Here is a 72089-nt window from a genome sequence, read left to right on the forward strand (position 1 = left end):
GCTGCAAAACTGCTGTTGCTCAAGTGAGGTAATAATCAGGGGCGGGTCCAGGCACCAGCGCATCAAGCGCGTGCCTGGGGCGGCAAGCCGCGCGGGGGGCGGCCTGCCAGTCGCCATGAGGGCGGCAGTCAGGCTGCCTTCGGCGGCATGCCTACGGGAGTTCTGCCAGTCCCGGGGTTTCGGCGCCAATTTGGCGGTGGGTATGCCGAAGGCGCGGGACCGGCGGACCTCCCGCAGGCATGCCGCCAACGGCTGCCTGACTGCCGTGCTTGGGGCGGCAAAATACATAGAGCCGCCCCTGGTAATAATCAGCCCCTGCAAAGTATTTTGACCTGAGGATGTTGTTTCTTCCCTATCTCATTTGAATCTGGGACTTACCTCCCCAGTTTTCCCCTTGGGCTATGAAATCTCATAGAGCTACAATCATATTTTTTAAAACAAAGTTTGCTTCCAATTTTAGTGATTTTTCAGTCCTGGCTAATGTCCTTTCAGCCAGGGTTTCCAAAACTGACTAGCAACCTGAGATGCCTTCAAGGGGTCTGATTTTTCAGAAAGTGCTGAGCCCCCACTCTCCAGAAGAAAGGCTTCTTAAGTTGGGTATCCAAAATCACGCGTCACTTTTGGCTATCTTGATCCCTGATCATGCTCTGGTATATCCTGCCTGGGGTGAGCAGCTCTCCTGAGGTACAGTTCAATCTGTAGTTCCAATTTTATAGATCAAGATTAGAGGTGTAATTGCCCGCTTAGATTCTTAACAAGGTCAAACAAGAACATGAGAGGGATCCTTGTAAAAGATGTAATCAAATGTTCAGTTATGCTTGGATGAAATATCTATCCTCTATCCATAGCACTTTCAAAGAAACACCATTGTAAGGTTGTATTTTATTAAAATGGAGATAAGAAGGATCTTGAGCCCTTGTTGCCAATGTACATACTTGATCCAAACACCCTCTTCTCTGGAGTGTTGCTTTGTGGGTCAGAATGAAATTGTTGTGCTTTCCCATGCTCGGAAGGAGCAGCTGTGCACACCGAGAAACGGTAACATAGCTAGTGACTCAGCGTGTTGCATGGAGCCGACCCACTTATAGAAACAGGGTCAGTCTTTCCAGTTTTTAACTCAGATCAGAAATTCCAGTGATTGGGTCACTCTTGGCATAGCGCTGTCACAGAGACTCCGACACCCACTCCCTGCTGCCAGCCCAGGCACCTGACCAGAAGAGAGGGGGTGAGCTGTGAAGCCCTATCCAGCACCAAGTCCCAGGTGCAGTTTCAGCCCTGGTGCTGCAAGCAGCTAGCAAAAATCACAGGAACCCCCAAGGCCAAGGGGCGGGCAAAGGTGAGATCTCCCCTGCCTTGACCTGCATCGGATGCAGCTCAACTGGACCCCGGCCTCTGGCTCTCTGGGTGTTACGGCTTCAGGCACTGTTAGACTTATGGGTGGCGTGAAGATAAATCAAATGCATATAATGAAATGAGTCCTGGACATCATCTCACTCAACTGTGTTGCCTTAAAATAGATTTGATTTACATACATATAATAGAAAAGAGGCCAAGTAAATGATAGAACACAGGGCTGCTCAAGCCAAATGCAAGGCCAACAATGTAAGGCTATTTATGCACAATACAACTCACTTACGGTGTTCCAGGGGCTGTAATCTACAGCTTACGCTATACAATTATTCAAAATACTAGATACACAGACAACACAGGGCTAAATTATACAGCAATGTGTTAGCCAGCCTATGTGCCATTCCCTGGCATTTAGGGTTTAGAAAAGAATCGTTTATGCGAAACTCATAAGCTGCCGTTGGTAGGTGGATTTCAGTTGTGTAGTGTCAATAGATGAACCGTGAATTCAACCAGGAGTCACCAAAAGATCATGACCCTGACACATGTCCCCAGAGTGGAGCTGCCTGGGGCTGGATTCCCACACTGGAGACCGAGCGGCTTCCTAGCCCGCCTCGGCCCCACCCCAGAAAGAATCCCACTGCCTTCAGGGGGCGATTTTCCTGTGTGAGATCAGCAGGATTTGACCTTCAGGGATGCCACAATCAAGGGTCTGTGACTGTCCTCAAAGCTTCCTGAGGTGTCCCAAAGGCTCAGATGTGAGATCCTGCGGCAATCCAGGTGGCGGGAAGAGGTTAGGCACAAGACACATTCATATTTACATGCACAGCTGTCAATCTCCAGCAGCCCCGCTGAGAAGAATGAGTGAGAGCCAGGGCACAAGGTAGAATATGGGATCAGGGCCATGCTGTCAACTCAGCTTTACTCCGCAAAGGGAGTGTGGGGTTGGTTTGTCTATGTGAGCGAACAGCGGATAAACGAAGACTGTCAGACCAGACTCAAATGGCACTCGGCAGTGTTGCTTTGCAGGGATCTGTGCAAATGTTGCCTTTGGTTTTCATTCAGTCCTATGCCTCTGGGAGTGCAGGAACCGGGACCAGCCCAGGGTGACCCATAAACTTTGTGTTGTGTGCTTCCTCAGCTCTGTGCCAGATGGGGACTCACTCCTGCCTCTTTCGCCCTCTCTGCTGCCTCTGTGCGTCCCAAGCCTCTTCACTGCACCTAGGAGTGTGTAACTCAGCACAGCTTCACTGACTTCAATTGGGCTGCACTGATTTTCACAAGCTGAGGATCCGGCCCCAGGCATTGCAAGGATTAAGTGTCCCTGTGCAGTAGGGAGTGAAGGCTTCTGGCACTTTTCCTCTTCCATTGGTTACAGGAATGGCCACATTTCTACCAGGAAATATCCATTTCAGTGACGTTTTTTGATTTTCCAATTGGGAGAACTGAAACAAAAAAATTGTTTCCTGTCAACATTAACATGTTTTATTGTGAAAAGTTAATTCAAGTGAAAAATGCCGTTTGATAACATCTAATTTGTTTAAAAAAATCATTTTGACATTTGCAAAACTTTTCTGAATTTTTTGCTCCACACATTTTCCAATATTTTGACTTTGTTAGCCAATAAATATGTTAGGTGTAGTACACACCACATTAGTGGGTATTATGTGCACGGTATTAATATAATATACATTTTATATCTGTGTGTTTGGAAGTTCATAGAATATCAGGGTTAGAAGGGACCTCAGGAGGTCATCTAGTCCAACCCCCTGCTCAAAGCAGGACTAATACCCAGATAGATTTTTACCCCTGTTCCCTAAATAGCCCCCTCAAGGATTGAACTCATAATCCTGGCTTTAGCAGGCCAATGCTCAAACCACTGAGCTATCCCTCCCCCCCAGTTATGTTAACGGAATGTATAATGCTCTCCCCACACATCTCTTCCCCCATATCAAGTTCTCCACAACACTTTGCAGAGCTGATGTCAGCTATGGCATTACAAAATAAGAAACTTTTCAAAGCAAAGCTGCATGAATACTTTGTACCAGGTACAGTTAGTGAGTGCCCTCACCGGTCATCAACACCTGGACTGTAGTATTCAGAATGAGATACGGGGAAGTACCAAGGACACAGGTGGCACAAACAAGTGGGTTAAACTTAAACTTCAAGTAATGAATAGGAGGCTTTTGGTTTGAAAACAACGACAGCATAAATAGAAGTGGGTCTGGGGACATGTCTTTGAAGCACAGCTTCTGTGTAAGGTGAGCATGCTGCGAGATAAGAATTGCTTCCCGGAAGGAGCGTATGATTGTCTCCTTTTCATATTGTACTGCTTAGTCATTAGAAAACAAATTTGGCTAAATTCAATTATTTGGTCTCTTGAACATTAGGAACAAACCATGAGTGCGGTCAAACAATTGGCTACACCTTTCAGTCAATAACTTTCTGTTCTGATTTGGACCAGAAACTAATTTCAAAATGTTGAAATTTCCCTCAGGATGAAAATTCCATTTCTCAATCAGCTCGATTTTTGTATTTTTCACTGCAGGGGAGATGAGGTGAGGAGCTTATTAAGAGAGAGGGAGTTCTGATGAGAATAGGCAGGAGAGATTCCGTCAGGCTATCAGAGAGTGTCAGATAGAATAACTTAGCTTCAAAATAATGTAGCTAAAAGTCTTGTCCCCGGGAATAGTTAATAAGTTGAAGGGCAAGTGCAAGAGAATCCCAGTAGACATAGTTTAAGCAAAAATAGACAAATTTTTGGAGGGAAAAGTAGGGTATAACTGATAAACTGTGGGGTAAGAACAGCAGGATTTAACTGCAGTGACAAACACAAGGGAAGACATATGATTTCTGGTCTTCTCTCCTCTGAAATCTCCTCTGTTCCTCTGAGAGATAGAAAGGATAAGTCTCTGAGAAAGAAAAATGTTCTTTTTGGTGACCTTATGGATTAAAGATCTATTTCTAAACCAAATTTTCATATAAAACTTGCCATCCAGAATCCTGAGCTTAAACTTCACTTCGTCTGTCGACAGAAATGACCTTTCCTAGCTTTGTATATTAAATATCACAAAACCTGCTGCAATTTAAGCTAAAGCTTTTACGTTTAAATAAAGGCAACTTAAAAGCAAACTTGGCTTCTGTGCAAAGCCCATGGCACAGGGGAATATGGTGCTGGTTGGGACACAACATTTTCTTCTCTTCCTGTGGAATTAGCCATACAGCCCATAACCCTCGCAGTTGGACTCTGAGTCCCTTTATTAGGAACAAAGGGATGCTAATGTTTCTTTGACCTGGCAGCTTTGCAAAGAGGCCGGCATAGTGGCATTATCATGCTCCTCAATATTTTACCTGAAAAGAAGCCGTTTTGGTTCCATATGCTTTTGATCACTGAACAATAGACTGATGTTTGAAACAGGACTTTAGGTGCACTAATAAATCATGTCACATCAGTGTCCTCCCTTATCAAAGGTCATAAAGCAACTCCCTGGCTAGCTCATTATCCAGTCACCAAAAAGACAACTAGGGAAGGGCAGACACCATAAAATTGTGTTCATGTAGGTCCTTTCTATGCAACTGGGCACTCCCAAGATGATTTGCCTGAAACTAGTCACCTAAAGTGGAAGGTTCCGTGTCTCATGATTGAACCCCAGGGCTGCTGATACCATCTTACAGCATGTTTCCACACAGCTGTGATCATTCATCATCTGGATTGCTCAGTGGGTGCCTGGAGGCAATTTCCAATCTCGGCCAAGCCAGGGCAAATTACTCCACTCCAAAAGCGTTTGGCTTTACCGGTTAGGGAGGGGTAAAAAGTTCAACTGAACAGGCCTAGGAAAGATGTGTCAGCCTGTGGCTTTGCTGCGCTCTGCCTGAGAGAATCATCAGCCCCCGGCTGCCTGCTGTGCTGTTGTCAGTGACTGCCCCCCCGTTCACAGAGAAATCTGGGAAGTGGCACGGTCACATTTTGCACATAAAACCCATGTGAGAGGAAACCGTGTTTCACTGCCGGTGTATTCCTGGGTGCAATTTGTGTGGCTGTTACACCGGCAGCCTTAGGGATTTCATGTGAGTGAGTGATCCCCAGTGAGTGTGAAGGCCACACAATCTCGCCCAGACTGATTCTCAGTTGGTTCCAAAATTAAACAGAAACATCCTTACTTTCCTGCGCCCCGTTGTCAGCCACAGGGGCCAGCAGTGCACGGGAACAATAAGAAATCATAGATGTTATGTAGCTGCTAATTCAGCTTTGCGTGGGTTCCTTCCTGTGGACAGAGGTGGGGCTGAGTGTTTCCTATGGCCCATTCACAATGTCTGTGACAGGTGCAGCAGCTCCCATAGGAGGGAGAAAGTTTCAAATACTTTCTCACACACTCAGGGGCATCGTCGGGCTATGGAGAGGATGGGAGATTGGCAGCGTCTTCTGCGCAGGTGCAGCCAGAAGCGGGAAATTGGTGAATGGCATCACACCTGGTGATGTGAATTGTTTAATGCCAACCTCACACTAGCCTCAGAACTCAGTGAATTCTCATCACTCTGGCTTAGCTTTCCCATCAGAGCAAGCTGGTCAATCTATCCAGGCAATGTGCATAGGAAGAGAAGCCTCTGTCCCATTTGATGTCATACTGGTGAGTACAGAGCGGTGAAAATTCTTCATGATCAAATATCATCAAGATTTTGAAAATTAGAAAAAAATTCATACCAGCCATATAGCCATCTGTAGGGTACCCAGATACTGTGACGATGGGCCAGTATGAAGCCTACTCAGCTAAATAGACACAGGTAGTGTTTTTCTCAGAGACATTAGAGAAGACAATACATTTAACCCAGCAGGATCAGGAATGAGGAGTTATGATGGGTTGCTGTTAGATGCTTCCATGTTTCAATTTTGGTCCATCATTAACAATACTAGCATCAACAAGATCACGTGCAGTTATAACCACAACTCATTTAATGGGAAGAAAAATAATCTGAGGTCAGCAACTGTACAGGCTGTGGCCTTCACTGTTTCTGGAGCATGGACACGCGAAGCCATGATGTTTGTCCAATTTGCATGGACTTTACACTTCAGCAGCATTTCTCTCCCCTTCCCCAATCTTCTTTTTTCAGCCTGGAGATGCCTTTTTAGCTAACAGTTGCTTTGTGACAACAAATCAATGTGTTTCTGTGTAACAGAATTAACTGAACTTACCCAGCTAAAGATCTGCTCTTTGATTATTGTCAATAACTAATCTCTTCATGGATGAAATGAAGAATGCTGTCTCATTAGCACATGGTTTACTGAGCAGAAAGTATCAATAGAGAGAATTTAAGGCCTCCAAAGGAGGGTTAAGGCAGTTTAGCCAAAAGGAGAGTGTTAAACAAATGATAATAGTGCTGGAAAAATCCCAAATGGTGTGGATTGTCATTTGGGGGAAAACTGCTGGATGCTTCACCCAAACATTTTATCTCATGCTTTTTCGTCTAGGAAGTACACTTGGAATCTGATGAGGAAAGATTGTTTCTTCTCAGGAGTATTATTGTTGCCATAGAGCCGTAGATGAATTGCTACAAGCAATTTCAGGAAGGCCTGGTCCCAAGAGCAGATTTTCATCTCCAGTGGAACAGGAGAGGAGCAGTGATTGTTGCAGAGATTTTGCATTGTAGGGCTATGATGTGTTTGTAGTGCTAGAATTTTTCCCCAATATTATTCAATGGCCAGAGGAGTGGGAGAGGATGGGTAATGGCAAAAGGCCGATTGAAATAAGTGTTTAGGGGGGATGGACTGGAGAAGAGTGAGGTGCTTAGACACACTGTGCGTCTGTGAGATTGTTCCAGATACAGGGAACAGTACGGGAAAAGTTGCAGGACTGTGAGTGAAGAAAGGAAGTAGGGATGAGTAGGGAACGTGGAGTCTTTTCCACCAAAACCCAAGCAACCATGAGCTGCATGCAAATGGCAAATAAAAACCAGCCAGATATTTGTGTTGCTCTGTGATTTCTGGATGGAGGCAAAGGTTCCATTCCCTGCCTACATTATTCTAACCAATGCATCTAACCTCATCCCTGAGTCTGAGCCTCCAATTGTGGAGAGAGGCTGCTGATCCCTTAGTCCCAGATGTAACCATGAACCAGTTCTCTTCTCACTGAACTTTCACTGATTCAAATCTTCAAGCCAGGTTTATTTGGGGAGTTTAAGAAAAATCTAGGGGGTCTGTTTTCTTCAGCTGGTGAAAATCAGCAGAGCTCTACACCAGCCAAGAAAAAATGGGCACTTTGTATTTAAAGCGTCCAGCTTTATTCTGAATGAATCTGCCGAGTGCTTCTCATTTGCAGTCAAAGCTGTTTGACAGAGTTCTCAGGAACACACAACCCCCCACCCCTCATTCTCTTAGACAGTTGAGCCTATTAGTGCAGCCACATTTTGATTTTCATTTCATCGGTGCCTGATTTAAGTCAGACTTGAAATCCCCCAAAGATACCCAGGTAGTTCAGGAGTAACCCTAATTTCCTATCTCGTCTATTCAGGCCACATAACAAGTTGCCATGGAGATCTGCTGAGCGCAGGCACGACTCACTGGTGATGGAGTCTCGCAGCCAGCGGCATCTGTTAATCTTATTTTTATCAATTTTTAAAGAGGGGATGAGGGTGAAAACTTTTTCTCTCCCCACCCCAACATCACTTGCAAAAGCTCGGCATTTGTACTTTATTGAGATCCCAGGCTCCAGTGACTTTGAAAATGAACCTTTGCAAACATGAAGCAGTAGCTTGGGAAATATGAGGGATGGAATTTAGTAGCAGGGAGCTGCTAATATGCTGCTACCTTTGACATATTGCTCTGGCTTTAATGAGTGAATGATTGACAGCACAAGATAGAGGGAAAAGGAAAATGTACCGTAGCTTTCTCCTCAGGTGGTCACAGCCAAGTCAGGGCCTGTAGCCAGGTCAGGCAGAGAAAATGGGGCTTTCAGTTATGAAACTTAGACATATGCCATCTTCAAATTGATCTTTTAATATGTGTGTGTGTGTGTGTGTGTGTGTGTGTGTGTGTGTGTGTGTGTGTGTGTGTGTGTGTGTGTGTGTGTGTGTGTGTGTGTGTGTGTGTGTGTGTGTGTGTGTGTGTGTGTGTGTGTGTGTGTAGCCTCTCTTCAGTTATAGGTTTACATTTCAGTAACATGTTTATGAAGTGGAGGGGAGGGATAGCTCAGTGGTTTGAGCATTGGCCTGTTAAACCCAGGGTTGTGAGTTCAATCCTTGAGGGGGGCCACTTGGGGATCTGGGGCAAAATCAGTACTTGGTCCTGCTAGTGAAGGCAGGGGGCTGGACTTGATGACCTTTCAAGGTCTGTTCCAGTTCTAGGAGATGGGTTATCTCCATTAATTATTATAAGTGGAAAATATGTGCTTAACTTTAGGCAATATGTAGATAGATCGATATGTTTTAAGGAATAGGGATGTATAAATGCTTTGCTGAATCTAGGCCTTAGACCTGACTAGAAATACCCATTACCTGCCCATCCATATGGAATCCAGTTGCCTCTTACACCAGCTACTCACTAATTGTGGCTCAGATGTCTGGTTCAAGGCCTATAGAATGGACCAGAAAATCAGCACCATGGACAGAGAGTGAAGGCGAAAAGGAGCCTCAGAAAAGGGTATTTGAAAGTTGAAGAAAAGTAAACTCTGGGTTAGAATTCCCACTCGGATTCCCACCCCCACTCCCTGCACACACTGGGTACGTGTTTTTCCCCATCATGCTTTGAGCATTTTATCAAGCAACCCAATTCTAACATAAATAAAACAACAGCTCCTGTGGCTGGGGCTAGCTGTGGTGGGATTTGTGGCCCGGGGCTGAATCAGTGGCATGACCAGACGGTTCCATTTTGTGTTAGCAAACTGGTTGTGCCTTCCCCTAGATGCGGAGTGCACCCAGCGACCCTTATATCACAGAGATCCCATGGTTGTCAAGTTGGTGAACCCAATTATTAATGACAATGCACAGTAGTCATTGTCTTCATTATTTGCATGCCAACACACTCCTTGTCCCAAGAATTTACAATCTTACACTTTCTCTGGTTTGCTTCAGGGAGAGTGCAGCTCTGTGCTGCCCCCGCGGGAACACGCTGCCCAAATGGCCCCTTATACGCACTATTTACTGGCTGTAGAAGTGCTGCGACTCAGTCTTTAGTGTTGTTATTGTGGGGAAGCTGTTACGAAGAGATGGCTCCGACAGTCTGTTCCCAGCCTCGTGGGGCTGGTGACCATTCCAATTCCTCAGGAAAGACCATTCCACAGCCAAGGGCCAGCCACCAGCTGGGTCATGCAGCGACAAGTAGATCCTCCATTTAATGGGACGAATCCCAGCAGAACTTATGGGACTTATTTCATTAACAAGTGCATTTAAATGGCAGCTTTTGTCCAAGCATTTCAAAGCAGAGTATTATTATTGCACTGATAGAGGCAATTTTTACATAAAACAATAAAGTAACGATTTCGGTTTTAGTCATCTTTTAACCAAACACCATAGAAATCTAAACAAGTGGCAATTTTTTCTTGTATTTCAAATAAAAAATGCATCTTTCCTAGAAGTAAATCATCACTAACTCCACTGAGATTGTTATAAGCGACTATAAAAATGATACAGAACACCACACCGAGTGCAAGGCTATGCTGGTATAAAGGTAAAATAAAGCAAAACTAGAGCCCTTATGACTCATCACCTGCACTTTCAGCATAGCCTCCTCAGAAGGAATAGCCACAAGCAGCCCTGGTGAGCAAGCTCCACCAAAGAGGGTGTGGTGTTATTACTCACGTATATTTGCATTATGCTACTGCCTACGCCCAACAGGAGTTTTTTCAGCTTTTGGAGTCACTGAAAGTTTCTTAAAACATTGTTTTCAATTGGACTCAAAACTGGTGTGGGGTTTTTTGTTTGTTTGTTTGTTTGTTTTGAGGTTGTTGGAATTGTCAGTGAACCCAAACGTCTGTTTTCCACCCAGCTCTGCTCCTTAGGAACAGACCTTTAGACAATGCAAATTGTGGATTTTTAAGGCGATAAAAAAAACTGAAGCCAAGATCCAAAAAAGTTTGTCTCCGACACCCTGAGCAAATTCTTGCATTAGTCTCCTCTTGTGTCACACCTAGGAAGTAAAGCCAGTGGTGGCAGCACTGGACAGGTTGGAACTGGATAGGTGCCTTCTGAGACTGAGTACCAGCACGGGGGGCCTGGTCTCTGCTAAGGTACCTTCCTAGCACAATAACACGCTTTCCCATGAACCTGTTCTGCCTTGTGGTGGAGCCAAGGAGGTCTGAGTTCCTGGTACAGCTGTGATTTCCTCCCAGAACTTTTCATTCACACAAAAACAAGCACTGAACGAGCCCAAGTTTCCCCTTTGAATAGGTCTGGGGATGCTGCTCCCGCCAGGGACAGAGCATAATCACAAGAACCAGTGTGGTCCTTTGTCACCCTCTACTGGCTGCACCATGTAAAGTACATTATGAATCCATTGCTGTCTCCAGTTAATGGGCATCGGGTGCAAACGTGCCCCATTGAAATCAATGGGAGCATTGCCATTGACTTAAATGGGACAAGATTTAAGCACTGATGTTTTAATGAAGCAGTAGAGGCTTGTACTGTTAGATCCAGAAGTTCAAACCTTGTAGAGGACACAACTAGGGATGACATTACATGAACACAGAGGCATATTTAAATCATTAATAAATTCTGAACCATAATGAGCTCCTATTTAGCCCAGATACAATGAGTAAAGTAACATAATGGACTATGACTAAAAATATTTTTCTCAGGACTGTGTAGCAAAATGTGCCTAAAGCCAAAAGGTGGATCTATTCTGTAATGCATAATGATGAGATATACAGTAATTCACCTGAATTTAATCTAACAGCGCATTGAAGGGGTATGGATGTATTTTTTTACATAATCTGCAAAGAAGACGCGCCATGCAGATGTTTTCTGACTTTGTTCTGATTTAATCCTCTTTATGTATTGCACCATTGTACAAGTGGATTATTTTCTATTTTTCTTCCTGCCATTCTATCAAAATGCACCTGATACTTCTGATCTTATCAGAACTTTTAAGAGAGGACAGTGAAGTACATTTGTGTCATTTCCCACTTTGATCTGAAAGGAAAAGAGAGAAAGAAAATAGCTGCTGAAGAACAAAATACTCAAATGATCTGTTTTAAAAATAACAAAGATCTTTACGACGCCTCCTGCAAAACATTCTGTGTAGAGATAATTCTATTTTGTGCCACTTTCTTGGCCTTTCTCATCCTTTGGCGTGCAGTGTGGAGGATGTTTGCAAGGAAATAGGGACTCTTGTTTCTTTGAGTAGAGCTGCCATTTTTATTTATTTATTTAATATTTAGGAATAGTTTAGTTGCCAAAAATGCTTTTTTGGGTCAAATTCAGTGAATAGTTTCAGCTGAAAAAAAATGGTGAAAAAATTCCAGTAAACTCAAAACATTTTGCCTTTTTGTTTTGAAGAGTTCCATTTAGAAATGTAGCTAGATTAATTTTTAAACAAACCAACAAAAGGGTTAAGCAATGTCCCAAAATGATACCAAATATCTAGTTCAACTCAAAACAGTGTTTTGTTTGTTTTTCATTTCCACAAGAAACAAACAAAAAAAAGAGGTCATTCGGGGTCAGTCTGGAAGTACATTTTCTGCAGATTTTTCCACAGACCCAAAAAAATCACTTGTTCACCCAGCTCAATCTTGGAGTCCACATGAGCCTGCTGCTGGTCCCACCCTCATCCTAATGTCAGACCCTCTGCCACCTCTCTGGGATGCCCTTGTGCTGGGACAGAGGACTGGGGGTCTCAGTAGCTGGAGCATGACAGCTCTAAAGAGGTGAAGATCCGGTGATTCTCCTTTCAGTTGCTCAGGTGTACTCATTTGTCTCCTACCTACTTAGTTCCTCTCCTCACGTTTTATGCAGGTGGTGAGGGGAGAGGCTTGTTTCTTTCTCCACTGGCAAGCCGCTGCCAGATGCCAATGTCACAACGTCCAGCCAGCCAGTCATGATGGAACCGAGGGAATATTATCTGGCTAATGAACGTGCACTTTGTCGGGTAGCTGGTGGGATGGTTCACCTTGTTGCTCCTGGGGGTTTCCAGTGGGATGAGCCATGTAAGGTCATTGCTGCCTACCAGCCCCTGAATCATTTTTCCATTAGATGTTTGAGAACTGACAATAATACTAACCAGGGGAGACGTCTGCGCGATGCAGGGCTACCCGGGGCTCTCTCTCCTCAGGACGTTCAAAGCCTGATTTCACAGAGAAAATTGAGCAACTGCAGCTCCAGGGGCTGCTACATCAGGAGCAGTGGGTGCCCTCCAGGTCCCTGCCAGCCTTAGCAAGGGGAACCCATTTCTCCAGTCCAATGGCAGAGGCAGGGGGACAGCATGGAACTGGAGCACAGTCAGGAACGAGGGCTCAGAGAATGTCATGTCCGTTTGGGAGGAGCTTTACATTCCTGCTCCAGTATCTCCTACTTCCTAGTGCAGGCGCTTGTCCATTCCCCAGAGAAAGCCCAGTCAGGGCCAACAGCCTCTGTGGATGTTCTGTGATAACTCCTCTCACACACGAGCCAAATCAGGCCGCAGCTGGAGTCTCCGAATAGTTTCTTGCTCCAGCTGCATCTTTTCCTGTCATGATAGCGAGGCAATTCCACTGAGACACTTAGCACTGTGTGTTCCATTCTATGCAGCCGAAGAAGTGGGCTGTAGCCCACAAAAGCTTATGCTCAAATAAATTTGTTAGTCTCTAAGGTGCCACAAGTACTCCTGTTCTTTTTGCAGATACAGACTAACACGGCTGCTACTCTGAAACCACACAGCACTAAGTCTCCCATTCATGGAATTCAGGGTGTGATGTCACCTATCTATCTAATCTAATCTAATCTATCTATCCCCATGCACCCCCTCTATCAGCTATCTAACCCCATATGCCCCCTCTATCTATCTATCTATCTATCTATCTATCTATCTATGGTTTTGCTAAAGCACCCCTCTCCCAAATATCTAAACCTTGTGTCTGCTTTAACCCGTGGGAAAGGCTTCACAATGTCAGAGGTTTCTATGCTGGAGATGACTGGTGGCCCAGCTGCAGGATCTCTCTTTAAGGAACTGAACTTCAGTAGTGATTCTTCTGCCTTCAAGGGCATTTGGAAAATTGCAAAGCTTTTTTCATCCATGGTCACTGTAGTTCCAACCCCAATGGCCTTTTGTCCAGATACAAGGATGCTCCTCTCAGCCACATAGGGAGTTCTGTTCTAAGCAATGCCTGCTGTTCTGTAATCTTTCTGATTTAATTATCCCAATTATCCTACACATGCAACTCCAAGCCCAGATAGACTTTATGGCCTAACGATCTATCTTTACTGGGAAGACAAGTATAAACCTTTTCTTCTGGTTAGTGCTAAACTAATCAGCCTCGCAGGTAAGTTTACAATTTTGCATGCAGCCGGCACTTTGGTTATAAATGTTTCATTTTGCTGCTGTTTTGGTCACTCTGCTTTGCAGGATTGATATCAATCCTCATTCAAATCAAAGTTCTTCTCAAACATGCTCCAGTGAAGTGGAATTTGCTGCTAAATAAGGTGTTATTAACCTAGCTCTCCAGTTCCAGGCAAGGAACAAGCTTTGCCACTGAAACTATTCTTCACTGATGAACTCTGCTTAAATAGCGATTAGCAGACATTCCAGTAGCAAGACAAATGCAAAGTCTGTGACCTTTCAAGCTCTCAGCTGCAGAGACACACATTTAAGATCTAAATGCGTTTTCTATTGCTTGTTCCAGGCGTTCACCAAACAGTGATTTTTATGGCTCTTCTCTTCAACATGTAGTTTTTAATCATTTCCATTTCTGTTTCCTTTGGTTTTACTCCCTCATCTGCATGACGCTGTCTCAGACCATTTTTGAAAATAGACGTACTCAGCCCCGGACAGTCCTATTCGTTAGACTTAGTGTTGGTCATTGTCCTTGACATGAGAATATCAACTATGTTGTACAAGTCTGGATACTTCAATGGAATATGATACACCAGCCGGATTTGTGTAAACTGTGCAAAATAGACCCACAGTTATTTTTATGCCAAACCCTTTCTAATGGGTTTGCAAGCCCAGAATTTCAGACAGAGATGGCTTTGAATGAACCTGGGTTTCCACAGGGTGTATCTCCCTGGAAATCCACAGGCACTGCTTGAATATGAGGCATTTGCTCAAGCTCGTTTAGGCACACATGGGTTGGGTGCAAACGGAAGTGGCACTAGTGGCCATAATCGAATATGTCATACATCCGACGTGCCCTGTGTGACGTTACCTATTGGATGCTGTTTGAGGGGGGGAAACGTCAACATCATTCATTTTAATGCACTTTGGTAACCAAAACATTGGGGGGGAGGGGAGAGATCCAAAATTTCATATTTTTGAAAAATTTTCAGTTTTTCAAAAATCAAAACTGGGAGAAAATTATATTTTTTGACAAAAAACTAAAACTTTAATCAAAACTAAAATTTCACCATGAAAAATGTTTTTTTTTAACTGAGCCCAACTTTTTTAACCGAGTGGGAAATTTTTGACTAGTTTTACAATATGACAAGCAAAGAGAAAATACGAGCACGATGCTGCATTGTGCCCACATGTGGCAATATAAGAGAGGAACAGAAGTACGCCACAAGCCAGCTTATCTGGCTGGCTGCATGCAGCATGTGCTACAGTCATGTCTTCCTTACCTGCCTCTTGTTCAGCCATGAAAGCTCAGTGCAGAGGAGCAAACCTTACCAAGAATGTTACTTTACAGACCATATTGCAGAGGCAAACTGTGCTTTTGTACTGTGATCACTAAAGTGAGATAGTGCAAAGAGAACATATGCTGTCTTCAAAGGCTCCTGGGGAGACAATGGGAGGAGGGGGGGTGCTGGGCCTGTGTTTAGTCAGACACAGACAGCACAATCTTTACCTACTGCTGTACATTTCCTCTGACAACATTTGTATGTCAGTTTTGTCTTACCTCTCTCAGACAGCACCAGCCTCTAATGCAAACCCTATGTATATTCAGTATGTACAGCAAAATAATAGAATTTCTCATGTAGAGGGGTGGGTGAGGCAAGTTAAAGGAGCAGCCTGGAAGTAATGCATAGGACAGGGGAGCAGAAGACATGGGTCAAATCCCAGCTCTGCATGTAGATGTATTAATGCTTAAATACCACAGCAGTGACGAAAGCTGCAGAAATGTCTAAATGAACAATTATTTATTTGCACCATAAATTCTCTTGAATGATAACAATAACACTTCCAGTTACACAGGACTTGTTACTGCAATAGTATATTAGCTGTTAGCTGCAGCTGGGCAGAGAACAGAAATTGCATGTCACAGAGCATTTTGAGATTTCATCATTTGTTTTCATCCCAATTCAGAACAAAACCTGAAAATTGTGAAATTTTCCACGACAGGAAATTTTAAAAAAAATCAGATCAATCAAAACATTTCAGTTCTACAAAATCAAAATGTTTCCTTTCCTTTTAAATGTTTTGCATTTATTATAATCTAAAATAATTTCAAAACAAAAAGTCTAAGACATTTGTCTAAACATTTTTCCAATTTTTTCCTCTTTTGAAATGAAATTTCAGCAATATTGACGTGGTTTCATGAAGCATTTTGATTTTGATGGAACTGCACTTTCTGACAGAAGCTCTTCCGTTGACGTTTTTCTGAGCACCTCTACTTTTGTCCATGTAAACATAGAATAACTGAAGAAGATTTCTGTAACGTAAGGTTATAAGGTAATAACATGACAAAAACCAACTCACTGAGGAGCCCGGGTAATATTAAGCCGAGTGCCCTACGTGCATACCATGGGCCACAGAACTTTACAGGTGTCCTGAGCTTGGTCTCCTTACTCAGGAAAACTTACCAATGAGGTGGGAAACTTGTCTGATTGAGCAAAGCCAGATCAGTCCATGAATCTCAAGGTGATAAACATCTGTTTAATTCTATCATGGTCAAGTAGTTTGAGCACCAGACAGTCAATCAGGCCTTAGTTGCTCCTGGCTCTGCCACTGACGAGGGTGACTTTGGATGAGTTCCTTCCCCTCCCTCTCTCTCAATTCCTCATCTGTAAAATAGGGATAATGATCCATTGTGGTGAAGTATTTTCAGATCAGCTGATGAGCCGTATAGCAGCCCTGCTTCCCCCACATGTTGAGCTTAACTTTTAAAATTAGGCTTTTGAATAAGTGTCACAAGTTACTGGGCTTGTTATAGGCATAACTGGATGAAATTCTAAGGCCTGTGTTATTCAAGTCGGACTAAATGAGCTAAATGTATGGCCTGAAAATCAACAACTCTATGAATATATCTTGCTGAAGAGTGGCATATCTGAGAGCTAAGAGCTATGATTATTAATTTTTAAATTTATAAAACCTTAGAATGGCCAAACTGAACGGCAAGTTTCAGCAGCAAATAGGAGCCTTTAATGTAGATGTGCATCTCCCCACTCTACCTTGTCACAAACAAGGACATGATAATTAGATATATTTTTAAAGGACAAAATTATTTTATTTGTTTCCCTGCCAGTTTTCATGAGGCCATCAGTCATTCCTCATGGAGATAACATTTTTTATGTACATTGACAGGATAAATTATATGGTTCTCATTCCAGCAAATCAACATTACTATGACATTATCTCTTGCAAAATGATGCCTGAGCACATCATAAATTCCAGTCAGGTTTATTAGATCTGTCTTTTCTTCACATGTTTATTTTCTCCAAAGTTGTGGTGTTTTTTTCTTTAATAAGGAATTGGGGGGGTTGATTTTCTATAAAACAAAACCACTGAATTAATGCCTTGGATGTTCACAGACTTTTCATTAGGGGGAGTTACTCGGTCTGACCATAATACACAGTGATAAACGCTAGATGAATGCTCACTCAGAGATATTGTGACACTGGTGATGAATGGAAGCCGCTGAGGTGCTTTGTAAGACGGAGAAAAGAGGCAATTTAACCTGAGCTTTTAGAGCTGTTCAGGAACCTGTGAAAATTGTTGATGAAAATGATTTTCATCATTTTCCTGCATTGTTTGCAGGTTTTCATCAAAAAATGAAAATTGAAAAATGTCAGTTTTAAACAACTGAAAGTTAAAAATTTCCTATTTTGGGGGTTTTTTTTGCAAGTGAAAACTGAAAAAAAATCAGTGAATCAGACAAACATTTTGGTTTTTGACAAACAACCTAAATTATTTAGTCAAAAACAGACAATTCCCATGGAAATTTCAGGTTTGATGAAAAGGCCATTTTTTGGTTAAAAAAGAAAAAGAAAAAAATCAAATGTTGACCTTCTCTACTAGTTTTAACTCAGCAAACTAAACTAACCACCTCTATTGATGTCAACAGCACAGCTTGAACCTGGAAGTCGTATGTTAAACACATGAGATTCTATCATTCAGGCTAAAAGACTAATTCTATTAACTGCAATCAACAGGAGCCTCATTAAACTCATCTTTAATTTACTCACTATGAGGGAACAAAGACCCAAACCCATAGATTACATTGGGAGGCAGTGTGGCCTAGTGGATGCTGTCATACCAGAGAACTGTGTTCTATTCCTAATTCTGCCACTGGGTGGTCTTGGGTCCTTCACCTCTCCGTGCCTGAGTTTTTCGATCTGTAAAATGGGGATAATAATATTCACCTCCTTTGTAAAGTGCTTTGAGAACTATGGAAGAAAAGCATTGTATAAAAGCAGGATATTATATTCTATTATTTTTACTGTGTCAGCTTTCAGGGTTAAGTGGTAAGTGAGTAGAGACATCAGAAAACCAGGCTCAGTCATTTTACTGATTGAAAATAAAGTCAGCCTTATACAAAGGTTAATACATTATCAACCTGAAAACAATCTTGCAGCCATTACATTTTCACTCCATTCCAAATTATGTATATTTGTCTTCCTGTTGTTTACGACACATAGAAAATTCCATACATTCCACACCTTTTCATATCTAGGTTTTGTACATAAGATTCCAGACGTTAGTGGACTTTAGAGATATCTGCACTAACTGTACCTAGCATGCTATTCATATTGGGGAAACCTCAATAACACGCATCTTGCTTCTGACAGAGTTTGTCTATCTCCCGTGTAGTCCGTCAATTCGACGATGACATTTTCATGCTCTCTCTTTTTGTGGATTCTGAAGTCCAAAGCATGACACTCATGTCATGAGCAGATCGGGCAGACAGAGTCATTGGTAAGCGTCTTGGTAGCTTTAGCAGTGGTATGATGCTTTTCCCTGGCAGCTAACAATCGATTATTTCTGTCCTCTTCAAAGGCGTGGAAAGCTCTGAGTGTTGTGTGTCGCCAGGCTGATCTATTTGAGGCAGGCTTCTCGAGATCATCTGGTTTAACTGCACCAAAGTGTGTGCTGCTCTCAGTGCTGTCCTTGTCGCACTTTCTGAAGTGGCCTTGATTCTGATGTCCTTGTGACAAAGAGCAAAAGTTACAACAAATTCACTACTAGTCAATTTCCACAATAAAGCTTAGCATGGGTACAAAGTATTCTGGGAGATTTTAAGTAGCTTAATGCACTAACTACCGGAAGCCAAAAGAGAAGAACAGGAGTACTTGTGGCACCTTAGAGACTAACAAATTTATTAGAGCATAAGCTTTCGTGGACTACAGCCCACTTCTTCGGATGCATATAGAATGGAACATATATTGAGGAGATATATATACACACATACATCAGCCATACCATCAGGGGCTCGTTCACCTGCACATCTACCAATGTGATATATGCCATCATGTGCCAGCAATGCCCCTCTGCCATGTACATTGGCCAAACCGGACAGTCTCTACGCAAAAGAATTAATGGACACAAATCTGACATCAGGAATCAAAATACTCAAAAACCAGTGGGAGAACACTTTAACCTGTCTGGTCATTCAGTGACAGACCTGCGGGTGGCTATATTACAACAGAAAAACTTCAAAAACAGACTCCAACGAGAAACTGCTGAGCTAGAATTGATATGCAAACTAGACACAATCAACTCCGGTTTGAATAAGGACTGGGAATGGCTGAGCCATTACAGACATTGAATCTGTCTCCCCTTGTAAGTATTCTCACACTTGTTATCTAACTGTCTGTCTGTACTGGGCTAGCTTGATTATCACTTCAAAAGTTTTTTTTCTCTTAATTAATTGGCCTCTCAGAGGTGGTAAGACAACTCCCACCTGTTTATGCTCTCTGTATGTGTGTATATATATCTCCTCAATATATGTTCCATTCTATATGCATCCGAAGAAGTGGGCTGTAGTCCACGAAAGCTTATGCTCTAATAAATTTGTTAGTCTCTAAGGTGCCACAAGTACTCCTGTTCTTCTTTTTGCGGATACAGACTAACACGGCCGCTACTCTGAAACCTACCGGAAGCCAGTGGGCTACCTGGTCAGTTCCTCTCTCAGTCATTTCTTTTGCGGGCGGGATTGCAGGATGCCCTGCTTCACCACTTTTCCTCCTCTTCCTCTTTCTCCCCTTTAGCCAAGGATAGCTGGACATGGCTCCCCCTGGCTCCTCAGCACCACTCCAAAGGTTGGGTCATTCACAACGCTCAGGATAGCACTCCTCTTCCAGCCCACGATCTCCGCTCCGATCCTCCAAGCTGCTTTGTATCTGATGGCTCGTCTGGCGATACTTCCTCTTCTCTTCCCTTCTAAAAACTGCCTAGTGCTGCTCCATGGAGATGGGCAGTTGCTGCGTTTCATGCCTGAGGCAGTGGTTCTGAATCCTGTGTGTAGTTCGTATCAGTTTACTATGATTTTAAAACACTCTGGGAAGCGAGGCAATATATCAAGGTAGTTACATTGCACAGCTCACGTGCTGGCCATGTCAGTGCAGCCAACACTAGCCGCAGCAGTAGAACGTATGTAGCATTGATAAAGCAGCTGCTTTCTCCCCTTCTGCCTTGTCCTAAGAGGTGCTGGACACCTGCACGTCCTCTTGATGTCAGTGGAAGAGGCAGGTGCTCAGCACGTCTCAGGAGCAGTTATTAGCAAAAGGGCACAGATAATTATGAATTATCATTGTTTTATGTATTGGTTTTCACAATATGCTAGGCATTTTCTCAGACATTTGGTCAGCAAATATTTGAAGAAAACCTTTAGAGTAGAGAAATTGTCCATCTTTGCACCGCGCCTGGGCTCCCTGTTAGGTTGGAAAAATACACGATTAGCTGAAACCAACAAAATAAACTCATGTATAATGAAGACATGAAACCTCGGAGGGTTGTAAATGTCACTGCCAGTTAAGAGGCTGCCACAAGGCAAAAGGCCTGAAAATGAGATTTCGAAATGAACTGGGAGGATCACTGGCATTCAGCAGAGATGAGCCCAGTCTCGGTTCTCAGCCAGCAGGGGCCAGTTTTAGAAGCCAAGTGATAGTGTCAGAAGTCCTGGTAGCTCTTGGCCGGGTTTCTCCACAGAGTCTCTTCAAGCAGAACCCAGGGTGCCTCAATATATTTGTAAATTAACCAGCCTGAAATATTTCCATCACACAGTATAAATAGGTGCTACCCACAATATCCCTACATGTCTCGTCATAACAAGGGGAGTCGTTATCTCTTATTATGACATCTCTTATAGCGAAAGGGAAAAAAGAACATGCGAAGTGCAACGTGGCAGTAATACCGGTATACAGCGGGTACTGCACTGAACGAGCACCCTGATGCTATTGTAACTGATTGGGGTGAATGGGGGATTCCAAAGCATTTTTACCTCACTGGTGTATAACAGAGCCATGATAAAATAATTATACTGTCATCATAATATAAGATCATTCAATATAGGTTTTCATCAAAGGTTTTCAGATTTGAGGCTGGACAGGTGGGGGGATTGAATTGTTTTTAAAATTTATTTTTTCAGGAGAAAGAAGCAGAAAAAATAGCATTTAGGGCTGGATTTCCTTGTAAAGTGCTAGAGTTGAAAGAAGACACCGTTTTCTCAACTCCCAATTGCAGAGGGAAGCCGGGCCAGCCAGCCTGGTGCTCTCAGTGTTGTTAACAGTTCCTGAGTCTCATCTATAAGTGACGACATGCTCTCCTGCTCTGAGGGTGCACATATTCCAATGGGCTGGAGACCCTCCCAATTGGTGGAGAATCTCTGTGCCATGTCTTACCAGCCTATTTAGAATATTTCATTTTCCCCAAAGTTTATTCGCAGGCTTGAAGAGTCACCAAATTAGTTTAGCATTTCTTCAGTGACAGCTATTATTTTATGGGGATTAGAGGCTGAACAGTTTGGACAGGAGATTTCTAATGAGAATGATTTCACCAGCCTTCCTCTACACTGAAGGTTTTTGTTTTCCTTTCCCATTACTCTCATACGCATTTAGCAGCTGTGGGTGACACCCAGCTAGAGAGCGCTGATACATGGTCACAAGGGAGGTGATAAGTGGGTGCTGGAGTGATGCTCTGAGGAATAGAACCCAGTAGAGCTTTCTTGTAAAAGAGAAACTCTCCAAAGTTTCTGTATTGTTGTCAAAAGAAAATCAGTGGAGGCTGAAGAAAGAACAGAATCATCAGTGTGACATAACCGGAAGAACCTGAATCACCGAGGCCAAATGTGAATGAGCAAACACTCAAGTATGAATCGAAAATGAAGAAATGTGGGGAGTTCTGGAAAGCTGTCAGTGGGAGGATGTCTCTGGAGCCATAGCTTGAATTATGACACTCTCCTAATTCTCCTGGGTCCCAAACAGATAAATATTTTCAGGTAGATGGAGTTTTCACTCTCTGTAGGGCCTAAAACCTGTTATTCATATTCTCGGGGGGCCCTATATGGACTTGGGGAGCCTGGAAGTCTCTACAGAGAAGATGATCTCTCTTTAAATGGGTGAAAAATATAGAAAGGATGAGAACTCTGTAAAATGGGCAAGCAAACGTTAGATACCATGGCCAAGATTTGTGAAAGTGACTAGTGATTTTAGGTTCCTAACCCGAGATGCCTTTAAAGGGCCTGTTTTTCATAGAGTCTAAAGCCAGAAGGAACAATTATGATCATCTAATCTGACCTCCTGCATAACAAAGGCCACAGAACTTCTCTGAAAAAATTCCTGTGCTAATTTCACCCTCTGAAATACAGGCCCCTTTAAACTTTCTCAAGTCTAGCATGCAAATACTGAAGCACTCAGTTGCACCTGTCACTTTTGAAAATCTTGACCTAGATAGAAGTGTGGTGTGGGTAACCATATGAATTAATGATCCCCTCAAGGAAGAAAACTCACTAAGAATCCTGCTGTTCAGAATAGTTTTGAGAACAAAAGGGACCAGTAAGAATTGTCTATTTTGCCTTCCCTCCCACCCCACCAGCCTGCCCTCTAGCTCCCATACTTTTGAAACATTTCAATAAAGAAAATCTGTGATTAATTCTAATAATATGATGCTTTCATCCCATCCCATAAATTGTAACCGACTAAGAATGAAATCAATAGCATATATGAGATAAATGGAACTGAGCAGAAAATTTGCAATGTACAGTTCATTTGGCAAATTTAGTAAATTTCCTCTATGCAAATTCTCCATGGCTTTTTACTCATTTGTCCAGTCACATTAAACTGATGAATATTTTATGGGAACACATTTCAGACAGTGGGATACGCACAGATCTTTCCCTCTACTGGATATTTGCAATCCCATATTTGGATTCTGGGATTGGTCACCCGAGTCAAATGGTATTGTTTCTTTTTCCTGGTTGGCTGTCCTGACCTTTATAAATGACTGCCACTTCTTTCAGTGGAAATGAATTTCATTTTGCAATTAAATTAAACCTGGGCTTCGGGCCCCACATTGGCTTCCTGAGAACTTGGGTAACAAAAGAATTTCTCCCACCTGAATGTGCACAGAAAGTGAATTGCTGGGCTGGTTGCTGGAATTCATTTAATCACAAAACAAACTTCGCTTCTAATGTGGTACCATCAACATGTTCACTGATTTTTTTCCCCTAAGGATCAGTGTTTTCTCATCCTCCTGACTGAAATTATGGGGTGTCAGGCTCCTGGCAGGGAATTCTCTCTCATTAAATGAGAGAGAAGTAGTTTAAGGATACCAAAGTTATAGCAGATCAGGAAATTTTAAACAGAGCAAGGCAGGTAGAACTTGCTAGATCAATAGTGCTGCAAACTACAAACCATCTTCAGTCTCACAGTGCTGCCACCTGCTGGTCTTTTCATTCTTGTCTGGTTGTGACACTAGCAGTGTACAAAGCTGGATTAGCACTGCTGATTCCGGAATGTAAAGTTAGTATCTAAAAGTTGTTTTATTTTTTTTTCTTCTGTGATTATATCCTATAGGTTCCAGTTTGTTACAATCTCCCCTTTGCTATGTTATTGGAGTCTATTATCCGACACAGAGTAGGAATCTGGGAACCTAGCAAACTCAGATATCCTGGAGCTAACTACCTGGAAAGGGCTGGTGACATCGCTTTTCTGGGCCATATCCTGAGTTGGTGTATATCCGCTTAGCTCCACTGAAGTCAACAGACTCACTCCAGCTTGCACCAGCTGCGGATCTGGCCTTATCTTCCAGATTTGTTAGTATATTACAGCCCTCTGGCCAAATTGTATTCTTGCAGTCCTAGTCAAATAGCTTAAGTGCTGCTAATATGCTCCACTGAACGAGCTGTAATATGTAATCTTGTTTTGAAAGAATAACATTCTCAAAGATTTCCCAGATACGGTGTAATCAAAGACAAAACTGGTTTTCAGAAAGATGAATATACAACTTGGGCTGAATTGTGCCCGTAAGAGTAAATGGATGGTGGTAACAAAGCGAAGCTTTTGGTTCTTATTAAGTTCCAGCCGGAATTTCTTTACTGCATTAACATCATGTACTGGCTAGAGAAATGCAATGTGACTGATACCTAGATACCACTATGAGGGGAGCTCTAGGAATGTCTTCTTACATATATTCCAAAGAGATTGCTAATAACATTTTGCTTTTTGCTTAGATCATCAAACTTCTAGTACATTTACTGAGAAGGACTAATACGGAATTTTTAAAACAAAACAACAAATGTTGTGCGCTCAGAGGATGGCCTGGGCCTGACACTCTTCTCCTTTTATTCTGATGTAATTCCATTGGGCCAGATCTTCAGCTGATGTAACAGATGTAGCTCCACTGAAGTCAACAGTGACTTCTGCCAGCTAAGGATCAGAACTATACATTTTAGCTAAATTTCTCCTGCTTAGCATGAGGAGAATTAGAACTATTGTTTGGTGTACTTGTACCAGTTCCCTGTCTTAGAAATGAGGCGCATGACACAGCGTATTTCTCTTTCAAAGCTGCATAGGTCTGACACCAGTAACCTTTAGCTCTCAAATTGAAGGCTGCACAGCAGATGATTCCACCAGTAGGGCTGGAGATGCGTTCATTTCACATGCATTTTTTTAAGGTACAAAAATATGTCATTCCACCTCTCATTATCCACTTCATCAGTCTCAAACTGTCGGGCTAATTACCCTCACCCACTCTTCCTCCTCCTCTGACAAAGTTAAATAACAAACAGCTGCTGTCACCCTTTAGGGTACCTGTTCTGCTGAGCTGTATAACTTATGGAAATGAACTCAATTAAAGAGGCTTTTAGAGCAGAACTTCTGATTACTCCAAACCATAACTTTTATTTTTCAACAATTTGGTCCTGTCATTGAGTCTGAAGTTTGATGCAATGTAAGTGTTGAGTGGCTTCTCCTCCATAGGTCTAGCTTGGAATATCAGGGAGGCCTTGGAAAAAGGGAATTGCCTTTCTATGGTGTCATGACTGGACGCAGTTGTGTTTTGCGGTGGCACTGGTAACCAAAGAGGATTTTGGTGTTTGCAAGGGAGCCAATCACTCCTGTATTCTCACAATGGGTGAAATTCACCCTCGTGTGGAGAACAAGTAAATGGGCTGTGCATGGGATCCACTTACAGGCTTTTCTGAGGACCAAAGTGATACCTAAACCTTGTTCTGGCCTTTTGCACGGGGATGAATTTCGGCAATGTGAATGTAGGGCCCTATTGTTTTCAGGCCCAAGTGTGAATCAAACCTCGATAAAGACCTAAAGACAAAACTGAAAGGAGGATTTGCACTCTCATGCCTTTTCTGCCTGGCCTAAATAATCCACTCTAGTGGCTACACTTTTCCACTACAGGAAACAGTCAGGTCCAGAATACGTGTCCAGAGTCTACAGCAGGGGTCGGCAACCTTTCAGAAGTGGTGTGCCGAGTCTTCATTTATTCACTCTGATTTAAGGTTTCGTGTGCCAATAATACATTTTAACATTTTTAGAAGGTCTCTTTCTATAAGTCTATAATATATAACTAAACTATTGTTGTATGTAAAGTAAATAAGGTATTAAAAATGTTTAAGAAGCTTCATTTAAAATTAAATTAAAATGCAGAGCCCCCGGACTGGTGGCCAGGGCCCGGGCAGTGTGAGTGCCACTGAAAATCAGCTCGCGTGCCACAGGTTGCCTACCCCTGGTATACAGCCTAGTGGACCTTTCACCAATAGTCATTTAACATGCCTAAATTCCAGTTTGCACATCCAAACAAAGGTTTAGCGGGGCCTGCTTTTGAAAACTGGGACCTGTGTGTGTATGTACACACTTAGGGCACATCTTCACTACCCGCCAGATCGGCGGGTAGCAATCGATCTATTGGGGATTGACTTATCGCGTCTAGTGAAGACGCGATAAAAATCGATCCCCGATGGCTCTGCCGTCGACTCCGGAAATCCACCGCGGCAAGAGGCAGAAGCGGAGTCGATGGCAGCGCGGCAGCGGTCGACTCGCCGCCGTCCTCACAGCCAGGTAAGTCGACCTAAAATACGCAACTTCAGCTACGCTATTCACATAACTGAAGTTGTGTATCTTAGGTCGACCCCACCTCCATAGTGTAGACCTAGCCTTAGAGACCTCTTTGTGTGTGTGTGTGTGTGTGTGTGTGTGTGTGTACACACACATGCAGAGACCTAGGCAAATATTTGTAACATCCACAATTATATAAGAAGGATTTGTACAAATGTAGAAGTAATAAAACACACCTGCTCCAGGGCATAGGCCAACCACCATCTGTCAGGCAAAGAACAACATGAAATAGGCACTAGTCCAGGAATCAGGAGATAGTGACAGTGTCTGACTACATGCATGTGCAACTTCCAGCACAATGAGGCCCTACTCTTGGCGGGTGCCTATAGACACTGCTGTTCTACAAATAATAGTCTTGGAGACACACGCTACTCTGTAATTGTGCACTCCAGGGTTTCTCACACCTTCCTATGTGATATCTGGAAGTCACTAGTGTCAGAAACACAACAATGGATTAAACAACCCCATTGGTCTGATCCAGTAAATCATTTCCAGCATATAACACACACACACACAATAAGCATAGACACAGGTCATTCATGCTACCCTTGACTGGGTAGAGCAACTCTACACAAAAGGAGTTTTTAGGAAGGGAAGGATATCTCCTCTGAGTCTACAGTGGAGAATTGCTAGGAAGGCAGATGGTAATCACCCAAGTGAGAATTTGTCCATGACCACAGCTGGAAAGGGTCCTAGGGTATTTACTGACCAGGAGGTATCAGGAAGGACCTCACTTTTATGCTTCATCTACCACAAGTTTAAATCTAGCCTGTGCTCTAGCATAACATGAGAACAAGAGCAAAGGCAGAACCGTAGTTAGTCACCCAATACAATTTATTTACTGCTTTGAAGGGACGGGCCCATTCCATAGCTCAGGAGTGGGTCATGAAGGTCATTGTCTTAAGTACAGAAATAAATTGTTACATATTATATCACTTCCCACACTTTGTTTATATTGTTATTACCAATGTGTGGTGTTGTATTATTAATACCAAGTATCCCATTACTTGATGCTTCATTATTTTGCTAGTTTTATATGAATGACAATAAAAATAAATATTTTAAAATAAGTAACCAATCATGAAATCTCTCAGTACTAACAGTGAAGAATTAATTCAGCATTAATGCAAATGTGATGTGCCATTTATGCAGGATAGGAAGCACACTGTAACTTACTAACTAACGAGTGGGCTGTTAGTAGAGAGGATATAGATTGAACACCTTTACGTTAGTGGGACTATCTGGAAACAGAAATATGACAGGCACAACTGAGAGCTCTTCCGTCTGAAGGGTAGAAGAGAGCATTTTCAAGAGCTTTAAGAGTCAGACGATGTTCGATTTATACTGAATGAGCCAGATCTCCAGCGGGTGCAAATCTGCAGAGCTCCAATTCTAGGTCAGCTCCTCAGCTGGTGTAAACCAATGTAGCTCCACGGAAGTCAAGGGCACTCTGCCGATTGGCACCAGCTGAGGCTGTGGCCACGAATCTGCTCTCACTTACTCCAGTGTAAAGCAGGAGTAACTCCATTGGAATCACTTGTTATACCAGTGTCAATGAGATGAAAAGCAGGCCCTTGGTTTCTAATTTGACACTGCAGCCTATGCTTTGATTCTGATCATTTTAGGTTTTCACCTAATATCCACAAACCGCAATCTTTCTGGATTTCTGACACATCCTTCTCTAAGTCACACCCTCCTTTCTGCCTCTTTTCCACAGGCAATGTTGTAATTGCTGCAGAAGGGCATCATCCAATTCCCACTGAACTCAATGGGGAGATTTCAGCCGGAGCTAGATCACAGCCACAGCATTTAGTAGGCGTCGCAGGCAATTTAGAAAAATTGGTTTGCTGAAATATTAACACAGCTACAAGATAGACAAGTAAAGTGCTGGCTTATTCCAGATCTCCACCCACACCACTCCAAGCAGGTTAGAGACAACAGCTCACAGCCAGACCTGAACTTTGCAGCATGAGTCTCTCTAGGAATACATTTTGCTGAACATTTTCAATCCTCAAAAATGATTCCATCTGAATTATGGATGAAGGTCCAAGTCAGACGGTTCTTATTTTATCTACCCAACTTCAGCCAGCCCATAGCCTTTAACTCGTGGAGGATGCAGATATGCAGATATGCAAGTTATGGCATGATTCAGGAGTGATTGACTTGGTCTAACTAGGCATTATCTAACTAGCCAAGCGCCCGTCACTCTAGGATCTGAGCAACTCACAGGCAGTAAAGAATTTAGCTTCACGGCCCCTTGGTGAGACAGGAAAGTGCTGTTCTCCCCACTTTACAGATGCGGGACTGTGGCACTGACAGACTGTGTGATTTGCCCAAGGACACGCACAGCAGGGAAGAGAATCCAGATCTCCTGAACCCCATTCAGTGGCTTCACCATGAGATCCTCCTTCCTCCCTAAAAAATACGAGTAGCCCTAAGCTGTTTTCACTTAACCAAGGGAAAGATTTGCTTGTAGGAATTGTCTGGCCCTGGCCAGAGCACGGATCAATGTTTGTGACCTAGAGGTTGTCAATGGGCAGAGAATAGCTCTCTGCTATTTACAGGTAAAATCATGTATTTTCTTCCTAATGAAACGTTCAGCTCTTGATTCAGTCCCTCATTCTGTCCCCCATTATCATGCACTCCTCACTGCACAAGAGCGCAATCACACATTTCAAAGGGCTCCAATGAAGTTGATCGAAGATGGATGGGGAATGTTTTTTTTCCCCCTGACAATAGCTGTTGTTAAGGCTTTTGTGCACGGCTCTTCAGCTTCTGAGAAATGAGTGTGTAATCTCCATTCCGACTTGCAAAGGAAATAGAAAATCCATACAGGCCTTTTTAAACCTATGGATTTCCAAAGCTAATATATTGCTTTATTCACAAGGGGGATGCTGAACAAAATGATAGGCCCCTATTGAAAGCCGAGCATGCTGCTTCCCCCTTTCACCTGGGGTAGGCACTACAGAGTGCGTTTAATTGGCATTTGCAATGAAGGCGCTCGGTGAATGGGAACGTTAGTACTGAGTGCTGGTGGTGCACAAAAGGTGTGTGCTAGTTGTGATTTCTTTTGCTGGGATAAGCAGGAGGTCGGACTAGATAATCTAATGGCCTGTCTGGCTTTAAAATCTATGACTCTTTTTGCATCCTGCAGGTTATTAGAGCCCGATCTTTGAAGCCCGTGGAAAGACGCTCTTTGATTTGTGAAGCTATATCAGGCCCAAAGATGAGCTCCAGGAGGTGAAAGTCCTGCAAATAAAGCACTTATCCTTGGATGGGTCAGAAGCTCAGTTCCTGCGCACCTTCTTTAGTGGCGCAGAATTTCCTTTGATGAGGATCATTTTGGTTATTTACTTTACGTGTCCTTTAAAGTTCTCTTCAGGGAAAACCCCAATGTTGCAGAGGATGTGTGCTTTAGAAATGGGAGGGCTTTGAGATTAAATCTGAGTCACAAGAGTGAAAGGTGAAATCCACCCCATGTATTAATGAAGCCCTAGTTTCAGAGCTTTAGGAAGATTTAAGTGATGCATGGTCCCTATATTGAACTGACTGTAAAGTGGGTCCCAGTTTAGATTGGATTAGTTACTGGAGCATTTAGATCAAGTAATAACATTGACACAGAAATCTCAGCCATGGAGTTACAGACAGTACAATACGATCAATCTTCTTTTGTAGCTGAGAGTTAATCTTTTAACAAGTAATTAAAATATGGTTGGCTAAACCAATACGTCCGAATAGGAAACCACAAAGGAGGGAATGGGGGTGGGGGGTGTTGGAATGGCAGCTGTAACATATGAATCCTGTTTGGGGTTTGAGATTTGCGATCTGTAGCAGGGAGTGGAGTGAATAATGAATGGCTAGAGGTCATGGTCTGAGACCTGCCTCATCCCTTAATGGGAAGTTGCAGTCCCTAGCCAAAGAAGTTACCAACAAGCGATAGCTTTTTTTAGAGCCTCATGGTTCAAGGCAATGGTTTGTGCTCAATGGCAAACTGCCATTGGCTTCATCGGGAACCTCTACCCAGGCTGTGAACTAGGGCTCCAATCCGGCAAGGCATTTAAGTATGTGCTTAATTTTCACCACATGTGCAGTCTCACTGGAGTTAATTGGACTTAAAGTTAAGCACATGTTTAAAAACTTCACTTAATTGAGGCATTGGAACCTAGCCTGCAAATTTACCTGTATCCTGAGAAATGCATTTCTGCCCAGATTGCAAGACTTCTTTCAAGGTTACCCAGATGCTTTCATTTCTCTCACTTTTTCTCCTATTCAGTTTTATATTTTGCGGCCTGTATTCATTTATCTGAAGAAGTTCATTAGGACTTTTCCTCATTTAGAATTCTGGGCACAATATACAATAGTTAGCTTAATCAATGAGATACTACTTCTGAAAAACCTCCCTTTGCCCTGGTGACACACCTGCAGAATACTAACATTTCAGGGCTTTCTCTGCTCATCAAATATCTTGCTGCTGAATGCAAACAGCTGGCTATGGGCAGAAGCCTCGCCCTCTGTGCCAAAATCAGTGAAGTACCAGAGGGGTGGACTATGGGAGGGTTTGATTTCTATCAACACCATCAGAAGCCATTTGTGGTTTTGGAGACATGTTTAAAAGATGAATTGGTTGTTTGCAGAAAGCTGGAAAATGGTACAGTTACATCTCACTGATTAGGAACCATAGTAATTGTGCTGTATAAAAATTCAGGTCACCATTTAAAATACATTATTTTTAGCAAAACAAAAACTAGAGTGAAAAAAACGATTCTGAAATCCTAGTTGTTACAATAGAAGAGAATTATTTAATAACAATATTACACAATAAAGTCCAAAGATTGTTTTTAAGATTTCTTATTCTTTAGGTAATTAATGTAGGAGATTTTCCTTTCTTCTCTGTTTATATTTAGCTCAGCCCTTTGCAACAGATGTAAAATCATTTGAGCTAAATTTAAAGTCCCCCTAATTTCCTTATTACTCTACTAGCATTTCTAACTAACTTTACAGGCTTTAACAGGACAAATTAGAATCAGTGCTTCCTTTGTCTGCTTTAATAAGTAGTTGCCATTACTCCTGAGGTATTCTCAGAGCTGTGATCTTCTAAGTGCCTGTTTTCAATAGGGAAGATATAATTGTGGTTTTTAATGTTTAAAGATTAATTACATAGCAGCCCCTATGCAAATCTGCAGCTTCCTTTCCCCCCTTGTTTGTAATTTAATGTTTTAAAATAGTTATGGGTGGCATCTAGAACTCTCCCACACCAAGGGATCCAGGCCAATTACTCACACTGAAGTGTTTTGGTTCTGTGGCTCTTTGGAGAGCCAGGTATGTGGCTGGGTGAATAATCCATCTGTATTTCTTACCTGCTCTGTGGGACATTTCTGACGCCCGTGTTAAACTTCCTGAGGGTGAAGCAAACCCCTGCACAGAGAGGCAGCGGCTCCAGCTAGGTCTCATTTATGCCTGCAGGTGTTGCATAGACCTGCTGATGGCCCCTCTCTACACAGAGGTGGATTCCACCCTGTCAGAACAATTATAGCTGCATGAATTCCCACCCTCCCCTTCCCCTTGCTGTTCAGTTATTGAGAAGAGATGTCCTGCCACTGTCTGAACAAACCTACAACGCAGCAAAACTGTCTCTCGTAGACATTGGTATGTTTATTGGAGGGTTCCCATCAAATGACCCATGACTGAGAACAGAGTCCTGCTATACCCGACGTCCTGGTCCCTGAGCAGGCTGCCCCACTGGGATCCGCTTCCAGGCCTCCAAGTGTGCCCTTTTCAAATGGCAGCTCTGTCCCTCCACTTCTCTGTGGCCACTCTTCAACTGGGTCTCTGGCTTCCATCCTGTTTGCCAGACACGTTATTTGCAGGCCAGTGAGGTTGGCATCTGCAAGTTCGCCCCAGGAGCCTGTGACAGCGGATTTTTGCAGGGAGGCAGAAGCAGTTTCTTCCAAACACAACACGATTTATTTTGCCCAACAGGTGCACAGAATTTAGAACAGCCAAAGAGACCTGCACACATGGGCCCTTACTTAGCTTCAACCTCTCTATCTATACCTCAGTTGGGTCTGGCTTATTCCCCATCTCTGGGAGGGGAGAACCAGCCTATGCTGCTTGCAGCCTGCTCCTGCTCTCGCTGAGCGTGTCCTCCCGCCTGTCAGCTTTTTCACTGATGCATCCTGGCCATCTCTCTGAGCACACCCCAACACCCCCACCCACCCTTTTTGCCCAGGGCACCTTGTTAGCCCGTTGAGGTCTTTTGATCCTTGGGAAGAGTAAACCATCCTAGCCTGCTTAGAGTCAGCTGGGTAAAGCATCCCCCCAGCTGATGATCTTAACTCCTTTGAAGCTTGTGAGGCTGTCTCATCTGTGCCATTGTTTTACTTTTCCTGCTCAGCTCTGCAGCAACCCCTTTTACATCCTCCTTTGAGTTAGCGGCATGCTTTGGGTCAGGCAGCAATATGCCACTGAACAGGGAAACTGAGTCACGCACAATATTCATAAAATAATCCTACATTTTCCTCACTACATCACACCCTCCATGTGAGGAAATTCAGGAACATGCCTGCCCGGCTGTCACTAGAAAAAGCACACAAGATGCACACGATGCAAACCAGGCACCTGTCCTCCAGAGGAGGTTAGAACGTGCTTTGATTTGCTTGATAAACAGACAGCTTCATGTGGGTTGGTGGAGGAATACCAGTACAGATGGGAGTGCTAAATGCACACGCTATTTAAGCAGCTCTGGCTGAGACCCCCACCTTCTTGAACAGCCCCATGGAATTGAATAGGGAATAGTAACGTTTTATATATCTACATCCATCCTAAAGACCTGAATCAAGAATTCTATCCCTCCTTTAGAAATCTAGAGGATAAAATAAAACTACAAAAAGGTTCTCACCCTATCAAATTCGGTAGGCTTTTGGAGTAATTGCTATTACGTTTCTATAGAGCCCTATTAGTTTAATCTCTCTCAAAGCCCCTAGGACTTTTCCATACATAGCACAGACAAGAAGGTGGCATTTTTGTTCCCCAGCTCTCAGGTTTGAATGGATTTGTTGGCATTCTTCTTCAAAACATCCCCTTGTTCTCGCTGCATGAACGGAGTCTAGCGAAGCCTATGTAACATGGAGAATGCGTGTAAGAAAGTTTATTTCCAGACAGATCTTTGTGCAGTGGGCTATGAGGATAGCAGTGTGTCTTCACACACCAATCCCCACAGGCTGGGAGCTCTCAGGGGCTTAGTTTTTATCTTGTGATTTTCAAGGCATCTGAGCACACAATTCCCCCTCCTCCCCCACAGCTGCCTCTGCTCTGATCCTAGCTGTACATTTCCTCAGTGATACAGTCCCCAGCAGTTTAGGCTCCAGGCTTCTATGGACAGGAGGCAAAAACCCCTCAGTATTAACAAATGCCAACATGGTGTGTGTTAATAGAGAGAGTTTTCACGTGTAAGATGCAAGGCTTTTTTTTTTTTTTTTTTTTGGCAATAATTTTTTTTTTAATAATACTGCTTTGCATTTGCCTGCCTTCAAAGCACTCCTTGATACACACATTTGCCACTGGTTGATTGAGTCTCTCAATGTTGCTATTACAGCTAAACTAGGACATTTGCAATCATTTATTCATTGCATGTTTAAAGAATGAAAAAAAGGCATCTCCGGTTTTTAAAATAATGTTAAGTGTTTGTTTGTGACCAGCTGCAGAGAAATATTTGAAATCAAAATAATGAGGGAGATAAAGAGTGGATTTGCTTTCTTACACCGCTGGTAAGAAACAATCTTTTTCCTCTCACTGTATAGTGTAGAATCACTTCACACCTTGTAGTTACCTCCAGTGTTTGGAACAAACACAACATGTAAAGGAAGTTACCGGAAATTCTCTGCTACATTGGAAAGTGAGTTAGGAGGAGCAGAATTTTCGCTCTCCATTTGCAGAAAGCCCAGCCCTTCTTTCTCCAGCTGACTGAGATCTCTGCAGGTGGCGTCCCCTCCTGGCCATTCTGGGGATTAACTCTGCATGGCTGATGCCCCCTCCTGGGGGGCACTCCATCTCTTTCTCCCTCTTCAGCCCCTCTCTCACTAGAAACCAGCCCCTCTCTCACTAGAAACTTTGCGACTCGGCCCTTCTGGCCAGCTCACTGTGTAGTTTCCCCTTCCAGGGATGTGCATCAAAGTCCCTGCTCACCAGCAGTCTCCATCAGTCCTCCCAGAGGCTGCCCCCTCAGTGGCTAGTAGGGGAACCTGGGCCCACCCTCTACTCCGGGTTCCAGCTCAGTGACCCTCTAAACAGCAGCCAAGTGTGGTTCCCTCCTGCACCCTGATGCCTTTCCCTGAGCCTCTTCCTCACCGCCTGGCCCACCAGCCTCTCGACTCCCTCCTCCCAGAGAGTGACTGCAGACCACCTCCCTGCCACCTCTGCTTCCCATTTCCTGTCTTCATAGACGTCCCACACCTGTCCCCACAGAGCTGAGTTTCCCCTAATCAGGGCTTTCCTCCCAGGCTTAATTCTCCCGGATTGCAGCCTAACTGGCTGACTGGGCCCACTTGGCCCAGTTCAGCTCTTGCAGGGCCAGTGTGGGGCGGATGCTCCTTCCCATGGCTGCCTCATCAATCGATAGCATCGTTCACATTTAGACTGTGGTGTCCTGTCGTACCGCTTGCGTCACATCACGTCACCTTGGGCTAGAGTTGCCAACCCTCCCGGTTTCGCCGGGAGTCTCCCGGAATTGCGCTCTCCCTCTCAGAGGCTACTGAAGCCAAACTGGGAGATTTTAGGCCACTAAAAGTCCGGCGGTGCAGCGAGGCTCAGGCAGGCTCCCTACCTGCCCTGGCTCAGTGCTGCTCCTGGAAGCGGCCGGCATGTTCCTACGGGGGCAGAGGGCTCCACATGCCGCCCCCGCCCCGAGCACTGACTCCACAGCTCCCATTGGCCAGGAACTGCGGCCAATGGGAGCTGCAGAGGCGGTGTCTGCAGGCAGGGGCAGCACTCGGAGCCCCTGGGCTCCTCTAGGGACCATAGGGACATGCTGGCCGCTTCCGAGAGCGGCGCAGGAGCAGGGCTGGCAGGCCTTAGCCCTGCTCCGCCGCCAACCGGGAGCTACCTGAGGTAAGTGCCACCCAGCCCGAGCCCGCACCCCTCAGCCTCTCCCGCACCCCACTGCAGGACACTTGGGACTTAAGAGGAGACAAGAAGATTCTGGCTCCACAGACATCCCAAATTGCTCTTGCCCAATATATATATTCCTATATATATATTGGTATAGATAATCAATAATCCAGCAAGAAGCTTGATACATAACTGCAAAGATGTATACACGGAGTGGGAAGGTGAAGGGACTTAGCGGGGTCACAGCGCTCACTTGTTTCTCACAGGGACAAAGGCGTCACCCTGCAGAAGGCAAGCAGAGAAGAGGGCAGTGCTTTCCAAAATTCACTCTCTGCTAGTGAAAACAGATTTTCTTTAATTCAGTTCAGGACTAAATTGTTACTTTTTCCTCTGGCAAAGAAAGAGGGTTCGTTTTTTCCTCCATCTGGAATGAGGTGGCAGTTTTCCCACACGTGCCCAAAGTGGAAGCATTCCCCTTTTGCCAGTTTCCCCAGTGGAAATAGCATTTCCTCCAGCAGAAAACATCCAGGAACTGGAGGTGGCACCACCAAAAATTCTGCTGCTTTTAAAATGGGGGGCGGAGATGGGGGAGAGTGTGCCACTTTGCTGGCAGAACCACTTAAAGTTCAACGAAACTGTCTTCACTCCTGCCGCAAGTGGTGGCAGGTCTGGGTCATTCCTAGGGGAACGTGAGGGCCCCATGTGATCCCCGGAATACAGTGTCCCAGGTGGTATGGTGAAGAGTGGGCGTCATGACACGTTTATTCAAAGGAAACCACTACATACAGCACAATGTGCTAAAAATAGGTAACATTTCTCCATCTGTTCTGCTTGCGTTATAGCACAGAAAGCAAACTAGGCATAAAACTAGTTCTGTCTGCTGCTGCTGCAGGTGAGGAGACTGGAGGAAAGGAGGAAGGGTAGAGATGCAAGGAAAAGCACAGGATGGGGAAGGGCAAGAAATACAGCAAAGGAAGTTAACCTCTTCTGAGCAGGGTCCAGGCCTTCTGGGTTGGTGCAGTGCCCAGCACGTTGTGAGAGCTATGGGAAAAGTAGTCAAGGACATTGAGGTCAATAGTAATTGGGACAAAATACAACATGGAGGGGATGGTACAATGGGTTAGCCTAATTTTGGCAATTAATTGATCTTTGTCTATTAGCGGTAAAAATGCCCAAGGGCCTGTGATGGGATGTTAGATGGGGTGGGATCTGAGTTACTACAGAGAATTCTTTCCTGGGTGTCTGGCTGGTGAGTCTTGCCCACATGCTCAGGGTTCAGCCAATCGCCATATTTGGGGTCAGGAAGGAATTTTTCTCTAGGGCAGATTGGCAGAGGCCCTGGGGGGTTTTCGCCTTCCTCTGCAGCGTGGGGCACGGGTCACTTGCTGGAAGATTCTCTGCACCTTGAAGTCTTTAAACCACGATTTGAGGACTTCAGTGGCTCAGACACAGATTTGATACAGGAGTGGGTGGGTGAGATTCTGTGGCCTGTGTTGTGCAGGAGTTCAGACTAGACGATCATAATGGTCCCTTCTGACCTTAAAGTCTATGAAGATCTATGAAGAAACTGGGTAATAATCATCTTCCCCCATCTTTCCTCCTGCCTGACAAGCCAGCCTGTTCCAAGCCGGGATGGAGAGAATGGGGAGCCATGACTGTATCACCTCTTCTCTGCAATCGGCGGGGGGTGGGGGTGGGGGCGGGGATAGCCCCAGTGCACGGAAGTGCCGCTAGGGAGAGAGGCAGCAGGCAGATTTTCCACAACGCTAAGCAGCCAGTGGCTCCATCATGGAAACTCTCACTCCCAGCACTGAGAACAATGGGGGTGCTGAGTGCTTGTAGAAATCTGGCCCTGCTGTCATAATGCACCATGGGGATTGAATGGCAACATTAGCGTTTGGGAGCGTTTGCCGCATCCCCAAGGGAGAAGGCCACGCATGTACACGGTGAGAATTTTTGTCTGGATTCCCCGGTCCTCGGAGGAGAGCAGGAACTGCAGCAGCTGGGCTGAGGAGAAGGAGAGACTCTTCCAGTGACGAAAGGGAGCCACTAAGCAAATTATCTGGGGGAGATGGCATTGGGGATAGGGCGCAGATCAAAGAAACTGTGTGAGTAAGATGGCCCCGGTGAGTAAGGAGAAACCCTCCCTGCTGGATTGATGGAAGGACCCTTTCTCCCCCATCAGAAACATGCCTCATGCCAAGAAAGCCAGCCTCCCACCGGTGGCACGTCCCTTTCTCCCTGGGAGAGGAAAGATCAGGAGCAGCTGGGTCTGAGGTCTATGCAGACTGGGGTCAGTGTGCGTGGAGGAGAAAAGGGGGGAGGAACCTGCAAGTAACTCTGAAAACACCTCAGCGGGATGGGGGGAGTCAAACTTGTTTGAAGGACAGTTCAGGATACCCCAACATGCATAAAATATCCCAAATAAGCATTTCCAGACCAGACAATACCAGCACCCTGAACTCAAGGTCTTGTGAACTTCAGCAGGGATCTGTTCAGCGGATGGGACAGCTCAAACAGGAGCTTCCTGGGGTGCCCCAGCTTTGCTGTTTGCAGTCAGATTTGAACATACAGCTGGGGCTGGTGAGGGGAGTTAGTTTTACAAATACCTGGGGTAGAGGGGAGAAGGGTTATAGATAGGATTATTTTCATGAATAATAGGCAGGCAGCTTGATTTCCATGGGAGACACTGGATAATTTTCCAATCTCCCCCGAAGCCCACCAAATAAATCTAAATTCTGTATAAAACTTAATTTCAACTTCATAGCTCAAACGTATGTGTTTACTTCAGGGAGTAAACGCTATTTGTGGTTTCCAGTACAATGCAGCTCATAATTTTTTCACACCTCTCAGAGCAGGTGACAGCTTGCTTGCAAAGTCTAATTCATTCTCGCTCGGTGCACAAAGCTGTGTTTTTAATGTATGCGCAAATAACACATCAGAATAAGGTTCTAGACAGAAGAATCCCTCCCTATGCCCAGAATATGCATTTTCTGGAAGCAACCATCCAAAAAGGAAAGCCATACAAAAGTAGACACCTCAAATTGGCTCAATATTGAAAGACAACAATGAGTGGGCCTCACTCTATAATTTCCTCTTGGACAGAGCCACGTTTTACTTAATTGCAGGAAGGATTGTTATGATAATTGTCATTGTGCACTGAGTTAATTCAGCAGCACGGAACGTCTAAATTTAGCTTCCCATTTCCAAGAGGCTGATCCCTTCTGAGCCACCCGAATGGGAGAACGGGATGAAAGGGTATTTCTGCATGAAGCTGGAGGGAGATTTGCCCTCTTCTTTGCTGCCATGCAGTGAAAGACCAGCCGTAGGCAGCAGGACCCCCCCCCCCCACCTTTGTGCAGCAGCTAAATTGTAAATTCCACCAAACAGATTAGATTTGGTTTTAATTGTGGCAATTCTGTCAATCAGGGACCTGACACCAGAGTGTCTCTTCTGTTCAGGTTCTTACATCATGCGTCATCGCCCTGGTAGCACCGTGTTCTTCGGATTCTTTGCGTGTTCTGCACGGACACATGGTAAGAGACAGTCCCTGCCACAAACTGCTCACGGGACAATGTGAAACTTTTCCCAATGCTGCATTATGGTGAGGCTGCGGGCGTAGGCAGCTCTCCAGCCACGGCGTGCAAGCTGAAGTTGGATGGAGATCAAGCCCGGAAGGAAGTGCGGAGCAAAGCAACGACCACCCCTAGACCCTGCTGTCCCCAGGGTCACATTCAGGTCTGTCGCATGCCGCTGCAGAATGATCACTCCCAGCTCAACCTCCTGCATGACTCCCAGTTGCTGCCAAGACCTGAGCCAAGGTCTCCTCTGGGGCCCTGCTCTGGGTCACCACTTCAGCCCCTGTTGGAAGCGAAGAGCAAGAACCTGGGATTTGAGATTGTCACCAAGCAGCCAGGGAAACGCCTTGAGCAACAATATTCTTTGAAAAAAGAACGAGGCGTCCTTGTGGCACCTTAGAGACGAACACATTTATTTGGGCATGAAGCTTTCATGGGCTAAAACCCACTTCATCAGATGCATGCCGTAGAAAATATTCTTTGATGTGCTGTAATTGCATTTAGCCAAGTTCTAGCTGTATTTTAACCGTATTGATTGCTAATAATAAAGCTGTGGCTGTTTAATGCCAATGGATGATTCACTGTCAGTGGGAGCAGAAAGTCTGGGGGCAAAGTTTCATTTCTGACATTCAGTAATTTCTTCTCTCAAGATTTTTTTTGTACTGAAATCTGTGTATCGGGGACTGATTAGCCTGGGGGATTTATTAGAATGTCGGGTTGCAATTTTCACCTGTAATGTGAGGAGCAGAAAGGGAGGTTTGCAGTGAAGCCACATTGTCAGGCACGAGCTGCTTGTTTCCAAACAGAAGCTGAACTTTGGAATCAAACGGTCTGAAGCTGGAGGAAGTTTAAAGACAAAATCCACTCCGAGAGGTGGCTCATCTTGGTGGAACTATGTGGGACAGCAGGGCTGGGGGACATACTGCGCGAAGGCCACTAAGTGACATAAGCCATATTTCTTCTCTAGCTAGAGACTCTTCCAGGCATAAACCAGGCTGGAGCCTCCTCTGCCTTCCCCTGACCACACCTCACCATCCTGTGTCAGCTCCTCTGAGGCCATGCCTCCACTAGAAAGTCACAGCTACGCTGGCACAGTCGGCGGTACAGACCCCACGCCCTGGGCACTCACATGGTCAAAGATGTCTTTAGCTATACCTCTGTAATGGCATCCACACTAGGGCTTGGACTGGTAAAAATTCACACCCCTAACTGGCATAGTTAGATCAGGATGACTTTCAAATGTACCCGGAGCCTGAGTCTTATTCCTGCTCATAGACTCATGCAACACAAGTGGTCACACTTCCCCTCCTTGTCTTGTTAAAGGGCTTGATTCAGCGAGGCGTTTAAATTCCATTGGCCTTTCTCGGACGTCTCACCCAGCAAGTACTACTCCACTGAGTAAAGGTGACAGAATCAGACCCAAGTTGGGTTTGCTGGAAAGTTTCACCTCCCCATCCCCACAACGTCCTGAGAAAAACTGTAGTTCTGGCACAGAGCTCTGGGTCATATCTCAGAGCGCCCCGTTGGCTAGAGCTATGCAAAATATTCTCTCCACCAGCCATGCCAGTGGAAAAATCTCTGGTCCAGCTCTTCAGCTGATGCAGTCTCTATGGAATTTGCCCTCCCGAGAAACCAGTCTTCTATTGCTTGGATCTGCAAAGTAGCCTATGTTTTTTTAATTCCGCTTCACATTTTTACAAACACAAAAAGTGGCCATTACAAGCAGACAGTCATTACTTTGCAACATTTTCACCTGGTGCAAATTTAGGACAATTCCCAGTTTGACTCTCAGCTTCCCAGTTTCACGCACCTCCTGCCCCACCAAGGACATGTCTAATTATGGAAATGATGTTAATTTTTTTCACCCTGGGTCACATTCATAAATATGCAGGCTAGTGGGGGGCACTGGGAGTTGGTGCTGGGATACTGTACCCTTTCACAAAGTGGGTCTAACCCAGACAGGCCTGAACGCACTTTACGTTTGTTCCCGTCCCATCCGTGGGCATCACAGAGCTACACTGACTTTCAGCAGTAGCAGATCTGGTCCCTCATCTTTTTTTTTAGGCTCCTGAATAAAAGTGTTTGTTTTTCAGAGGAGCTGCGAACTTCCCACTGCTGAGGAGTCAACAGGAGGGGACAGTGTGTAGCACCTCTGGAAACCATGCACCCAGATTTCCATCCTGTGATTTATGTATTCAGCTTTGAGGAGATGTGGGTAGCTGATGTGAAGGGGCAGCGTGGTCTACAGAGTAAGACAGGGATCCTGAATCAGGAAATCTGGGTTCAGCTCCCACTGACCTGATGTATGACCCTGAGCAAGTCACTTCCCCTCTCTGGACAGCTGCTTTCCCGCTGCTCTTTTTGTCTTGTCTGTTTAGAGGGTGAGCTGCCTCGGACTGTCCTTTTCTATGTGTTTATTCACTGGCTAGCACAATGGGGTCCTGCTCTTGGCCGGGGTTGCTGGGGGCCATTGTCATACAAACGATAAGAAGAAGAAATTATTTCTCTGATTCTACATTTCCCAGTCTCATTCCTAGTTAATCCTCACAGTTAACAAAATCGATGTTTCTGGTCAGGTTTTAACTTGCAGATTATTTTCGTGCAATAGAAAGTGTATTAAAACATAGTGTACTTTTTAAAATTAGATTTTTTTTTCTTTTTTTTTTTTTATGATAAGCTATTCGGCAGCAAATGCATTTCAGTCACACTGAGAAGATGAAAGAGCCTGAGCCACTGTATTACTTTAAGTAATCAGGCTGGAGGCTAAAGGTAGCTTTCTTTTTAGCTGACAAATAGAAGGAATAAATAACCCGGACACTAAAAGTTGCATTAGGCAAATAAACATTTCCACAAGAATTATATGTGACATTCAAGAGAAAGCAAATAAACCCTGACTTATGGAAAGCTATCAAACCTCTTGGAGAATTAAATAACTGAAAATCATTATGTAGCATTTGAGGGAAGCTATTAAAAACTGTCCTTCCTTTCAGGCACTATTTTAAAGAAAGTGTGTTTGTAATGGCGTCTGTAGCATTTTAATCTGATTTCTGATACAGAGCAGAATGAACAATCCTATTTTATTTAAAATTCCTTTTAATTATGAGAGAAAGGAAGGGAGAGTTGCGTGTTCCTTTACTCTCCTTGCAAATCTATATGCGTCTTGGAGTTCTTCCTCGGAGTAACTGCTCATTAGAGTCAGAGAGTGGTACAGGGCTCTGGTAGTTTCACCCACACAGCTTTGCTAACATTTTATAAAATAATAATTAATGGAGATATCCCATCTCCTAGAACTGGAAGGGACCTTGAAAGGTCATCAAGTCCAGCCCACTGCCTTCACTAGCAGGACCAAGTACTGATTTTGCCCTAGATCCCTAAGTGGCCCCCTCAAGGATTGAACTCACAACCCTGGGTTTAGCAGGCCAATGCTCAAACCACTAAGCTGTCCCTCCCCCCAGCAAGAGTGAACATACTTCAGTCTTGCTGGGTAGCACTTCCTGCTGTTCTAGTCCAGGCGCACAAACATCACCACCAATTCACCTCAGCCCTGGCCAGACCACACCTGCTCGTCAATGCTCTGGGCTTCTCCTGCAGAGAGGCTTTCACTTCCACTGAATTGTGCTATGCCCTTTCAGGATGTAAAGTTCGGTTTGTAGCAGAGTCAAAACTTCAGGGGGAGAGGGGTCTAATAAGCTCATTTTCACAAACACAAGCAAAATTTAACCCCTGCCCTAGGTGAAAGAAATGCTTCCTTAACCTCACTGCACCGTGAGGTCCCTGTCTAATCTTTACCAAACTTATGGAAGATGTGCTTCACACGCAAAGTTCTGGGCCCATGGTGTTAGTGTCCAGTTTTATTAACTACCAATCCAGATTCATAATTCCTCCCATGAAAGATAGGATAACACTTCATTTATAGCTCTGATGGAGGCGTGAAGGCGTTTGATACCAAGGAGCTTTTATTCAAGAACTTGGCATACAAACATATCAGATAACACCAATGATACAACAATGCTTTTGAGAAGAAATAGCTGTGTTCAGAGTTCATCTCTCTCTCGGTTAGTGCAGCTGAGTACACAGTCAAAGTGTGATGCATGGAGAAAAACAATTCCAGTTGGAAAGTAAAAGACCATTTTGGACACTGGCTTGCATGATGCTAAAAAGTAGAGCTGAGTAGAGATTTTGGTTGAATAGTAAATTCTCCAAAATTGCCGTTTTGGGGCAACCAAACCTCTTTGTGAATTTGGGAATTTGAGTCGAATTAAGAATGAGAGGGAAATTTTGAAAATGTCCGAACAGTTTCATTTCATTTTGAAAAGGTCATTTCGAATCAACATTTCATGTTGAAAATCTCATTCTGGAAATGACATTAAATGGTTTTATCCAATCCAACAACAAAAAATGGTTTTTGTTTTGGTTAAAAAAAAAATTGGTTCAAAACACTGGGGTTTTTTTCAGATTTTTTCAGTTCAGCTACAATTATTCACCCAGCTCTACTGAAAACCCCAACAAACAATATGGTGTGTCACATAAATAACATCCAGAGGTGACGTTAAGCAGCCAATATGGGCCTTGCAGGAATGAGGCGCTTTCTCAAGTACACACCAACGTTTCTTCTAGTGAAAAGTGCTAGAACGAGACACTCTGCAGATGCAACACAGGCAGCAGCAGCAGCATCTTTCCCCATGGATTGCCATGACATTAGGCCTCAAACATGTTTTGGGGGGAACCTCATTAGGGGTTGAGAAGGGAGTTCAGTCTCCATGTTCGGTTAATGCTTGGCCTCTTTTCTGACACTCGGCAAGGAGGCAATGTTCATAGTTACTGTGGTACTGCCATCTTCCTGTTGGAAACCTGTCAACAGCTGGCCATTTCATTTAGGCAGCTGAGAATCTCGTCTGACTCTAGATACCTGTTTCAAGATGTTGGCTCCAGATTTTAGAATTTACAACAAGTTTCTAAAACCTCCTGGTTCATGGCATAAACTCATCACCTGCTGGGCCCAGGAAGAATGGAGTTTTTCTCTGCTAGACAAGTCAGCTGTGACATCTGGGCTTCGTTTGAAGCTTCTGAAGTCAGACTCCTGGACGAGGTGGACCCTGGAATGGTACCGATGTGTCAGGAGGGAAGACCTCCCGCAAGAACAGCTGTTTTGCTGGCCCTGTTTCAGAGCTTTGTGTTTATTTGGTGCCTGTGGACAGAAAGACCATATCCGAGTCCTTGGAAATGAATCACTTTTTGAGGACTAGTTCCACAACTACAATCAGGAGGCTGCTCGGACAATGGAATAAAACAGCAGAAGGGTCAGGCTATCGATCTGGGGCCAAAGTCAGCCCCTGGGCACACTGAGTCCCCTGCCCTTGAGGCCAAAGGGAATGGCATGTCCATGGCTGAGGAAAGGATCCGGCCCCGAGTTAAGAGTATGGGGCTGTGATGGGGGAAGACGAACAGTCTGACCCCGACAGGGGAAAATGCAAGGAAGGTAATTGTGAGAAAGGCCATCAGGCACTGGGATAGAATGACTGAATGGGACGTTTTCAAAGCATTAACGTCAATGGTAGTTAAGCTGCTAAAACCCTGTGAAATGCTTTGAACATTTAAGGGAGTTGTTTCAGCTCTATTAGAAGGGCCCAGAAGAATCAGCTCCCAGGGGGGTTACTAACGTGTCTGCTCCATGCAGGGGTGGAGGGGACAAGTGGGACTGTGTAGCCCACTCAGCGGTCCCAGAGAGTGCAACGTCTGAGGTAATGTGGGGAGGATTTTAGAGCTTTGCTCCCCTAGGTCTGGGGACAGAGAATGGTGCCACCTTACCCAGCTCTCTCCCTAGGGATCCTTAATGCCTGGGAGCATTGACTCATTTTGGCTCCACTCAAACTTGCCCTGGCTTATGAAAGTTGTCAGCATCCAGTTTTCAGTTAGAGGTGTGAAAAAGACAAGAAATATGACAGCGGGAAAACTGCAAAGCCCAAAAATCAAAAACCAGATGCAGGGTCTCTGGCAAACCAGAGCGGGAAGGCCACCTTTGTGTATAACAGCTCACCAGCATCAAAAGCTGCACATCTGAAAGAGAGAGCAGCATTAGGTAGATTAAAGCAAAATTCAATTGAAAATCAGACCCTGCATAGGCTGCAGTGTGAAGGAGCCAAACAGCAGATCTTTTAACTTTCAACAGTGTGTCAGCTTAGAACTGGGACCCATACCCTGGTCTGATGCTCTATCACAGAACCATCGACATGTAGAACTGGAAAGGACCTGGAGGTGTCATTAGTCCAGTCTCCTGCACTCAAGGCAGGACAACGAAGTTCTATCTCAACTGTCCCTGCTGACAGGTATTTGTCTAACCTGATCATCCTTCCGTTTTTATGGTCTGCTTTTAACTTGGCTGCCCCCCCTTACCAAAGAGCCTAATCTTTCTGGGGACTGAGATGGATCCATCTGAAATAAGTAACCAGGGATCTAGTGAGCAACAAGGAATTGGTTGGAGGCACTGACTCCATAGCTTTTCTTTTCCCTGTGGCATTACTTTTTGAAAAACGATTCATTTCTTAATTCCCATTGTAAAAATTTAATCAAGTTACTTTAATATGATGGCAGCATCCCGCTAAGTAAGCATCCCCAAGAGTGTTATTGCAACTAAATACCCTGTTAATATTTAGTTTTAACAGCAAACATTATGGCTTTCAATTGAGCAGATGATCCTTCTGGTTAGTTATGTATCATATGTGCCGTACCTTACTCTCTGGGTGGTTTCTCTCAGCAGCAGCAGCAGCATTTTGCCAGAGTTATATATTAAAAAAAAAAACATTTTCTCTGAGAGCACTTTCTATTTACTGATCCAGTGAAGCAGCATTGGGATCAAAAACATGTTCCGAAAAGTAATTGATGTAATCAGCTCTGTGGTCCTGATAAACGTTTTCTCCAGCAAGCCTTGGAAACGTGCATCAGGATGACATTAGGAATTAACCAGAACTTCGCCCAGTAGCAGGCAGGCCAGGCCTGCGAGATACACAGCAGCTTATCAGGGCAGGATTCCAACAGCAGCTGATGTGACTTGTGAATTCACCATTATTCTAGAACCATAGAAATGTAGGGCTGGTTCTAGAGCTAAATCAAACCGAGGAGGAGAGAGGGGGCAGCCCTGCGTCGGTCCTGTCTGCAGTGGAAATGTGGCAGAATTAACACCATTGGTAGCTGCCCGGGAAGCTGGGTTAGTATATCAAAGCTTAACCCAAGCAATAAATGGCTTTCCTAATCCACATTTTGCTAACACAGGCTACGGGGTCGACGGCCCTTTTGGCATCTAAAAAATGACAGCTAAGGGTTCTTTGCAATGTCTTGAAGTGGCAATAATATCAGTCAGCTGACAGGAATAATCTGAGCCGTGTCTATTAGGAAGGAAGCCGATCTGAGTGATGTGTATAATGTGGGAAAGAACTTTGGCCAATCACAGAGCAAGAGCGTTCGCTAAAATCTTAGTGTCACAACTGACTAAAGAAATTGGCCTGTAATTACTACATAGTCCAAGGCCTTTCCCAGGTTTAGGAATAACTGAAATTACAGCTTCTCTTAGAGTAGGCGAAAGCGTTTGCTCATTCTCGGCCTCATTGAACATATTCAATAGTCTAGGTGTCAAAGTTTCAGAGAACTTTTTTTTGTAAAATTCAGTTAGGAACCATTGTGCACCGGGAGACTTTCCAACCATCCTTTCTTTTATAGCCTGAGTCAGTTCTGTGATTTCTAGAGGGGCATCTAACAGTTCCTTCTGAGAGCCAGAGATTTGTGGCAGAGACAGTCCTCGAGAAAAGTTACCTAGGGCATCGTTACTGATTCCCTCTTCAGCTAAATATAGTTTTGAATATCGTTGAAATTGATTATTAATATCTGTGTTCTATATAATGTATTGCTACTATCGTGAATAGCAGCAATCCTACTTCGGTTAGCCTTGTGCTTAAGTCGGTATTCCAACAGACTCTCTCACCAGTTCCCCAGTAGTTTTGGTTCAAACAGAATAAAGCAAACTCAACCATTTGGGACAGACATTTCTTGATTTCATATCTTAGATTGATGTGAGTTCTGAGTTTCTCTGGGGAGGGGGCAGAAGCCTAGTCTACTATCCAAGGCCTTAATTTCCTTTGCCAGGGTATCGGTTCTATGTTATCTCCATTTCTTTTTAAAGGTGGCATAACAGATGATACAGCCTCTGATGAAGACTTTAAAGGCTTCCCAAAGTGTGGCAGCTGAGGAAGTAGTGGGGATATTTGCTCTGGGATGGGTAACATAGAACATACCGGAGCAAAATGAAAACAAAACACTGTGCTCAAGTACATCTATATCTAGTGATGGGTCATTATTGCCTGGTAACCTGATTATATACTGCTACCCACGCCGCCCCCAGCTGCCTCGGGATTCAGTGCCAAGACTTGTGCCAGGCTGAATTGTCACATTTATACCTACCAGGCCCAATTCATCATTCACGGAGTTGTACCTGGGATGGATCCCTCCCTCTCGGTTACTCTGGTAAGATCAGCATCCTCTCTCCCCGGCTCCCTGCCGTCATTCCAGCTGAACCCTGGGCAGGAAGAGGATCTGGTAGGTTGTCTTATTAAACCCTCCCAGCAGGATTTTCACTTGGAACCTGAGTTCTGCAGAGCCCAAAGCACCAGTCAGTGCTGCTTAACCTGTCTGCTATCAGCCAGGCCGGCCCCTCCAGTTTCCCTTTCCTTTCCAAACTCTTCACTTTTCTTCTCCCTCTTTTTCCATCAGCACCGGGGACACACAAACTTTGCCAATCAAGGGCCCTCATTGGCCCGCTGCCAGGAGGCCGAGGGCCACACCTGGTTGTCTAATTAATGATCAAGATAGTTATTTATTTATTGGCATAGCCTGGTTGGTGTTCCTGCTGCTTTGCAGACATGCTCCTACTGGTGCAATAGAGCTAACTGCAATCACCCTCTCTTTAACCAGACAGATATGGCCTGCAAATAAAGAGGCTACATAAGACAGAATTTTCCATTAGCATCCCCTGATGCTGCAGACATGCAGAGCTACAGGAAAGAGATCTGTGTTGAGCACACCGAGAGGCCTGCATTTGTCTGGTAACACCATGCCCCCCTCTTGAAGGTCTGAACCCTCTGGTGTCACACCCTACTAGGTCCCACCTGGAATCAGACGCTCTGTCTCTGGTGCCACACGCACATGTTCTGATGAAAATGGTGGAGTTCTTGCTGAGGCCTGTAGCCAGTGTCGGCTGCAACACTGGACACACAGAGAAGGCAGCTATGGGCCAGGCTGCCAAATTCCACAGGACATGTATGGTCCCAGCAGCCAACAGCGGGAACTGCCCGAGGGAAAACTGTCTCCTGAAGAAGTTCCCGTGTTAAGCGTCAACAGGCTACTTATGCCGCTCTGCTTTGAGGGCCACAGCATCTCCTTGCTTAGTATGGCAGGAAAGGAAATTTAAGCGAGCAAATTGCCTGAGAAAGTAGTACAGCGAGAATGACTCAAGCTGCAATTATCACAGCACCCTGTCCTCACCGCAGCACAAAGCCCAGCTCCCATCCCTGCAGTGTCTGCCAGTAAATAACCATTACCCCAGGAGGCCAGGGCTAATACGGCTTATATTTCAGACGCGCACTCTTCTTTGAAATGCTACGTAAGTGCAAGGGAAAGGAGAAGAGCTGCAGGACAGAATGGGGTGGCTAATGAGATGAAATTGCCCTGTGGATAATCTGGATACACAGAGTACTCCAGCACTGCTAAAAGTCACTCAAACATTTTCTGACTCTATGTACATCATGCTGCCAGTTTCACTCTCCTGGGGCTCGGTAACATGGTTTAGTTGGTACTTCGGCCAGCTGTTTGTTTTCCCCATGGGCAGGGCAGAAAAGTGCTGCACTCCAAAACCCTACTCTAGAGATTATTTTAAATTAACCAATTAGGGTAAATTAGCTTTGTGATGTAAAATGTCCTTGCTCCATGCAAGTCTTTTGAACTGTTAGTTCTTTTGAGAAGATTAATTACCAGAGTACAGGGCTAATGCTGTTTTAATGGAATCTGTTATTTAAGTTTAAGGAGTTCCAGATACTGAGTGCATTGGAGTTAGATATTCATTATGTAGATTCCAAATCAAACAAGAGAGGATGAAACTACCCAGAAAGGGCTCCTTAGACAGGAAGAGAAGCTGTGATTCATGCGCTGATCCCGTGAAAGGCACAAGCTAAGAATCACTTTAATTGTCTCCACTGTGCCTATGATTCCAGGAATTAGTTTTAACCTGGAGTTAAAGGGGTTGTTTACTATGCGCATGTATTTGCACCTCAAACAACTGTTTCCTGGCCTAATGAAACAGAGCCAGGGCTTGATTGCCAGAGTTTGGGATGGCACCTCGTTGTTATTGTGTTGCAGGTGGATTTCTCCCAGCACTTAGCCTAGTTTTGTGTGTCTCTTTAGGATGATTTTGGAGAGCAGTTATTTAGCAGTAGTTTCTCCCTTCAGTGTTCGCCTGCAGCTTCCATTAATGCTAAAAGAATTAGGTGCGTGTGTAAACTACTGGTGAGTGTGTGACAGACCCTCTCTCCCTGCCCATCCACAGACAATAAGAGCTATTACAGCCCCTCGCTACTCAGTCCTGGCACTTTAGCTCAAGATGGAGCAGCTCCTGCTCTTAGCTCTGGAGGTCCCTGGTTCACGTGCAGAAAGCAAAGAAGATGGAGACACCTTCGTGCTGGAGGTTGTGGGTATTTTTACGTTTCCCCAGCTCATGCACAGGTAGGAAGGGTGACTTGCTCCGGTGCAGTAGATCGAGTCAGCTCAATGTAACATTTGGGCCCTAATGTTCAAACCCAGCCACAAGTTTGCAGTACTTCCGTTTTTGGGTGCTGAGTTTGTGCAGCTCCCACGAACTTCAGCTGGGGTTGTGGATATTCATCATCTCTGAAAACCAGGCACAAGATGTGCAGGCACTGCAAGGCAGACAACCCAGAAGTGCAACACCCCAAAATGAATGGCTGCTTTTGACCTTAATGGCTGCTAGGTCTGAGTGATCCACTTGAATGAAAAAGAACACAATTATTACTGATAAAAAAATCACAGTGGAGCAAATGAGTGTTGAGTGTTGGGTCTATGAAATCATCTGTGACATGTCACTTTGGATCAGATCCTGAGAGCTGCAGAAGTATCTTAGTCACAACTGTGCACCATCTGAATGCTTGCAGGTAATTAGTAGGCAAAGGTACCTTAGAACCAGGAACTGTTCCCTCCATGGGGAGAAGGAGGCATCATAGTGGCGGATACGGGTCCAGCACACTGTAATAACTGTGGAATAGGAGGTTGGGGGTTTAGGTTGGATTTGGATTTCCTTTCCATTTATAAGTACGGGCTGAGCAAATTGCAAAGAGTTTAATGTAATATATCTCTATAATAACTCATATTGCAGATAATTTCCTGCTTTAATGACAGTTTATATTAACAGTGCTATTTTCCTCTGTTATAAACATGGCGCATTCAAGAGGGCTCAAGATATTTGTCACCTCCAAACCAGATATTTGTCACCTCCAAACCAAACATAAGCCAGATCCGAGTCATGTCATCCTCAGCCAAGCAGCAGGGATGGGTTGCAGGGAGGTGGCCCCGGACAGCAGCAAGGAGAGGAAACACGAGTGAAGTACCATGCCCTGCCACTCTGAAGCAGAAACTTGTCTGCTCAGCCTTTCTTTTCTCTGACCAGTGGACAGAGAGTCTGGGCTGAGGCCTTTTTGGCTGACAAGTTCTCAGGAGAAGGCAACTTCCAAACATAGACTGGGGGAAGGGATAAAAAGAAACAGACTCAGTCGAAAAGTCTGTGGGGAGTGGTCCAGTTCTCCTGGGCAAACAAACTCATTCGTTTCCCAGATTCTCCACATCTTCTAACCTAGACTTGACCAGGGAGTCTTCTGGCCTTGTTTCCTCTGAGAATGGAAGGAGAGAGAGGGCGAGATGCGGGCCAGAGCCGACCCCACAAGCTAGAATGATGTTTCTTTCCCACTTTGGTTCTCCATTGCCCAGCACTTCTGAGCAGACACCGACACCAGGGTGAGGTGAGTGCAAGATGATGCCAAATCAAGTGTTTCCATAAAGTGCAGGGCAACACAGAACCAGGCTCCTTATATTTTAGCAAATGGCCAAGATTATGAGATTTAACTATTAAGAAATCTCTGCACATTTCACGGTGACAGGATGACAGTTCCCAGAATACACCATGCAGCTTCTCTAACCATGACTGAACTCCCCAGTGAAAACCCAAAACCTGGAACGGACTTGTGTGACCCAGCTGCTAACAGAAAAACCAAGCACCACTAATGAGTTCTCTATAAACAGTACAGTACAGTACAGTACAATCTCCTAGTTGATATAAAACACCAGGCCATAAATGGTGACGCCATAGTGGGGTTAACAGGTTCACTGAGATGTTAGTTTCTCCCCCATGCTCAAAGATGTTTCCTTTGGTAGGGTTTTGGGAAGGAGGTAGGGTTGTCCACACAGCTCTGCAGCAAGTTCATTTCCTTTTGCAAGTCACTAATTTGCCTCTGTACTGAGAAATCTGCCAGTCAAGAATCTTTTCCTGACCTCTCACCTCATTTCCTGGGGTCTTTCCTGTAGTTTTGTCTATTTAGCTCAGTTGACTAATTTATCCATTATTAATCATGTGTATTATGGTCGTGGCTAGGAACCAACCAAGCCTGGGGCTCCAGTAGACTGAGCACTGTACAAACACAGAGTAACAAAGAGTCCCTGCCCCAAAGAACTGGCACGCTAAAGATCTAAACAGACGAGACATACGAAGGGATGGGGAATTCATACAGTCCTTTCCCTTAGCCTCTTGGTTATTAGTGTATGACCAAAAGTACCAGAACCAAGCCCATTCGCCCTGAAACAGTATGGAAATGGGAAGTTATAGTTGTCTTGTTGCTCTATTGCAATATCACAGGAGAGGATCTCTGGGTTGGAACAATTCCAGCCATTCGCCATATAAAGTAATTCTATGATGATTCTAGATCAGGGGTAGGCAACCTATGGCACGCGTGTCGAAGGCGGCACGCAAGCTGATTGTCAGTGGCACTCACACTGCCCAGGTCCTGGCCACCGGTCCGGGGGGCTCTGCATTTTAATGTAATTTTAAATGAAGTCTCTTAAACATTTTAAAAACCTTATTTACATACAACAATAGTTTAGTTATATATTATAGACTTATAGAAAGAGACCTTCTAAAAACGTTAACATGTAATACTGGCACCGGAAACCTTAAATCAGAGTGAATAAATTAAGACTCAGCACACCACTTCTGAAAGGTTGCCGACCCCTGTTCTAGATCTTCCAAGTCTCTCTAGGTCACTCTAGAAAAGGACCCTTTTGGCAGGGAGACCGTGTCACTTGGAGCAAGGTGTAGGGGAAAGAGTAGCTGTTGCCTGGGACTCAGATAGAAGGAGAAACATTATTTGAGCTGAGCCAGCCCCTAGAGCAGCTTTGGAGTCTGGCCCAGAGACAGGGTTTGTTTCAAGTCAGTCTATACTTTTCCAAGGCCAGTTCATCCAGTCCTGTAAATCACAGATCCAACTGCTAGTGTGGCTTTGCCTGCATAAGCCAAATCTAGCTTCAGTGTTACTCTTTTTCCACTACAGAAATAAAATGTTTTCTAAGCTGAAGCATGTTCATTAGCACAATATGGAAATGACCCAGTATTTTGGTTTTCCATTTGCCTAATTAGTTTTTTGCAGATTAGCAAGTGGAACAGCTGAACAATCAATTGGATGTATTAATCAGGCCTATTTTGGAAGCCTTAAATTGAGAATATGTTTGAGCTCCTTTTCCATTAAGGAAATAATGGTTGATAAATGGACACACATAACATAAATTACCCCCTTTAACAAGATGAGAAAAAAAACATTGATGTATAAATAAGGAAAGCTTATTGACGATTCATTGGGCTCCAACCTCTCAAACGGATGAGCAATCTAATTCCAACCTAGAAAAAACCCCAGCAAGCAGTATGTTGAAATATGGCCAGGTGGCTGTTTTTAAGCATAATCCAGGAGAAATTATTGTTTAAATTCTGGGATCATCTATCAAGTAGCATTTATGTGACTCTCATCATAACAAAGTTCGAAAGGGAATAAATATATATCTCTAAAACAAATACTAATAATACTCGTAATACAATACTAGTTATACAAATATTAATAATAGCACATTGAATGACAAAAACACTCTAGCAATCTCAGACACTCATCTCAAATCCTTTGTGGAAACAAATAAAAAATTTCACAGATGGAAAACAAATTCTTCTATGAAAATGGCAAACCTTGAATAATTCTGTGCAGCTCAGGTTCTTCTATCACACCTATCAGCATGGTATCTGAGTCCTTTCCTACCTTAGCATATTAGCATATCAGAATTTTGCCAAGAAAGCCAAAGTCTATGCTTTGTACCATGTAAAAAAGCTATAATTCCAATATTCTCTCTCTCTCTCTCTCTTATTTTTACAGCAGAAACAGAGAGAGTTCCAGCTGCAGAAATGTAACTCCTGCAGAAGGGGTGAAATTCACTTAATAATAAATAATAATATTGTTATCCTGGCCTAACATCTCCAGTCAGGGACCAGGGCCCCATTGTAACCAAGAAGACTGTCCCTGCCTCAGAGTGTTGCCAGTCTAGGTGTTAGGCAGGGTGCAGCAGGAGGACAAAAGAGGATTGGGGTGGGTTGGAAAGCTGAGAGAATAATGTAACAAAAGAGTTTAGCAGAAAAGCAGAAGTCTTAGCATGCCTTGTGCCTAACCAAGTTTCTTAAGTCAATCAAGGTGTCTGTACGGAGCTGAATCTCACCCAGAAAGCATTCACATCTAGATCTGTTCCCACCTCCTTGGCCAAATCTGGGGAATGAGCATACATGGCTTGTATTTTTAAACACACAATTCTTAGAGAAACAATTGTTCTTGCAGAATGTGATCCTTTTTGGCAGTGTGACCCTTCTGCTAGGTGGAGTGAACAGCAGCAAGGGCCAGCTTCAATATCTCAGGGGTCCTTTTAACAACACAACACCCAGTAATCTGGGAAATTTACACACGACCCCTGGGCACTTCTAAGAGGCAATACTTCCCCTCTCACAAGCACTTCTTTTGAGACTGTGTACAGAAAAGAAAACATTTAATAAGAAGGGGAAAGGACCCCAGCATTCATTTGGGGAAACTCTGACAAACAAACGTTCCTTTAACACGCCACTGCCCTCTCGCTGCACCACACCCCGCTCACAGTTGTTGTCCTTGGTCAGCGAAGACCCAGAATTCAGAAGTGCATTCACGTGAGTTCACCTCCCACCCGGGCAGGGGAGGGGAGTCGAGCAATGCTTCAGCTGCAGCTACCACACCATTCACCCCGCGTCACTGCCCGCTGCTTCCACTGCACCACCGTTCACTCCGCTGCAGCCCTAGGCCTTGCACCGTGGGCTGCCGCATCATCATTCCCTCTGCCACTGCGCCATCTTTCACTGCACTGCAGCCTTTGGCCACTGCACATCATTCCCTCTGCCACTGCGCCGTCGTTCACGCTGCCGCTCGCTTGCTCTGCTGTCATTGGCTGCTGCACTGTCACTTTCTGGGCAGCCCCTGGCCCCTCTACTGCAACCTCTGGGACGTCTTGAGGTCCCACCACTTAACCCAGCTCTCTGTGATTTCAGCAATTCATGGGGGAACCCACTGGTCGTGCTGGCTGGTCAGTCTCTTTCACTGGACACGCTGTCCCACAGCAAGTCAAAGGCTTAGCACTTAGAGCCAGTGATCAGTGATTTCAGCTCTAGTGATCCGTAACCAAACAAAAAACTCTCAATGGAATCTAAGCAGCAATGTCTTTAAACCGTGGAGAGGAGGAGGAGGGTCAAATGGTGTTTAGGACTCGTTGGGCAGAGCCCCCCCCCCCTCCCCCCAGATACAAACACCTGTCCCTACTTTCTTTTTCCTCTTTCACAGAGATTTGGCATCCTTACACCCTGCATAGTGAGTTCAGTTCAGCGTCACCCCCAAAACAGGGCAGGCCAGCCACAGCCCTGCCCCCCCTACACACAGTAAGGACAATCACCTTTCACCACCCCTATACCCAACAACAAAGTGACTTGCAATCCAACACCAGACAAAAGTGTGAGGAAAGCAGGGCCATCATGCTGCATGCATGGGCCGAGTAGGCATGTCTATGCACTCAAGGTCTGCTCCTGAAGCCTTTTCCCTGCAGCTCATCACTGGACGTCAGGGGAGAGTTCATTCAGACTCTGCTTACATCAGGCACCAGCGAGGAGAATGCTCAGGATCTTGTATTCTGCATGCTGACCTGGGTGCCGTGTGGGGAATTATAACTGGTGGTGTTTGCAAAGATACATGATGGAAGCATCAACTTTAAAAGACAGAAGCGAAGCTAACGGACGTCAAGGCGCTCACTGGCACCCACAAGTCTATGTTTAATAATAAGATATTGAAATAGACGAGCAGATATGACCAGATGCATCTGTAAACATCTTGAGCCAGCTTTCAGGCCCGAGTTACCAAGCAAGGTCAGACAGGTTCTCGATCTTCTGTAACTGAAATGCTGCTTTACGTAAGACTGACCCTGAATGGTGAAGCCTGATAATATCCAGACCTCTGGCAGATGGTATTCGATGTAGGTCTAAGGCAGATGGATAGGTGCAGTTGATCTAATATTCTTATTTGCAAAGGTTCAATAAACAAATATGAGGTTGTTGCAAATTATTTCTACCATCCCTTCTTGCAATGAAGTTAACAGTTGAATGAGTCCAAATACATCAGTTGTATAAATTCATAGGGCATTTTCATGTTTCAATCTCGTTATGTATTTCTAGTTGGCCAAACATGTTCAAATTACCATTAACTGCAATCCTATCACTTGGTTCACTGAGCAGAAAGGCAATATCTGGATTTTAACTGTTGAAGAACTGTGGGAGCAAGAGAGTGTGTGTGCAGGAGGAGGAGGAGGAGGAGGAGGAGACAGACGGAGAAGTGACAGAGACAGAGAAGGCACACTGCCGCTCTTCTCTTTGACAAGTAATGAATGACTGATTATTCATATCTCAGCCCAGGTGAATGATTCCCCCTTTCATTCGGCTTGTTCCAAGGTCTTGCCTTTGATCCCAGTCTGAAATGTCCCCTTAACATTTGTGTTGGATCTTCTGAAGCAAGGGCAGTGCAACCTGTTCTCGTGGTTTATGGCCCCGACCCCACCTCACCCGCCCGCTGCAACATTTCACTTCCGTCCCGGGTTTGTGTTCCAGTAGGATGTGCACATTATTAGGGCCCCGATCCAGCTCCCTTTGGAGTCAATGGGAGCTTTGCCATTGACTTCAGTGGGAGCTGGATTGTGCCCTTAGTGAGTACAGTTCATAGGGCCAAATGGAGGCCCCTAGATCTATGGGCAGGGAGCCTTCCATGCAAAAATCTCCCTGCAGCCACCCAGTTGGAGGGGAGAGGGTCACATCGGCCGTGCTTTCCCCCTGCCACCTTGGATTCTGCGGAGGGGTCAGAAACCCATATGCTCGAGGAAGACAGGAGGGCTGCAGGCCGGGGCTAAGGCAGCCCTTCAGGCCCCATTCTGTGCTGTGGAACACCCCCGGGACAGCCAGGGCAAATGACGCGCTGGAGCTGTGCTGCTCAGGCACTGGAAGAGGACAGGGGCAAATGCAAAGGCACAGGGTCTCTGGCCCCTCCCCAGAATCCTCAGGTTCTGGGCATGGAGCCCCCTCTATGCCTCAGTTTCCCCACAGGTAAATTGAGGATAATAATAATAATCACATACCACGCTGAGGCTTAGTTTACATTTGTAAAGGGCTTTGAATTTCATGGTGGAGACACTAGAGAAAGGCAAAGTTATTAATTAATTATTATTATTGCCACCTTTGCCCGCCTGCTGTCACCAGCATGGAGGTGGAGGCTGGAACTCTTCGTGCAAACCATAAATCCAAACCAATGCCTCTCTGCGGGCCCTCGACACCTGCCAACAGGGCCCCAATACCCAGTGCTCCTTATGTCCAGAACACACGTTGCCACAGAGAGACCTGGCAGAGAGTTAAACCCTGGTGGAAAGTCGTCCCTGCACAAGCACAAGGTGGGCATTGTGCCTCCCGGATCAGGTGTCATGCCTAGCGGAGCTGCTAATGTTCCATGTTTTGGGCCGTAAATATCGGACTGGGGGAGAAGGATCTTTTTAATGTTTTGTCTAACACAGTGGTTCTCAACCAGCGGTACATGTACCCGTCGGGGTCTTCGAAGGGGTACATCAACTCATCGAGATATTTGCCTAGTTTTACAACAAGCCACATAAAAAGCACTAACGAAGTCAGTACAAACTAAAATTTCATACAGACAATAACTTGTCTATAATACGATACACTGAAATGTAAGTACAGTATTTATATTCCAGTTGATTTATTTTATAATTATATGGTAAAAATGAGAAAGTCAGCAATTGTTCACTAATAGAGTGCTGTGACACTTTTGTATTTTTATGTCTGATTTATTTTTATTGTGATTTATGTCACAAGTAGTTTGTGAGGTGAAACGTGGGGGTTCGCAAGACAAATCAGACTCCTGAAAGAGGTACGGTTGTCTGGAAAGGTTGAGAGCTGCTAGTCTAACATGCCCCTGGCTCACTGGTGTCTGTAACACCCGGTTTCTTGGTTATGGAGAGTAGCTTCTCGACTGTGCTCAGCCAATGGCTTATCACAAGTGACCCTGCAGCTCAGCCACTTGTTCTTGCATGGATTGGATTGGACAGATTTCCAAGCCTCACTTACTTAACCAATAAGTCTGAGCTAAGGAAGGGGCTTTGGTTTTTATAACACTCTGGCCACTCTCAGGGGTTTGTGGCTCTGTCTCTTGAAGTACTGACGTATTCACAGTCCCTTTGCCGGCACGCCCAGAAGGCCTGGAGCTCAGAAAGCTGTAGCGGGAACAAAGCTCTTCTATGTTTCCAAGCTCATTTAAGCATGTTTCACACTTTGATCCTGATAATAACTACCTTCCTTCAACTCAGATGGGTAGAGATGGTCTTTGTACGTGTGTACAGTGCCCTGCACAGTCTGCCTGGAGCTGATATGTAATGCAAATAAATGACGTATGGTGCAAACAAGCTGTGATTATCAAACAGACTCTGATGAGTAACTTTTTCCCACTCTTTCCCACCAGAAAACTCCTGGCAAATTGTATCGAGCTACCCACCGAATTTTCCCAAGCTTTTATGACAATTCCTAACTATTGAAGCTCTGCCAAAGCGCTCCATGGGTTTGGCTGTACAGATGGGTTAGAAAACAACCCTTCTAGTAAAGATTAACACAGTCAGGAAATATGCCCAGACAAGTCAATTTACAGGACAACGTGGAAACACAAGCAAAGATCTATTAAATACAAAAATGAAATAATAGACATTGCGAATGAAACTCCCGTAAAATGGTTTTGGGTTTGGATTTAGATAACAAATAGCTGAACTGTCTCCAATGTATAGCTAACCCCAGGCAGTACAGACTCTCAGAAGGTTCAATTATATGGCCAATCAAAAATATGGGGACACGTCTCAGTGTATTTATTTTGCTGTTGCTGGAACTGTGCTGACTGCTGGCTGACTCTTCGAAGGGACTCGAACTGCTGTTATGAAGTGTAGCCTTCTCTAGCTGAAAGACCTTCTGAGAGGTGCCATTCAGTGCTCGTGCATTCTGTGAATTATTTAATATGCCAGTTAGATTTTTAGAGCTGCAGTATCTCATGCCAGTGGAATTTTAAGCCAGCCTCTCCTGTGGATAAATATATCTGCAGAGCTGGTATCTCAAGTGAAATCTCTGTCTGTGATTTCTGAAAAATTGCTTTTTTCTATACAAATGTGGAAACTTGTGTAACCCTGAACCACTGACCCCCGTCCAACTTCCTATTTTACAAACCTGTGATTGTTTCATTAACTCCAAATGTTTTATTTACACTTACACTTGTATCCGCACATCAGCCGTCAAAATAAGGCTCTCCTTTGATAATACCCCCTGTAGATATCTATGTTCCTGGCTAACCCCAACCCCATGGCACGTATCCAGAGCCCTGGACTGCTTGAATTAAAGGATGCATTAGATGCAAGATTACAGTTCATTATCTCCTCTTCCCCAGTGGCAGCAACAAAACTAAATCCAGCTGCAATACTACTGATTTATACTTTGCAAATTTCCAAGTGTGAAAATCAGTGTTTTCAGAGATAGACTAGATGATCACAATGGTCCATTTTGGCCTTGGAATCTAGTAGACATCCTGTTTAGCACAGGCCAGAGACCTTCCCAAGAATAATTCCTAGAGCAGATCTCTTAGAAAAACATCCAATCTTGATTTTAAAACTGTCAGTGATGGAGAATCCACCACGACCCTGAGTAAATTGTTCCATTGGTTAATCACTCGCTATCCAAAATTTATGTCTTATTTCCAGTCTGAATTTATCTAGCTTCAACTTCCAGTCAATTAATCGTGCTATACCTTTGTCTGCCAGACTGAAAAGCTCATTATTAAATATTTGTTCCCCATCTAGATATTTATAGACTGTAATCAAGTCACCCCTTGACCTTCTCTTTGTTAAGCTAAATAGATTGCACTCCTGGAGTCTATCACTCTAAGGCAGGTTTTCTAATCCCTTAATCAAGTGCTGTGGGGTCGTGGCAAAGTACAACATTCCCAATTGCAAGAGCAGTTTTTCATAACAAAATTCTACTTTCTTGCTCATTACCCATATTCTCGAGAGGAAAAAGGCAAAGAAGAGAAAAGGGGAGAAATGAACATTTCAAATTTTCCCCCAAAAATGTAAAGAAAATTTGTGAAGAAATGAGAAATTGTTCCAATTCAAATCCTGCAAAATGAAAACTATTTTGAAATTGTTTGTGAAATTATGGAAGGTTGTTCCCCCCTCCCCCCGCCCCCATTTTACATCATGGCCTGTCCAGTAGATCCCCAGCTATGCAGTGAGATCTCACCACTTCTGGTGCACAACGAGGATTCTGTAGTGGACGCACTCTAGAGAGGGCAAATTGTGGGGAAATTGTTCACTGTAGTAAATGGGGTTTTTTAATCATCAGTATTATCAGGAACCAGGGTGAGGAAGGAATATCAAAAAAACAGAGCGCAAGAGAGATATACACACACATAAATCCTGCAACTGAAGAACAAAGTGATGGGAGGGGGAGAGAGACAAGTTACTAATGCTGAAGACAGTAGCTAGTGAGCTGAGCACATGTTGGTCAGACTGTCCCTGAAGATGTGTGGCTGACTCCACCGCATAAAGAAAAAGGATCTGGAAAACACATACTTTGCTGGGAAATAAGCAGCAGCATCCAAACGAGATAAAAGCTACCAAACTATTGCATGTATTAGTTAAGACCCTCAGAAAGCTGGAGCAATAAATAATAAATAACAGAAACGTCCCAAAGTGCTTACAACTCTTCAAAATGATCTCCTGACTTTGAACACCCCATCAGCTGGCTGGTGCTAAAAAATTAATTTGGTACAGATGATAAGAAAACCCATTTCTGAGAGCGCATTATCCTGAGACTTCGACTCCTAACACACGTACACATTAAATGATACCCTGGCAAACATCAGAGGAAATCATTGTGGCTCTTTGTTATTTAGTGGCTGGGGAAGCCCTCTATAGAGTATTTAATACCCTTTGGGCACCCTGCTGCTCAGAATTTCTTTCTGCTTGTGCTCATTATGTAGTCAGAATCAAGTAGCTACGGTTACAGAACAAGTTCAGTGCTGAGCACATACTCTGCAGTGGCACAGCGCACGTCATGCATAGCCACAAGTGCCAGGAAGCCCAGATAGGAATGATGAGTTTGTCTGGCACCAGTGGGAGAAGGTGCAGGAAGAGGAAGGAACTCCAGTGACTGGAGTTCTCCAAATGTATTGCTTCCAGAGATCCAAGAAAGGACGGCGTTGTGTGTATTGCTTGTGAGCTCTGTGGCATGCTCTCTGTCTGTCTCCCTTAGTATCTAAGCACATGCCACTCCACCCAGTGAAGTCCTGAAGAGGCAATTTGATGAGGGACAATTTCTCTCCTTTCTCCACTGGTTTCTTTACTCATGTGTTCTAACAAAGTGAACACGTAATACACTCGTTCCATTGGCCTGAATGTCTTTGCCAAAGGGAGAGAGACCTTTGTTGCCACCGTCATCTGGCAGCAGAGCTAGGGCCCGGGACACGCAGGTCTGGAGAGAAAGGAGTAGCTCTGTGTAATGCTATTTTGGAAGTGCCCTGTCTGTTAAGACAAGCCCCTGTGAGGAGGGAAATCTTTTGATGAATGTGCACTTTGTTTGGAGTTGGCCGAGAGAAGGGGATCATGGGAAATCTGCATCCCAGGGCACCTGGCACTTCTCAAAATCGGCTGGACCCTAGGGTTACCATACTTAACAAATAAAAAAAGAGGACCACGGGGTCCTGGCCCCGCCCATTTCCCACCCCCCTCCCCGCCCCAACTCTGCCCCTTCCCCACCCCAACCCCACCCTAACTCCGCCCCTCCTCCCTCCCACTCCCAGCCACGCGGAAAGGGCTGCCCGAGCGCTACCGGCTTCACGGTTTGCCGGGCAGCCCCCAGACCCTGCGCCCCCGGCCGGTGCTTCCCCAGCGCAGCTGGAGCCCGGGAGGGGAAGCGCCCAGGCGGGGGCGCAGGGTCTGGAGGCTGCCCGGCAAACCGTGAAGCCGGTAGCGCTTGGGCTTCGGGCAGCCCCCTTGCCTCCAGACCCTGTGCCCCCAGCTGGGCACTTCCCCTCCCGGGCTCCGGCGGCACAGGGTCCGGAGGCATGGGGGCTGCCCGAAGCCCATAGCGCTCGGCTCTTAAACAGAGCCGAAGAGTCGGGGAGGAGTAGAGCCGCCGCGGCCGGAGGCTCTGCTCCTCCCCTGACTCTTCGGCTCCGTTTAAGATCCGGGCTGCCTGAGCGCTACCAGCTTCGGGCAGCCCCCTGGCCTCCGGACCCTGCGCCGCCGGAGCCCGGGATGGGAAGTGCCCAGCCGGCGGCTGGGGTCCAGAGGCAAGGGGGCTGCCTGAAGCCCATAGCACTCGGGCAGCTCGGCTCTTAAATAGAGCCGAAGAGTCAGGGGAGGAGCAGAGCAGCCGCGGGAGGGGAAGTGCCTGGCCGGCATTTTCCCGGACATGTTCGGCTTTTTGGCAATTCCCCCCGGATGGGGGTTTGATTGCTGAAAAGCCGGACATGTCCGGGAAAAACCGGACGTATGGTAACCCTACTGGACCCATCAGGACACAGGAGGTGTTACGGGGTTCTCACTGTTTTATCGCAATACTGACCTTGATGGGATGTGGCAGCAGCAAGAAGGGGAACACACAGTTCCCGAGAGTGAAATAGACAAATCTGTTTCCTGGGGAAAGGAGTCCAGGTGGCACCACAGTCATTACTGACTCCTTGTCCTGCTCATGTTGCCTTTTTGAGCAGTGTCTGTGGAGGAAATTGTATGGTCAGTCAGGAATCATAGAAATGTAAGACTGGAAGCAACCTCGAGAGGTTATCTAGTCCAGTCCCCTGCACTCATGGCAGGACTAAGTATTATCTAGATCATCCTTGACAGGTGTTTGTGCAACCTGCTCTTAAAAATCCCCAATGATGGAGATTCCACAACCTCCCTAGGCAATTTATTCCAGTGCTTAACCACCCTGCAGTTAGGAAGTTTTTCCTAATGTCCAGCCTAAACTGGACAGGAAGGAGCCAGCCCCTATGGATGGGGGTGGGAAGGAAGGTGGACAAGCTGGTTACTGCCTTGCTTGTGTTGTCACGGCTTGGTAATCCCTGATCACACCCTGCCCTGCCCACATGGCCCTCAGGTACCTCAGAGCAGCTCAAAAACCTAGGATACAGAAATAATAGGCAGCCTTGATTATCCGCTGCCATTTATGGCTGGGGGGAGCTCTGTTAAGTCCATGGATTCTTGCTCACATTAAGGTATTTTTCTGGTGTCTGGTGAGAAGTAGAAATGAGCATGTGAACTCTGAACCTAAGGGGAATAAGAGGTAAGAGATTGCATGAGACAGCCAGCTAACATTTTCCTCAAAGTACCTGCAGGTTTTCTGAGACATGCTTCAGGGTGCTAAGAAAATGAAAAATGATTCATCAAGAAACATTTCCACTTGTATAATATTCTCTCGTCTCCTTGCTGATAACTGACTAGGAAGCATCATTAGAGTTACTGTGGTAAGTGGTTTTAATATGGGCTTTTCTCTCCTTTAAAGACAAGTGCGTGCTCTCTCCTGAGGGCTACAGCCTTCTACTTCAGGGACTTTTATCAGCTACTTCATGTAGTAATAATTACCTGGGAAGAAGCTGTAAACGCAGAGAAAAGTCACATCTTTCCTAAAGGTACCAGGAATTGTTTTCAGAGAAATTCATTACATATTAAAATAAATAAATATAAATAATAATAACAACAACAACAATGCTTTCCACTGGTATATTTCCCTCTAATCCGCCTTCCTTTCATCCCTTTGTTTTCACGACTGTTGCTTTGCCATAGCACAAGGCAGAGCTACTGAGCTACAAATCTGTAGGTGTCCAGCAAACTAGAGCTGGTAAAGGCTTAAATGTTGGTGCTGTGGGATGCTCCAACCTTTTGAAATGTCCCTTGGTCCTGATTCAAAAGGAAAAGTCAAAATTTCCCACAAAATGAAATTTCCCCACAAAATTTGCTTTGGAAATATCGAAATGACCTTATTGAAACACTTCGTATTGACTGTATCATTTCAACGTGTCTATTATATTAGGGTATGTAGGTTATATTATATTAGGGTAAATAGGTTTAAATAAATTCTATTTTTATATTATATAAAAGGGGAAATTAAGCGCTTTGACTTTACAGAAATAAAGTACTTTCATAATTTTTCATGAAAAATTTAGACAAAATTGATATATTCCCAAGGAATGTTTCAATTCTGTCAAATCAGCCTTTTCCAACAGAAGACTGGTTGGTTGGAATATTTTCAACCAGCTCTACTTCAAACCCAACCTGAGTTTGTTTGCTGATCACTATTGGCTGGATTGTGTTTGCTTCCTGCAGCTCTTGTCAATGACACTCACCTTCCAAAGCGGCGGGGGAGCCTGGTTGCTTTTATTTTAATTAGTGTCTAGTCACTGTTACGACTTGACATCTATATTTAATTTTGTTTGCAATATTTCTGTAGAGGGGAATGATAATTTAGCAAAGCAATGATCATTCTTGAAATAGTCGCTTACTCAAAATATTACTCCTGCTTAATCAATGTAGTTGAGTGATTTATTGACCTGCATAACCAATCTTGTCTAGCATGTTACTGTTATTAAAACAAATACATTTCTGGAGTCCATCTGCATGTAATAAATTGTAAAAAATCATGGCAGTGTAGCATTAATGCTGATGTTTTGCATTCACAACAATCAAGTCATCCTGTCCCCAGAGGAGAGGAAGGATGGTCTTGTGGCAAAGGCACTGGACAGGGACACAAGAGACCTACATTCAGCTCCCTATGTAAGGTCACTCTAGTTGTGCACCAGTTCATGGGGACCATAATCCTTCCTCCTCCATCACTTTGTCTGTGTTGTCTAGTTAGAGGAAGATCTTTACTCCAGAGACAGTCTCTTGCTTTGGGTACTTACAGTGCCTCACACAACGGGGTCCCAATCTCAGTCTGGGCCTCTAGGCTATACCATGATACTAGCGATATCATTATTGAGAAAAAAAGCTTTTTTCCAACTTTTTCGACTCCTCCCAAAAAAGTTCTTTTAGGGCTTAGCCTGACGTTTGAGAGGAGAGTCAGGGGAGATTTAGTTTATCCAAACTGGTTTAACCAACTTCCCGCAGAAAGGCAGATGGAGAGGGGGCAGCATTCAGTACTGCTGACCCCACACACTCAAAATCATAAGTCAGGCCCCAAAATTAATGAGACTGGCTGAAAAATCATGAGATTTTTAAAAAATACTCACGGTTGGGATCTTTTTCTTGCCTTCTAGTTTCTGAGCATTTAGGGGTCGTTGTTTTTTTAATGAAAGATGAGATGGTCACATAGTCCAGGAGCCATGGATTTAAGAAAAATACCAGCTATCATGAGACTTGGGATAACATCATGGGCGTTGGCAACTCTGCCATGTGGAGCGGAGCAGTGACTGCTTGCAATGCCCAGCGATTTTCATTCCCTGCCTCCCGAATCCACTCCTCCTCAGTTTTCTCATTTTCACGTTGGCACGCCCAGCTGCTGCGGGAGGTGCTGGAGTTCCACAGATACAGAAGAATCAGGGTCCTTGACACAAGACACAAGAACTCCAGGGAGCTATTCGCCATCCATGAGGGCATGGTGGGATGATTGCAAATCGGCATGAGGAACTTTGAGCATTTTTTAAGAAGGGTCTAGAAGAGCCGACCGTGGGAATTGTGGGCACTTGGCCCCAAGCTCCCACAGATCCCTGAGAAGAGTGCTGGATCCCACAAGGCACTTCCAAACTGTCCCAGAGAAAAAGCTTCAGCCCCTCTTCTGGTGCCTGTGATTTTCTGCCCTGAACAACAGGACGATGCAATAAAACAAAGGCTTTGAAATATTAGTAGTATCCCTGACTTTCCAAGCTAGGCTATAAAAGATCTGAAATAAAAGTTAATACTCTGTCCCCTTCCTTCCCTTCCCCATCAGTGAACATTATGGCAGTGTTTACCACAGCCTGGCTGAGCTGCTGCCGCTCACTGCGGCTCTACAGCCCTGCTATTGTCCTTGTTTGTGTCATCTCTTCCGGGCCTCCCTCTGGGTACCGCAGGGCTGGGGTGTCTGAGTTCCAGCATTTCAATCCTCCCAGTGCTGCCAGGAATCGGAATGCAGAAGGGGCTGGTGCTCAGAAGGGCTGAGCACTCCCAGCTTCCACTGAAGTCAGTCAACGTTTTGGGTGCTCAGCATATCTGGACACCAGGCCCTTAGATGCTTGAGAGCCGATAGCCTCTGTCATGCACCGATAGCCCTCCTCAGAGCTCACCTGCTTCTTGTTCTTGTGGGGCGAGCGCTCTGAGGTCATAGAGGGAGCCAGAAATCACCCCTTTTTAAACCACACACTTTGTTTTACTATTCTGCAGTCTTTGAGCAGATGCAGTGAACGGTCCTGGCAACTCTCCCAAGTGCAGTAACTGCTGACTGAAGAGCAGAGGTGTAACAATCCGCAGTTCTATTCGTCACCGGTGGCCCAAGGGCAGGGACTACAGCCTGCAAAGGATCAACAGTAACACAGAATGTCGACATTTCGCAGCTCTCTCTCGTACTTTCCTTTGTCCCTTCTGCATTTCAGAAGCACGTCTCCCCCTGTGTCAAGTGGACCAGGAGTTTTTCCATCCCATCCTAGCTTCTCCTCCTGCTTAACTGGGTTGTATCTTCCAGACCTCTGCCCGAGGGCAGCAGAGTGCTGTTGGGAGGTATGCAAGCAAGGGGATGTATCTAGAGACTCAAAAGCATTCACAAATCATGTCACCCCTCACCCCACCCAAATTATGAGATTGGTTTAAAAGTCATGCGATTTTAAAAATATATTAATTTGAGGTTCTTTGATTTAGCTTCTGGGTTTTCAGCTTTTAGGGTATGTTTTCAAGTTGTTCTCCGCAACCAGGAGCGTTAGAAACCTTCTTTAAAAAAAAGTTCAGGCTGAGATTCTGATATATACACATGGCCTCGGGAACTCTGGCTTTCAGGAAATCACCAGGTATCATGAGACTTGGGATAAAATCACAAGAGATGGGAACACAGCAAAAGCATGGCCTATTGTTCTGTTGGTAACTTCACTGCTGTTATTAGGACTGTTTGCAAAAAGGGTTGATTCCCAAGGAAAATTTTGAAAAAAAAAAACAAAATTTTTTCACTCTTAGCCAAATTTTCAGAGCTGAAAATGTTCATCTACTGAAAACTAAAAATTGGTTGCTTGAAAACCACCAATAAAACAAAAAGAAATTGCCCAAAAAAATCCATTTTGGCACTTTTGGTTTTCTGTCAATTTTTTTAACAAGAGTAGACAGTTTCCACATTTCTTTTTTGTCAAAAACCCAATTTTCCATCAAAAATAAGTTCTGATAGAAAACATTCGACCAGTCCTATTTGTTATATCTATTCTGAAGATTTAAATATTTAATCCCTATTCCTGGCTTTGGGACATTCCCACCAACTATGGATAAAGGTCCCCACATGGTTACCTGTCAGACAACACAGGTGATACCGTTACGTGGGCTGCCAGCTGCCCTCAGCGCTGATTGTAGCAGCCAAACCTCCACAATAAAGAGACAAGTAAGAGAAGCCCATTTTATGGACACGCTGAGATTTCACTAGCTGCTCAGGAATCTGTTCCCACTCCTTGTTCCCTTCTTTTGTGGGTGGAGGAGTCCCCCTAATCCAGGTACTGAGATGGATTTGGGTGTAATGAAGATATATTGAGTCCGGTGCCTGCTCAGCATCTTCGGGGATTTGAGCATAACACTCAACATGAACTACATGCTCAGATACACTCCTAGATCCCCCACTCACAAATACAGACCCTTCCCCACCGACATGCTGCAAACAGAGTCAGATCTTCCATTGGCGTAGCACCATTGACATGAATGGAGCGATGCTGATCTCCCTCACAGTGCCCCCACTAGCTGCATAATAAGAAAGGGTATTATATAATTATTGCACTTTGTTACCAGGTTCTGAGGTCTGTTTTTTCTTTTTTATTAATATTCTGTTTTTTCTCCTAGTGCTATTTACCTAGCAGTTGCTGAATTCAAATGCCGTGGAAAAATAAATAGTTGGGTATGTTTCAATCCGAATCTCTGAGTTTAACAAAGCTAATGCAAAGTAGCTGTATAGAACCCGCATGAATCGATTAGCATAAAATTAGATACAAAATAACAAAGATCAACAAGTGAACATAATATAAAGCCATGAGCTTTATTCAACTATTCTGCTACACACACAGCTTTGCTCTTGATGCCCCTGCAGGGGAAATACCTTTCCATGACTGTGTGGTTGTCACAGTTTCTATCTAGATAGCACCTTGCCTCTGCTTAATGCTCACATCAAGAGTCACATTCCGCGGCCTTACTACAGTAGAAAGCCTGCCCCAGTGGATGGCTGAGGATGCCAGCTCGCTGCCTGTGACCAGGCCATCTGAGCATCTGCCATGTTCATTAGATTGGCAAAGTAAGATTCTCAGACCTAGGGTGACCAGATGTCCCGATTTTATAGGGACAGTCCCGATTTTTGGGTCTTTTTCTTATATAGGCTCCTATTACCCCCCAACCCCATCCTGATTTTTCACACTTGCTGTCTGGTCACCCTAAGACAGACAGAGCTTTCGCCCCAGATCAACATGGGCGATCCCGTTCCAAATGGAAGTAGCCAATTCCACAGACAGTATTGAAGCATTCGGACGCTCTCCTCCCGTCCCATCCACATCCCCGGCTCTGCTCTGCTTTGTAAAGCCGCTCCAGGCAAGGGAGGTATATTTTAAACCAACAAATTACTGGGGGGACATCCCCAGCTGCTTGGCATGAGTCTGAGCAGCCCAGAGGAGCCAGCGCTGACAGGGCTCAGGGCAGAGCTGGGCAGAGGCCGCAGTGCACAGGCTGGTTACCCAGACCAGGGCAGCGCCAGGGCTGCAGGAGAGGGGGGTGCAGCTGAACAGAGTGGGGTCCCCTCGGCAGAGCTGCTTCAGAGCGGAGTGAATCAGAGGTTGGAGGACACTCCACTCTTGCCTGAGGGCCCTTGTCTGCACATCGAAGTGTCCTGGTGCTATTAAAGCGCTGGGAAAGGGCTTAACCCTCTCCAGCACCATTCCCATTCCACACCGGGCCTGTCGATTTGTAGCAGATTGTGACAATCTGCTGTATGATAAGGGCTTCACATCCCTCCTACACCAAACCCAATGTGCTCTGCGCAATGGGCTGCTTGTAATGCACAGGGCGACTCCAATGAGCAGAAGGGTCAGCGTAGGAGTCAGAAACAACAGTGCCCCGTTTTCAGCGCTGCACAGAATGAAGCCGCAGAAATGCCATGAAATCTGTAGCTCCACAGGGTTATTCTCAGCCAGCCAATTCCTGCTGTGCACTGAGGGCACTGACTCCCCAGGAGTCGTCGCTGAGGTGTAGCGAGCCAGCTGTCCTCTGCCACCAAAGCCCAGCGACTGACCAGGCCCAGCCAGGACCTACCTTCCACAACCCTGCTTTGCTGAGCTGCATTAGGCCCAAATGGGGGCTGCTAGTGAGGGGGGCGGACCTTTGTCACAGAGGGCAGGCAGCATTTAGACCTGATCTCTGCCCTCAGGCTGGAATCGGTTTGCTGAGAGACTCCCGGATGAAAGCAGAATAAGACAGAGGGAAGGAAGAAATATCTCAATCTATCGCCAGGGGAATGGGTTGTATCTGAGAAGCTGAGTGCCATACACGTGGAGGGGCTTTCAGCTGATAAAACTACTATTGTATCCTTAGCACAAAAGGCCCCTTAGCAGTTGGTGAGGGTCACCAGCAAGCTTGCTTCATCTGCTGTCTGCCTGTTTGCTAATAAATTAAAAGGTCAGCCCTGTGCATGGGTTCGTTATGCCAGAATCTTCCCAAAAGTACAGGGAAGTTCTGGTTTTCTCTTGCTAATATTGGTTCTCTGTCTGCAGATATCAACACCCTCTGGTTAGCCTCACTTTCTCTCTATTTCTTTTTATTACAGTTGATCATTTTGCTGCTGTTTCTCACTCTGGTGCTGGAGGTTTTCCCCAGGTGCTTTTTCAATCCAATATTTTCTTTAGCAGCTGGCTCCAGCTCTGGCAGATGCTAGGATTTCTTTTTCCTTTAGGTTCAATTTTAGTTGTCCCCCTGCAAGAAAAAACGTTGGGAGAAAAAGTCCTGGGGTTTCTGTGATGTGATTGGCAAGGCTGGAATCTCTGTCTGGAGCTCATGCTCATGGAATGACTTTTCATGCATTTCCACAGACTGAGCTAAAGAACTAGGGGTCAGGTTTTTGAAGGTATTTGGATGCCTTACTCCCACTGCTTTCGGTGAGACTTAGGTGACTAAATACCTTTAAAAACCTGGCCCTAAGCCCCTTAGCTAAAAGCTGTAACAAATTCACATCATTTAGTGAAGTTGTTGATAAACTGGAGAGGGTTTTCAGAGAAGAGCCACAGGAATGATTAAAGGATTAGAAAACCTGCCTTCTAGTGATAGACTCCAGGAGCTCCATCTATTTAGCTGAGCAAAGAGAAGATTAAGGGGTGACTTGATTAGCCTGTAAGTACCTACAGGGAGAACAAATATTTGACAATGGGCTCTTCAGTCTAGCGGAGAAAGATGTAACAGGATCCAATGGCTGGAAGTTGAAGCTAGAAAAATCCAGACTGGAAATAAGGCGTACATTTTTAACAGTGAGGACAATTAACCACTGGACCAGTTTGCTCAGGGTAATGGTGGATTCTCCATCACTAAAATCAAGACTGAAAGTTTGTCTAGAAGATCTGCTCTAGAAATAACATTGGGGGCAGTTCTCTGGCCTGTTACACGACAAGTCAGACTAGATGATCGCAGTGGTCCCTTCTGACCTCGGAATTTATGAGTGAAAACTCCTGTGAAATCCAGAGGTCTGGAGTACATTAGTTTATTCCACAGCTGCACATGGCCTTAGTTCAAACCCTGTTTGAAGTATGCCTACATATGAGCTGGAGGGTCTCTCAGCTTCCTCCCAGAGGGGGTTTCACAGCTGTAACTGAGGGCAGAATTTGGCGCTGCACGTTTGTTACCCCCATTAGTGACACCACTGAGCTTTGTGTGCACGGACATTCATTCCAGAACCCAAACTGTGGTATTGCTTTGAGCCTCCGGAGACCCCACGGCCCACACCCAGCATCAGCCGTCTCTCAGAGTGCCCAGCAGGTGCTGGTAAAGACCAGCTGGCACCTTCACTTAGCCCCAGAATGGCCACAGGCCTGGGACTCAAGGACAAATCCAGGCTTGACGTCAGTGGAGATGCACTTTGCCTGCAGCCGGCCTGAATTTAGCCCTTATCACTAAGGATGAAATTCTCCTGTGTACACAGGGTCGGCACAAGGCCCAGGAACCCACTTACTTCATAGGCGTCAATCTCACCTTAAAGGTTCACCCAACACAACCTGGACAACAGGGTCTTCTGGTTCTTCCTTAGAAACACATGCAAGGCATGCTACTGTAGCTGTGGCCTCTCGCATTGGTGCTGTTCACACTGGTCTAGTATTGTCGTTCCCTTCAAATGGCCTTTGCGAGGAATTTAGAATGAGGGATGGGGGACTCTGTTCAGATAAATAAGGCTCAGTCTGGATCTCCACCTCAAAAACCAGCCGACCCCACCAAACTCACTTTTGCTGAGGTTTGAAAACATTGCTGTCAACTTTAAATAGAAAATTGTTTTCAGTTTCTCTGCCAGCAACACCGCCCTTCCGGTCTTGGCAGGAAGCTGAATCATTGCAGAGGAGAGGATGCGTCTGTGGCTGTAGTGCACTGGACTGGGAGCTAGGAGACCTCTGTTTAATTCCCAGCTCTGCCACAGACTCTCTGTGTGACCTTGGGCAAGCAGCTTAATCATTCCGGGCCTCACGCCCCTATCTGTAAAATGGGGAAATCCCTTTGTATGTGGATTGTAAGCTCTCTGAGGCAGGGAGAGTCTCTCACTGTGTGTTTATATGGCACGCAGCGCACCGGGCCTGACATCAGTTGGGGCCTCTAAGCACAGCTCTGATATGAATAATAATAAACACTGAAACACTACAAGGAAGGCTGTTGTCATGGTATTCCCATCAACCGGGAGCAAGCAATACTGGAAACTTCCCAGAGTCTGTCCTCGTGAGCCTCCACTAGCCCAGTCTCGAGCTGAGGCTTGCAGAGAAGTTCTGAAGAAGCGTAAGCACTTTGAATCTGGGATCTGTCAGCACAACTGGATGTAAACAAACCTTCTCTGCGGCCCTGGGGGCTCTTTAATGCAACTCAGTTTGGCAGGCCACACTCCCTGGTGATTCAGTGACAGCAATACGCCAGTGCGGAGATGTCATTTGTAGTGACATCCGTTCCAAGAGCCAAGATCAAAGGAATCTATCAGTGAACACGAGTGACATGCTT

This window comes from Chrysemys picta, chromosome 23 (genome assembly GCF_011386835.1).
Source record: "Chrysemys picta bellii isolate R12L10 chromosome 23, ASM1138683v2, whole genome shotgun sequence".
In the NCBI taxonomy this organism is placed as follows: domain Eukaryota; kingdom Metazoa; phylum Chordata; order Testudines; family Emydidae; genus Chrysemys; species Chrysemys picta.